Source organism: Grampus griseus (assembly GCF_964374135.1).
Source record: "Grampus griseus genome assembly, chromosome: 11".
Classification (NCBI taxonomy): Eukaryota; Metazoa; Chordata; class Mammalia; order Artiodactyla; family Delphinidae; genus Grampus; species Grampus griseus.
The window spans coordinates 6,912,491-6,973,438 of record NC_139005.1 but is presented as its reverse complement, the minus strand read 5'-3'; the positions used below and the strand labels follow the sequence as shown (position 1 = coordinate 6,973,438).

General features: G+C 43.1%; 2 protein-coding genes and 1 pseudogene across 3 annotated transcripts; all 3 read left to right on the top strand.

The window, feature by feature from the left end:
• Positions 1-6,447: 6,447 nt before the first annotated feature.
• On the top strand, positions 6,448-10,296 carry DPPA3 (developmental pluripotency associated 3; the record flags this gene model as incomplete). Its single annotated transcript, XM_082666216.1, has 4 exons — positions 6,448-6,529; positions 8,605-8,840; positions 9,223-9,261; positions 10,159-10,296. The coding sequence occupies 4 exons, from the start codon at positions 6,448-6,450 to the stop codon at positions 10,294-10,296; spliced, it is 495 nt and encodes a 164-aa protein (XP_082522342.1).
• Positions 10,297-39,760: 29,464 nt separating this feature from the next.
• Positions 39,761-40,339, top strand: LOC309829376 (serine/arginine-rich splicing factor 10-like; annotated as a pseudogene). The gene has a single exon. The product of its transcript is annotated as a serine/arginine-rich splicing factor 10-like (transcript).
• Positions 40,340-46,553: 6,214 nt separating this feature from the next.
• On the top strand, positions 46,554-48,290 carry LOC309829543 (negative elongation factor C/D-like; the record flags this gene model as incomplete). Its single annotated transcript, XM_082665530.1, has 1 exon — positions 46,554-48,290. The coding sequence occupies one exon, from the start codon at positions 46,554-46,556 to the stop codon at positions 48,288-48,290; it is 1,737 nt and encodes a 578-aa protein (XP_082521656.1).
• Between the last annotated feature and the right edge of the window lie 12,658 nt (positions 48,291-60,948).

Here is a 60,948-nt window from a genome sequence, read left to right as displayed (position 1 = left end):
TATTGGACTAATAAAACATGATAATATATATATATATTTTAATCCTGTAAACCAAAAGTATAAATAAAACGTACGGGCTATTTGAACCCAGGTACATGTTTGAAGCATGGACGCTTTTGACAGGACCAAATGTCAAGGACCATTTGGCATGGACCACATGTCTCAATGGACGTTTTGCACAGGACCAAATATCTGCTAATCATATATATACATAAATGTTGAAATTAGGTTATTTTATGTCTTTCCAGTCTTTAGGGGTAGAAGATCAGAGGAAAAACAATGCATGGTCCCTGGATTTCCTTCCTAAAAATCAGACACCGAGGCAGAAAGTCATTTGAACAATTTGTACGGGGGCATATGGCACTGCTCTGATCTCTGGCCAGGTTTTCGGAGTCCTCATTGGTTAATAGCCCCAATTATTATGCAACGCAATACCTCCTAGCTCTATTTTCACTTCCCTTTTCCAAACGATCTTCTATTTCAAATTCCTAATATTTTATTTCAATTTATTGACAGTAGGTGAATTCCCTGGCAGTCCAGTCGTTAGGAGGCAGCATTTTCACTGCCGTGGGCCTGGGTTCAATCCCTGGTCAGGGAAATAGGGAAATAAGATCCCATAAGCCTCGTGGCGTGGCCAAAAACAAAACAAACAAAAACAAAACTCTGTGCAATTTATTGACACTAGAATTCTACAACAGTTGCATTCCATGAGACCTAGTGCTTCTTTCTGGGGCCAATAAATAAAATGGAATAAAAGCTAATTGAAATCAGAAAGGCATTCAAACTATATAGCTGGCTTATAAAATGGGGATAATGATGGAGGAAAGATAGAGAGCTGCAGGGAAAAAGACAACTGGCATCATGGAAACTGTGTTATGGAGGAGTTAAAAAACACTGGTGTTTAATCTACCCACCCTGTTCTCCTTCTGGTGGAGGGGATGGTTGGTGGGTACCAGCCCTGAGGCCCTCTGTCAGCATTTGCAAGAAGCATAAGAGGCTGGTGGAAGAAGACAAAGTAAATAAGAACTATTAGGGCTTCCCTGGTGGCGCAGTGGTTGAGAGTCCGCCTGCTGATGCAGGGGACACGGGTTCATGCCCCGGTCCGGGAAGATCCCACGTGCCGCAGAGCGGCTGGGTCCGTGAGCCATGGCCGCTGAGCCTGCGCATCCGCAACGGGAGAGGCCACAACAGTGAGAGGCCCGCGTACCACAAAAAAAAAAAAAAAGAACTATCAGGATGAACTGCATGGTCTAGAAGCCCCCGCCCGTCTCTCAAATCAGAAACCTTCTTTAATAAGTGAACAAAGGGCTGAACTGGAGGTCCTTCAGGGGCAGACAAAAGAAAGACCACAATCCTGTCTCTGGATTCCCTTTCTCCTAAGGAGAAGCCAAGGCAGGTCAGTGAAACAACAGGGACAAAGGCAAAGGCACTCCTTCGCTCTCTGGACTGAATTTCCAGAGCTGATGTGCAAAGTGGAAACTTAAGACAGTGCCCCACCAGCATTACCTACTGCACGTTCCGTGGAAACCTATAAAGAAAGAAAACATGTCCTCTGGAAATCTCATACTTAAGCAAACCTGGGAATGCCAACAGTATTTGCTACTCTCTTCTGATAGGCCTAATTGACTTCATGTTTCCAGATACCTCCATTCAAACTGCGAAGTTTGGGAAATTGATCACCCATACTTCTCTCTTCCCCTCTGAACCCCAGCTGGTTGTCATATTGTAAAGTCAATAAATGTTTCCCACTAAACTGTTAAAAAATTGATAACAGAGGCAGGATTCTATCCCTGGGAGTATTTTTTTCTTTTTCTTTAAAAAAAAATTTTTTTTCAAATATAGTTGAGGGACGTCCCTTGGTGACGCAGTGGTTGGGAGTCTGCCTGCCAGTGCGGGGGACACGGGTTCGAGCCCTGGTCCTAGGGGAAGCCACGTGCCGCGAAGCAACTAAGCCCGTACGCCACAACTACTGAGCCTGCCCTCTAGAGCCGGCGAACCACACAACTACTGAGGCCTGCGCGCCTAGAGGCCGTGCTCCACAACGAGGGAGGTCACCTCACTGGGAGGCCCTTGCACTGCAGTGAAGGGTGGCCCCCGCTCACTGCAACTAGAGAAAGCCTGCTCCCAGCAACGAAGACCCAAGGCAGCCAAAACTAACTAAATAAATAAATTTATTTTAAAAATATATAGTTGATTTACAACGTTGTGTTACTTTCAGGTGTACAGCAAAGTGATTCAGTTATAGGTATATTCTTTTTTTACATTCTCTTCCATTATAGGTTATTACAGATATTGAGTAGAGTTCCCTGTGCTATACAATAGGTCCTTGTTGCTTATCTACTTTATAGATAGTAGTGTGTATATTTTAATCCCAAACCCCTAATTTATACCCCCCTGGGAGTACTGATTCTTCATTGCATAATTTCAAGAAATAAATTGGATCCAGGGAAAGGTAGGCACCGGTGGGCGGTAGGGGCCAAGCAGAGGCAAAGCGAGGGGCAGTTCTGGGCCACAGTGTGTCGGGCTGCGGCCAATGGGGGCCCCATAGCGGCGCCGGTACCGGGGTGCCCACTGCAAGCCCGCACCCCGCCCTGGGCCTCAGCGGCTGGGATCCAGGGCGGATGCCTTGGAAAACTGGTGGAAACAGGCTTCCCTACACAAGGGGGGGTGGAGAGCGAGCGCAAAGAGAGCCCAGGGACAGGGTGGGCCTGAGGTTGGAGGGACGCAGGCCACAGGGGGCGGGGCGGCGTGGGGAACCCAACAGGGCCCGAGAGAGCGCAGTAATTCATCAACTGTGTGTCTGGGAGAGTTTTCCCAAACCGCAGCCCTGGACTCTCCCTTAACCAGGCCACACCTCTCTTTGGAATACATTTCACTACCCCACCCTATATTTTGGATTCACGATTTATTGTCTGCTCCCTGAGGGCAAAAAGTTTATTTTGCCTGGGCTCTCTGGCCCGCCTGAAACCAGCCGGGCACAGTTGCCTGGGAGGAAAAAAAAAAAATCATTCAACTGGAGAGAAAAGGTGGGCTCAACAGATAAGAGAGAAAGTGGAGCCGAGATTATCATCTGTATCCATCCTAGAGGCAGATTCGAATTTTAAAAGTATTCAATACTGTCTCGGGTCTGAAAGACTTTGCCCCTTCTCCAGCCTCTGGCAGATGAAGCCATTTCACTGTTTAACATTCCTAAAGGGTAAATTTGGTTATAAAGTCAATCTCACAGAGGTGAGTGAGACGTTAAGACACTTCTAAATTCAGTTGAAGTTTTTTGGGGGTTTTGTTTGTTTTCGTTTTGGCCACAGCTGAGTGGCATGTGGGACCTTACTTTCCTGGACCAGGGATGGAACCCACACCCCCTGCATTGGAAGCGAGGACTCTTAACCACTGGACCGCCAGGGAAGTCCCTCAGCTGAAGTTTTAAACTTGCATTTTGTTCCTTTCTCCCAACCTTGACATTTTTTGATGCAAAAAAGTTGATGCAAAACTGGTGCAGTCTCCCAGGCCATCCTAGGTGGATTCTGAATGCCCCTTCCCAGAAATGAATGAGTCTGGAGACTCCAGGATTCCGTGCTAGTAAAGGATAAACTGAGGCATGTTAAAATGTTTGAGTTTATCTGAGCAAAAATCGATCTGAATAGGGCTGCATCCAATCTAGCAGGTAGGAAGAAATTTCACGGAGCTGTTTGGTTACAGCCAAAACAGAATGGGAACAAGGAACTTATACTAGGCAAGAAAGTGGGCTGGTTAGTAGAAAGTTACAGGCCTTTAGGGGGTGGCAGATCACCTAACTAGTGCTGATAAGGCGACTCCTGATTGACTGGCTCAAGATTTTATTTCCAGGAGAGCCAAAATTAATAGTCGCAGTTTGGTGACGTGGGGATTAGCCCAACCAATTCCATTTTGGACCTGTTGTCTTGTTTTTAACACTCTAAATCTGTTACTTTGCATTCCTTTTGCCTTGTTTTTTGCTGTGCATTTTAAATTTACTTTAAAAACTGAGTGAGATGAGCTTTTAAATATGGTCTGTTGGCGTTTCCCGTTTCTGAAACTTTGGAATAGCTTACCTGGTCATGTTCTTGTAATCAAGTTAATTTCCCACAAGACAAAGGAATCTATGTGCGTGGCGATGTTTTTGACAAATTGAAAATGTTCTACACTTGCTCAATAATTTGGTTGAATACAGGATTCTAGGTTGGAAATCATTTTCCTTCAGAATTTGGAAGCTCCCTTGTCTTCCAGCATCCGGTATTGTTGAAGAATCTGAAGCCATCATATTTCCTGATCTTAGATTCTCATTATCTTATATTTTCTCTTCTATTTTATATCTGCTTCTGGTTTTGCCTTACCTACTAAGGGAATAGCTTTGATTTTATCTCCAGACCCTTCTTTTCTTGTTTCTGATCTCAAACTTCTGAATTCCAGGTAGTCTTGTTTTTTTGCTCTCTTGAGTTTTCCTTTTATTAAAAGAGCATCCTGTTTGTTTCAAAAAATATTATATCTTCCCAGAAAAAAAAAGGTATTATATGATTAGTTTATGTCTGGAGAAATCAGTGATAGTTTTCATTATGAGTTCTTTTATAGTCTTTTTTCTAATTGCTTCATTCCACTTGGCTTTTTATCTCATATATCATACTATAAAGATGTTAACTAAAATGGTGTTATAATTTTAAAACACGGATTGTGTTTTCTGAATGCTCAGCTTCCGTCAAGTTTAAGCAAAGAGAAGCTCCACCATCATCTACGTCCCATACCTCCCTTGAGCTCTGGTTCTCTCACCTTTTTTCTTTTTTCTAAACTTTTTATTTTATATTGGAGTATAGCCGATTAACAATGTTGTGATAGTTTCAGGTGCACAGCAAAGCGACCCAGCCATACATATACATGTATCCATTCTAACCCCAAACTCCTCTCCCATCCAGACTGCCACATAACATTGAGCAGAGTTCCCTGCGCTATACAGTAGATCCTTGTTGGTTATCCATTTTAAATATAGCAGTGTCTCACCTTTTTCTTAAACCTGGATTTCTTGAGCGAGAGTCTATGTGGGCCCTTTTCACAATCTCACCTCTTAATCTGATTTTTGCCCTCACTTCTCCAAGGGCTCTCTGAGACTGCTGTAGGAGAGGTCACCTGCCCCAAAGGGCATACAGCCGAGAGCAGAACCAAAGGAGTAGAACTTGCAGTCAGGAGTGCCAGAAAGAGTTGCTGCTACCGTTCTGAGCACAGGTGGAATCACTGGGGGGTGGCGACGACTTGTTAAGACAAGGACTGCTGGGCCCCAGTCTTTAATTCACTAGGTCTGGGTTGGAGTTCAACCATTTCTAATCATATCTAACAAGTTACCAGGTGCCGCTGATGCTGCCCGTCTTCAGGGCACACCTTTGACAACCCCTTAAATAAAGTGTTGTGACCTGACACGCATCTACAGCTACCCCTCATGCCCTACAAAAGTAGTTATTGATCCACACTTCAACTTTTGCTCTTTACGACAAACAAACAAGATTGCTTTTGGTATTTCTTCATAGTTTCCAGCTACGGGGGAGATGGGGAGGTTGCACATTGAATAGGAGACAGTAAAAAAGAAGAGTGGGGCTGCTGAGGACCTTCTCTCCCACCCTCAGCAGTTAATGTTAGGGCTCTTTGCCAGAATTCAATACAAGTTTATTTTGGGGGGTGGAGGAGGGGTGGGGGGGTAGCAATTTATAGATGTAGTTAATGTCAGTTGCTCACCAATCTTAAAGGCAATGAAATTGATAGTCTAGAAAACAAACTAAAATTAGATCCAAAATACACATTCATAAAATACCAAGTTTTAAACAGTTTATAACGGATCCTTTACTTCTCCTCTCCTTTGCCTTACTAGCATCCAAAGGTTTAAGATGAGTCAGGCAAAGAAAACTAAGGAAACCTGCCATTAACTTAATTGGGAGTTAATTTGCAGTTGGAGGGAAACTGCCCTCTCCTCCCTGTACTAGAACACTTAAAGCCCAGTTCACAAACCAGTAGCCATCTCCCGAAGTAGAGTTGGGGGGAAAAGAAGGATTTTTAAGGCAACCTCGGGAAGACACAACCACAGAGGCTCTTTATAAAATTTCCAGCCTACTTGACAGAGGGCATGATTATTTTAATACAGAGCAGATGAAGAATTATCCTATTAGTCCACTAATTGGACGACGCCCACCAACTTGCCTTATCCTTTTACTCATTAGTCATTTACATTAAAACAGGCTGGCTGATTGGCTTATCTGTAGTTTTTAAGAGGAAACACGACCTAGACTTTTACGTTGGATTCTTCTCTCACCACGGTGTTAGCTTGGATTTTTCTCCCTCTTTCTTAGCCCTATAGTTCTCCCAGGCTACTTTGTAGCAATTTGAGTCTAAGGCATCACCTTCCACTGGAACCCAAAGGTCTAGGAGAAGCTTCAAGCTGTGACAAGACTCCCAATGGATTCATCTGAGGTTAACCCAACCTGGACCCTGGAGTCTCCTCAAATGTCCATCGATGAAAATTCCCAAGCAATTCCAGGTAAGCCAGACTTACCTGGGGTTCAGAAAGGTAAGAGGCTGCCTTCCTTTCTGTTATACTGACTTCAGTCTTTTACAGAGAAATGCAGTTAAGTAAACCTCTTCAGAGCGAGGAGAGCCAGGGAGTGTAGGGCCCTCCTCTAAAGAGAGGAGAAAGAAAGAGAGAAAGAGAAAGAAAAAAGAAAGGCAGGAAAAGAGGAGAAAAGCGGGAGGGGTGTGGAGCTGCATTGTTTGCTTACTATGCTCAGGAGTCTGTCAACCTTTTAAGGACATTTTCTGGGGAAGAGCAATCAGTTCTAGACGGTGGCTCACAGCGTCTTGTGCGATCAGTATTTCCATCAGCAATAGATTCCAATCAGGAATTGTAAAGGGAAAAGAATACAGGCAACCTAAACTTCGATTTGACCTAAAGGTTTTCTTAATTTCACCAACATTTCTGGGCTTGGCTTTCCAGCTGAATTTACGCTTTGGGAATGTTAATAAAGAGGGAAATGGCTTTTCAGAGGAAATTGAAGGAAGAGGCGAGTTTGTAAAAGCCAGTGAGTGTGCTCTGTAATGTAAATAAGTAGTAGTAAGACTTACGATGGAGAGCTTAAGAAACCGTGCTCCAGGAATACTGCTAATTAGGTTCCCTGCCTTCCAGGGTTCTTCCCAAATCATCTCTCCTTGGAGCCGCACACACGATCCCAGGCGTGGCCTCCCAGGCTTGGCCTCCCATGAAATCTTATTACCCTAACCTCGGGCGGGGAATGGGTGGTGTAGGGTGGCCGCAGACGACCTGGAGCCAACCAACACCCTCTGGGCAGCTAGGAAGTTGGGTGGGTCCTCGCTGGCATTATATTCTGCCCTCTGCCTCCGAGATCTAAACTGCCTCCCCTGCATCTTGAGGATAAGAACCCTGGTCAAAGGGAAAAACATTAATGAAGAGTATATAATACCGCCAGTTTCTCCCATTCCTTGAATCTGCCTTAGTGGAATCTTTATTTCCATGTGCATAAGTCCCAAGAAGTTGAATGGATCCTGACTCAATATCTAATACTCTCACGTACAGGGAAATTAATGCTAACTGCCTTGTTGTATGAGATGTTTATGAAATTTACATGATTGTTCAGATGGGAAGAGGCAAGAGTGGGTGGGTGTTTTTGTTTTTGTTTTGTTGGCTGCTCTGTGCAGGGGAAGGATCTTAGTTCCCCGACAGGGATGGAACTAGTGTCCCCTGCACTGGGAGCGCAGCGCTTTCATCACTGAACCCCACCCCACCCCACCCTGGGGAAGCCCCAAGAGTGAATGATTTCTCAAAATACTGCGTTTGAGTGGAAAGATCTAGCAGCATGAAAAAGCTGGGTAGAACTGGTGAGGGTAACAGCCACTTTGACATACTAGCTAAGGATAGGGGATTTGGGGAGAGGCTGTTATATTTGGGGTTTCTTTGTCTATTTCATAGATGTAGTTCATTTTCCAGGAAAAAAAACAGGTTTGTTTGTAATTTATAAAGGTGAACTGCTGGAACTTGTTACACTGAAACACTTTGACTTGCATTAGTGCTTTATGTCGCTGCATTTATATTAAAAATCACACAAATGAACATGGAAAAACTGTCAATACCTGGTTTCTGTTCCACGTTTTTCCACTTGGAATCATACTTAAGTACCTTTTGACCCCATGGGAAAACATCTACCATTCAGAACTACCCATAACGGGAAGAAACCACTTTTTTTTTTTCCCTTTTGCCACACCCCAGGGCATGTGGGATTTTAGTTCCCTGACCAGGGCTCTAACTGCGCCCCCTGCATTGGAAGCCCGGAGTCTTAACCACTGGACCACCGGGGAAGTCCCATAAAGAAAACAACTTTTTATTGTGAGAAGTGTTTCCCATTACAGTGGATTTTTAGGCTGCTCTCAGGGCATGCGGCATGCTAGTTAATGCCCGAGGTATCTGGGATCTTCACCCTGAGGAAACTTCCAGTGTCCGTTGTTGAGCTGCTTAAGAGCAGACCTAGTTTGAGCAAGAGATAAGTGGCTTCTGGATATTGCACTTCGCACTAATGGATCTTAAACTTTCCTTTTTTCTTTCAGTTGCCTCTGAACCTATGTCTGAAGTGTTAATAAAGGACCTCAGTAGATTGACGCTCAACCCTAGCATCCAATTGCCATTCATTCTACCAGAATGTCTACCTCAACCAACTGGGCGGTTACTTGGTGAAAACATACCCTATAGGAGAGGGGTGAGGACCGTGTTAACCGATCGGAGAGAGAAGATGGAACGGCTGATTCAATCCATTAAAAAACGCTACGGCAAAGGAGTTCCTCGGGTGAGTTTCTGTGGTCTGGGTAGGCAGCACTGCCCCACTCTAGGGGTTGGGGGGCACTCACGTAAGTCAAGATGTAAATAGTGATGGGGTGGCAGGGAGGATTCCCCAGTGGTCCAGTGGTTAAGACTCCAAGCGCCCGCTTCCACTGCAGGGGGCAAGGGTTCGATCCCCGGTGGGGGACCGTGGGCCCTCCAAAAAATTAAATAATATAAATAGCAACGAGCAGCAGTGGTCACTCATCCACTGTACTCATGAGTGCGGGGTGTGAATAACACTTAGGGTTTTAAGACTCACCAACTCTTCTTATGTTAGATGGGTAGCATTAGTAATCCAAATTTTCCTTGATCGTTTGTAATATATGTATTTTTTTCTTCCCACGAAGTCTGACTCTGAAAGAGAACCATGGCAGAATGATGTTGAGGTAACTAGAAGTTCCCTTACTATACAAGTGGGTGGGTATGTGGTTTGGGGAGGGAGGAGGAAAGGCAAATTGGCTTGGACTTTCTCAATCCTCAGAAACTCTGGAGCAATCAGTTCATATTTGTGCTTTTTTAAAAAAATATATAAAGTCATATTTTCAAGCAGTTTTAGGTTTCCAGCAAAATTAAGCAGAAAGAACATATACTTCCTGAACCCACCCATTCATAGCCTACTCTGCTGTCAACATCTTCCAGTTACGTGGTGTTACAGTGATGAACCTACATTGACACATTATTATCACCTAAAGTCTGTAGTTTCCATGAAGGTTCACTCTTGATGTTGTGCTGGTACTTTTTCACCTGCTGTCACAAACATGATATTCAATACCATGTAGTAAGAGGGCAAACACCTGAGCACAGAGTGTCCAGCAGCTGGTTAAGTGTCTCACGTTTAAGGTATTCAGAGAACTGACACTAGGTATATATTGATATATATGCATGTATGTGTGTGTGTGTGTGTGTGTGTGTGTAATTTTCCTTTTAAATTGAAGTATAGTTGAGATATATATATATAGTATTATAAATTACAGGTGTATGACAGAGTGATTCCGTTTTTAAAGGTTATACTCCATTTATAGTTGTACAGGAATATATTATTGACTGACAGTCAGTAGCTGTTAGCATTACAAAATGGCCATCTGGTATTCTTTGGCAGCCATACATTTCGATCCATTTTTCCCAAAGTTTTTTGGTTTTGACCTTTTTTTTAGTGTTCCATATTCCAAAGTCTCTTCTAATAACCAACATTAGATTTGAGGGTTGTTAACGTCTCTTTGGTGTACAAGTACTTTTTTATTTTAAATTATTAACCAATTAATCCAATTCATTCTTTTTTCCAGACTCAATCAAGAGGGCAAAGATTTAGATGTAGCTGTCGTTTTTGCCGGTTTCATAGAGATCCTTCTGAGGATAATTATGAGAATTATTACAACAATAAGTATTACAGTAATTATGACACGGAGTCGAAGGAACCATAAACCTTATTCTTGTACTATTTTTTCGTCCTGGTAATTTTAGGATCATTATGAAGCTTGGGAAAGATTGTGTACCAATATTTTGATAACCTATAAGTTCTGTGTTGTCTTTTTTTCTTGCATCTCTTTTCTACCTTAATACAGTAACTTATAAGGAATCTATGTAGCTTGCATTTGAATGACTTGAATATATTTTAGTTCCACTTTGTGAAACAAATTAACTTGTGTGGAAGGAAAGTGAAGAATATAACATTGGGTGGCTTGGCCACAGCATTGTTAGAACAGCACGCTGAATTGCAATAAAAATGTTTGATGTGCTGTTTCAATTTTCAGTAGCAAAAAAATGTGTTTATAGAGGATCTTATTAAAATTTGAGACTTATTTGAGTACCTTTTAAAAAATTCTTATTTTAGACTTGTTTTTGCTGGCTATGTATTAAATGAGTAATACTTTTTCCCCATCACATTCCCAGGGTGTAAATATCTGGCATTCTAATATTTTGTGATATTGTCCTGTTGGGAAGGAAGTTTATACATTTGGGTAAGGTTAGAAAACAAGGGCACAGATATTTGCACATATTAACCTCCTGGAAGAAGTTATCAGTTGGTCTTGGTTGGAGGGAATTGAAAGAATGATAGTGGTATATAATACTAAGGGAAGATGCAGCCCCAATGGTGTTTTAGTTCAGTTATTTTCTTTCATAACCTAAGTGTACACAGACCTGGATTTATTTGTGGGATAAAAGAGATACATAAAACTCATCTTCTGCCCTCCAGCTATCTTTTGTTCACTTTAGAAGGATATTAAAGAATTGGGTACATGGGACTTCCCTGGCGGTCCAGCGGTTAGGACTCCTGCGCTTTCACTGCCCAGGGCCTGGGTTCGATCTCTGATTGGGAAACTAAGATCCCACAAGCTGCGTGGTGTGGCCAAAAAAAAGACAATCCAATTGCAAAGCAACTAGAGACCTGGTGGTATTCAGAATGATGTAGAAGCAGAAAAAGCCCAAAGCTGGAGGACTGTGCAAACAAATGGCAAAGAAGTTCAACGGTGATGTTAAAAAGGAATATTAAATATTAATATCCACCAAAGTAGGTCTTCAGAGGTTGTCCTACTTAGAACTACTCAAATCATCATGGTCTACAGCATGGGTGAATGTGGGTGGTCTTGAGGTTTTGTTAAACTTGCAAGATGTTCCTAGAGGCAAGGCCCTCTTGAGTACTGTATGCATTTGAAAATCATTGACTCGTGAAAAAACTTATTTGTTGCAATCGTGTTAGGTTTATACGCTTGTGAGATCTAATAATGCGAAAACATGGGTGAACAAAATACATTCTACTTTAGTGTCCTTTTAAAGTTTTCATACTTTAAATCCTATGCAATGTTCTAAGTTTGTTTTATATGTATTAACCCTAATCCTCAAACAAATGAGGCATGTTACTTTTAATACCTTCACTTTTTTTTTTAACTTTTTAAAAATTATTTTTTGGCTGTGTTGTGTCTTCATTGCTGCATGCGGGCCTTCTCTAGTTGTGAGCAGGGGCTACTCTTCATTGTGGTGCGTGGGCTTCTCGTTGCAATGGCTTCTTGTTGCGGAGCACGGGCTCTAGGCGAGAGGGCTCAGTAATTGTGGCGAGAGGACTCAGTAATTGTGGCGTGAGGGCTCAGTAGTTGTGGCTCACGGGCTCTAGAGCGCAGGCTCAGTAGTTGTGGTGCACGGGCTTAGTTGCTCTGCGGCATGTGGGATCTTCCTGGACCAGGGCTCGAACCCGTGTCCCCTGCATTGGCAGGGAGATTCTTAACCACTGCACCACCAGGGAAGCCCTGAAGGCCTCATTTTAACTTAGTCACCTCTTTAAAGGCCCTATTCCCAATACAGTTACATTGTGAGGTACTGGGGGTCAGGGCTTCAACAAATGAGTTTTGGGGGACACAAGTCCGCCCATAACAAGTACCTAACTCCTTCATAGAAATTAAGCGTTGGAGGCCTATGACCCTTCCATCTGTCTGCAGAAGGACCTCTCCAGGACAGTTCCTGGCACATGGAAATAAACTTCCATTTTATGAATGAAACAATGAATGAGTGTGTGAACTGATTCTGTCATCAGTGGAATAGGTGACAGCCTCCTGAGAACATTCTGCTGGCATCTCTTATGCAAGATTTACCCATAATGCAAAGAGCAAGTTAGCTCTCTCCATAATGGTGGCTGCCAATGCAAACTCATTTCTGTGGAGACTTCCATTCAGAAGTAGATCTTCATCACCTTGCAAATTGATTTGTGAGGAACATGACAAAAAGTACCGTTCCAGCCCCAGTTTCCTGGTGCAGGACGAAAACCTAGTGAAACACCCACATTACTGGGTTCACCTGAGTGCCAAAATCTGTGAGGGAGAAAAATGATGAGAGAGTTTTTCCGGTGTTTTGGGAAGGGTTAGAGGCTGTGAAGGGGTTAGGGTTGGACAGTGTAAAAGTCAAAGTCACATGGACCCAAATTATCCCGTCCCCACTTCACTGAATGCAGGGGGTGCTGGTTCGATCCCTGGTCAGGGACCTAATATCCCACATGCTGTGGCACAGCCAAAAAATTTAAAAACAAACAAAACCTGGGGATCTGCTGCTTACTCCCTGTTGTTTCGGGCAAGTAATTTAATCTCCCTGGTTCTCAGTTTTCCTATCTAAAAAAAAAAGAAAAAAAGGGACTTCCCTGGAGGTCCAGTGGTTAAGACTCTGTTTCCGATGCAAGGGGTGCTGGTCGGGGAACTAGATCCCGTGCAGTGCACCTAAAAAAACAAAAATGGGGATCAATTTCCCCATATAGTTTACAGTTATATGTAAGTCAAAGGTGGTAATGCATATGAAAATGATTTAAGGTTTTTAAGTAACCACATAAGTAATAGTTATAAGACCATCAGAATTTAGCATTTTTGTTTTATGAAAAATATTGTTTTATTGGTTGATTATGGTCTTAATTGATGTGATTCCTTGTTTTGTTTTGAGATATAAATGTGCTTAAAAGCACAGACTCTGGCATCAAAAAAAATTTTTTAAGCGCTGTGGGGTGTTTTTGGTTTAATAGCTGGTAACTGGAACATCCTGCAGGATCCAGGACCCAGGGTTCCTTAGTCTAATTCTATACTCACGTGGCACTTCCGCTGTATGGTGTCTGGTCAACCTATTGCCAATGTCTTTTCCCCTGTGGGTCTGACAGCCCCACATAATATACAGTATCTTTTTTTTTTTTGGCCGCACCATGTGGCATGTGGGATCTTAGTACCCCGACCAGGAAGTGAACCCGCGTCCCCTGCAGTGGCAGCAAGGAGTAACGTAACCACTGGACTGCCAGGGAAGTCCCAAGTCCAGAATATTTTACTCCTTCATGTTCCCTGGAGAAACGAAGTCTAACTCTCCCAGTACTCTATTTTTACACATTTAATACTATGATTAGAATGTGAACAGATAATCACCGAGGAGTAGATTTAGGAGAGATAAGGAAAAAAAGAAAGCATGTTTTTATTAGGAAAGGGTTGGAGAGACTCAGGGATATTGACACACTGTTAAGCTCATATACGCTCCAGAATTGCTTTCAGGTATTTGTCGTGAGTTTATGGTAGCAGAGAAATTAAAATCTCCTCGAGAGCAGAGGAATAGGAATTATCAGATATTTATATCCTGGTTTATTCACTGATTTGGGGAAAACAGACATAATTTCAGACTCCTTAAAGCAAGCAAACAAACAAAAATCCCAAGAGAATGGAATCCAGAATTCGAGCACTGGAAGTGGCTGGGCAAGAAGTGGACACTCCCTTCACAGTCACAGAGCGAAGATGAAGTGATTTGACTGCTTTCATTTTCAATCAATGGCCCATTTCCATAATATGGTTTTTGAGTACTGTAGCTGGGTTATCTGATAGGATGATCTGAAACTACCCTGTGATAGGTGACAATAAATATACCAGGACTCTGCCAGCCACTCTGTCACACTGATGCCAAATCAGGCCCAGCACCAAATTTAATCTTGGAGACAAGAGTTCTGGGGGAAGTAGAAAAAAATAGTTTTATTGCTTTGCCAGGCAAGGAGGGCCACAGCGGGCTGATGCCCTCAAAACTGAGTGTCCCAAGCAGGGGGAGCCTGTGAGGAGTCTTACAGTCCAGGGGCGGGGTGCTGACAAGGATCAGTGTGTGTGCAAGGCCTGCATTCTTTCAATCCAGAGATCATCTGGCATCAGGTGGTGATGGGCAAACTGTGACCTTCTCCCTGGAATGAAGAGTGTGCTTCATCAAGCAGTTAACATCTCCCGTTTGGTGGGAGTTTTAGTTCTGCAGAAGAGCTCAAAGATATTATTATGTATATCCCTTGAGGAGGAATCAGGACCCTGCCCCAAGGCTGCACCATTGTTCCTTGACTCTTCCTTCCTTGTCTCTGCATCCCCTCCTTTCCCTAATTAGCAACTGTTTGAACCTGCCCTTTGGAACGCAGGGAAGGTCATGGAGGCTGAATGAAGCCTATTGTTTACACACAAGAAGTGGGGGACACAGAATGGCTTTTGTGCCCAGGAGCCCCACAGGGTCCTGCTCAGTTTCAATATCAAGAGTTCTGGGGCTTCCCTGGTGGCGCAGTGGTTGAGAGTCCGCCTGCCGATACAGGGGACACGGGTTCGTGCCCCGGTCCGCGAAGATCCCACATGCCGCGGAGCGGCTGGGCCCGTGAGCCATGGCCGCTGAGCCTGCGCGTCCGGAGCCTGTGCTCCGCAGCGGGAGAGGCCACAACAGTGAGAGGCCCGCGTACCGCAAAAAAAAAAGAGTTCTGCATCTGGCTTCTGTAAATCCGGAACACTATCTGACACTTCGGGAAAATCTAGCTTTATCTTCCTGTTCAATGCGTTTGGAGAGACCTCCCTGGAGCCATAGCAGAGGTCTGATCCGACTTTGATTTGGGAGTTTCTCTGGGTTCCGATTTGAAAACATTCACAGCAAGATTTAGTAAAGCCTAATGCCCACCTTGAAAGCTCTACCCCAGCGCTCCTCAAATTTTAACCTGCACACAAATCACCTGGGGATATTGTTAAAATGTCGATTCCAATTCAATAGGTTTGACAGTGGGTCTGCTTCCACATGATGCTAAATGCTGCTGGTCAGTGGACCACATTTGGGCTGACCTAGAGAAAAAATGTTAGGGCTGGAAATAAGGGAATCCTGCTGAGTCACTGTTTTGACAATAATTCAAAAAAAAAAATCTGGAGGACTCATTAAAAGATTACCTCTGAGACCATTCTGCACTAGAGTGTAGGGTCTTCCAGTGGGAACACGCTGAGGGACAAAGGGAAAGAAACCGAGGTGAGAATGCGCCACCTGCTGGGGCGAAGACTCCATTACTCCTAGAACATCTCTGGGAAGAGCAATCTCTATCCCCTACGTTGGTGTTGAGGCAAATCCTCGGTCTGCTGAAACTTCCCTTATCATCAATAAAACTCTAGGATGGTGGAAATGTTCAAATTTCAAGGTATGCAAAATTCTAACTAGCCTCGAAGTCCTATTTAAATTTTTAGCCAACATTTTATTTCCTGTCCCAAACTGTCCTTAGCTGACTCGGGTGCCGAAGAATAGTGAAATGGCTTAAATCACCCAAGGAAAGACAGGAGGGAAGGATCTGGAAAACAGGATCCTGGTAAAGTGCTTTGAAAATGTCACTTCCTTCAGGAATGTAAAAGGTAAATGTAAATCAAATAATTATAGGTGGTATTACTATATCTAACTCCTGCCAAATTGCCTCTTTGGGTACTTGTGCTAACTTCTGATGCTCCGTTCCATTGTTCTCAATGTCTGCTACTGGGGATCCTATTGTCTCAAGAACTTTACCAAGTATTATGCTGTTAATATTGAACAATGGTATCTTTCAGTTTCAAAGCAAATTATGATATTGAAATTTTTTCCTGTTTTGAATTTCTTTTTTTTTTTTTTTGCGGTACGCGGACCTCTCACTGTTGTGGCCTCTCCCGTTGCGGAGCACAGGCTCCGGACGCACAGGCTCAGCGGCCATGGCTCACGAGCACAGCCACCCCGCGGCATGTGGGATCTTCCCGGACCAGGGTACGAACCCGTGTCCCCTGCATCGATAGGCGGACTCTCAACCACTGCGCCACCAGGGAAGCCCGGAATCGCAGAGTCTTAATTAACCACTGGACCACCAGGGAAGTCCCTCTATCAGTTTTAACTAAACAAGAGTAGTATAACTGAGCAGGACCCAATGGGGTCTTCCTGGGGACAGGTCTTCCCCCCATATCCTCTGCTTTAGCTCCTCTCTGAAGTACCTAGATAACAGTATTTGATGCACATTTTCTGAGTTGTTTTATAGATGTGAAAATCCCCCACCAAATGGAAGATGTTAACTACTGGATGATCTGAGCACATCCCCCCAGGGTTCCTGGAGCCTAAGGACTGATCGTGTGAACCCCTGTGACACCGCCCTGTTACCTCACCATCAGCCAATCAGAGAACTGCACATGAGCTCATCACATACCCTGCAACCCCCCTCCCTCACCTGGCTTTTTTTTTTTTTTTTTGGCCTCACCTCGAGGCTTGCAGGATCTTAGTTCCCTGACCAGAGATTGAACCCAGGCCCTCAGCAGTGAAAGTCCTAACCACTGGACCGCCAGGGCACTCCCTCACCTGGTTTTTAAAAATGCTTGCCGATTCATCTGTACCAATTTTCCTAGATTCCACATATATGCGTTAATATATGATATTTGTTTTTGCACCTATTTGCAATGCAGAAATAGAGACATGGATACACAGGACAAACGTATGGACACCAAGGGGGAAAAGCAGGGGCTTGGGGTGGGGTGGGATGAACTGGGAGATCGGGATTGACATATATACACTAATATATATAAAATAGATAACTAATAAGAACCTGCTGTATAGCACAGGGAACTCCACTTTGCTGTACAGTAGAGACTAACACAACATTGTAAAACAACTATATCCCAATAAAAAGAAAAAGAAAATGGTGGGAAAAAAAAACGCTTTGCCGAAACCCTTCAGAGAGCTTGGGGGGGTTTTAGAGTGTAAGCCACCTGTCTCCTTGCACGGCCCTGCAATAAACCTTTCTCTGCGTCAAACTCCAATGTTTTGGCTTGTTTGGTCTCACTGGGTGTTGGGCACACAAACTTGTGCTAACGGCGGAGGGGGGGATATACTTTGGATTCTAGCAGTCAGTCATTCGTCCAGGGTGCGAGGTTTGCTAGGCAGATGGAATGGGAAGAACGGAATGCAAAATCTTTTTAAGCACTGATGAAAAATACAAAGAAGGGGTGTCTCTGGACCTCTTTAGCATCAAAGGAAAATCTTGCCAAAATGCTAATACCCAATTTTCTGAATTTTCTCTGAAACACATTGGTTCAGGGAACTAATCTGCTCAATACCTATCTAGTAAGTGTGTCAGGTGAGTGAGCAGACATAGAGGTTTTTGAGTATGTTTTCCTTCCTTTGTCTTTCTTTTATTAGAGAAGACAGTGTAATATGGGAAGAGCCTAATAACATGCCCTCTGGTAATGCACATGCTCTTCCAGACCACTTTACATGCCTGATAGGAGTTATATAAACGGATAGGCTGATTGTTTAGGGAGAGTGAGTCATGCTTTATTCAGAAGGTTCTACTTAGGCAAGCTGACTTCAGCTCCCAATAAGGCGCCATGGAGAGCCTGTCTGTGGCTTGAAAGCCATAAAATTATAACCTCTAGGGAACACAGAGGTTTTTCTGCATATGAACGTTCTAAAAAAGACACAGCACTTTGCTACAATTAGACAAATCTAATGAAAGATTTTAAAGGTCTGCACGTTAGGGACCTCTGAAACATCCTGGTAAGCTTAAATTCTGGTAAAAGTTGTTTGGTTCCAATCCTCCCTGGCCCCCATCCCCACCCTCAAGCTGCCTCCTTCTCCCAGTAACATGCAGAAATACCAGGTGATGTATTTTCACAGGGTGGTGAAAAGTGCCTAGTGAGATCTTACGGCAAAACACAAACAAGCTTTGGGGCCAACTCAATATTACCGATGCTGTTAGCTTCTGTTTGAGGAAGTACTACAACATAATCCTCCCTGAGATCACTTTATAGAGAGATGACGCCATGAGCTCTTTGATGACAGTGAGCTATTTCCAATGGAAAAGGAAAACTTTGTAATAGCTTCGATCTCAGGTCTGAACGAGAAAAGGAGAAATTCTTTTAAAAACTTCATTCACTACAAAAAGCTCTTCATCTAGTTTCCTGAGAAAGTGTCCTGCTTTAGTAACGGAAAGGCACTGGGTTACCAGGCTGAGTGCAAACTATGTACAAAACCCTGAGTACAACTGCATAATCTTACTTGACTCTGGAACGCACCCTTTTCGGTTAGAGGTGGATGGTGCAGCTCTATGGGTCAGCAGTGGCCCCTAGACCAGCAGCATCGCTCAACTTGGGAACTTGTCAGATGTGCAGATTCTCCTACTAAATCAGAACTCTGGGGAGGGTGGTGGAGAGAGGGTGGGGTCCAGCAATCTGTATTTTAACAAGCCTTCCAGGTGACTCTGATGCCCCTGAAGTTTGGGAACTGCTGGTACAAAGCAGATGCTTTGGATACAACTGGCAGAGTCTCTGCAATTTCTCTAAAGTTCCCACAATGTCTCTAAAGGGCATGTGGTCACGCAAGCATCGTTTACATATATTGAGAGGAAATGGGGGTTTTTTCCCTTTTTTTAATACATTTATTTATTTGTTTGTTTGTTTATTTATGGCTGCGTTGGATCTTCGTTGCTACGCGTGGGCTTTCTGTAGTTGTTGCAAGCAGGGGCTACTCTTTGTTGCGGTGCATGGGCTTCTCATTGCGGTGGCTTCTCTTGTTGCACAGCACGGGCTCTAGGCACATGGGCTTCAGTAGTTGTGGCTTGCAGACTCTAGAGCGCAGGCTCAGTAGTTGTGGTGCATGGGCTTAGTTGCTCTATGGCATGTGGGATCTTCCCAGACCAGGGCTTGAACCCATGTCCCTTACATTGGCAGGTGGATTCTTACCCACTGTGCCACCAGGGAAGGCATTGTTTTCTTTTTTATAAGAAATTTTTTTTTGCTTGTTCCAGTCCAAGAATTTCACCTCTGGAGATGCAAGACAGATGCCCCCCAGGGGACATTTAGAGGGATGCCACTTAATCATGGCCTCAGTTCCCAAAACCAACAAAATAGATCCCTGGTCCTATTGCATTATTCCCAGAGGTCGTACCCAGGTGGCTCAGGCCTGCTTTGAACAGTCTTTTTTATTTTCTCCAAAGTAAATGCTTTGGGACATTCAGCTAAGAGTATGGAGGCAGGATGGAGAGGCAAGGGGTGGGACAGGTGGCCCCTCTGCCTCACTGCCCTACTCCCCACCCCGCCACTCCCAAGATCCAACTGCAGCAACTTTAATATATGCTGTTGGAGCCGGAATTACCTCGGCTGCAGTCACCAGACTTGCCCTCCAAAGGATTCTCGTTAAAGGATTTAACATGGGCTCATTTCAATTACAAGGTCTCTAAAAGAGTCCTGTATTGTTATTTTTTTCACTACCTCCCTTCTACGAGGAGTGGGTAATTTGCCCACTGGCTCCTTCCTTGGATGTGGCATCCATTTCTCAGTTCTCCTTTCTCCAAACAAACCCTGATTTCCTATCACCTATGGTCTTCAGCGTAGGAGAGAACATTTTAAAAGGCTGGAGGGAAACAAAACCTTCATGGTAACTCATTTCGTGTGGTTGGATATTTGTTTGTTTGCTTATTTATTTATTTATCTATTTTCTTCATTCTTTTTATATTTTTCAAACTTTCTACAAGGAAATAAAATACATTTACTTAAAAGGGAATTCAGGGCTTCCCTGGTGGCACAGTGGTTAAGAATCCGCCTGCCAATGCAGGGGACACAGGTTCGAGCCCTGGTCCGGGAAGATCCCACATGCCACAGAGCAACTAAGCCCATGCGCCACAACTACTGAGCCCGCATACCACAACTACTGAAGCCCACGTGCCTAGAGCCTGTGCTCCACAATAAGAGAGGCCACTGCAATGAAAAGCCCGTGAATCACAATGAAGAGTAGCCCCTGCTCGTGGCAACTAGAGAAAGCCAGCATGCAGCAATGAAGACCCAACGCAGCCAAAAATAAACAAATAAATTAGAGGGGGAAAAAAAAGAAACGGAGTAGAACAGTGCTGCCAGGGGCTGAGGGGGTGGGGAATATGAGGAGATGTTGGTCAAGGGTGCAAACTATAAGTTATGTTAAGTCCTGGGGATCTAATGTGCAGCATGGTGACTATAGGTAACAATACTCTATTGTATACCTAAAGGCTGCTACAAGGATAGAGCTTAATGTTCTCACCATAACAACAACAAGGGAATTCCTGGTGGTTCAGTGGCTAGGACTCTGCGGTCTCACTGCCAAGGGCCCAGGGAAACTAAGATCTCACAAGCCATGTGGCGAGGCCAAAAAGTTAAAAATAAATAAATAAGTTCTCTGAAAAAAAAAACAAAAAACCGGTAATTATGTGAGGTGAAAGATGTAACTAACCTTATTGTGGTAAACATTTTGCAATATGTACATGTATTGACTCATCACACTTCAAACTTACACAATGTTATACGTCAATTATACCTCAAAAAAAGCTGGGAAAAAAAGAATTGAAAGCCCATATAAAAATGAAAAAATTCCTAGGAAATCACAACATACCAATAGTGTCTGAAGCAAAATATCTGAAGAGTTATATATGTATATTTTCAGAACAATTTATTCCTTTATTCCTTTAATAACAAATTCATTCATTAATGCATTCATTCAATAAATTCAGTGAATATGAACCGAGGATCTATTATATGTCAGGCACTGTGCGTTGTAATGGGGACCCACAAATGAACAAAACACCATCACTGATTGCCATAGACTGAATGGGTTCTCCCCAAGTTCATAGGCTGAAATTTAATTCCCCATGTGATAGTATTTGGAGGTGGGGCCTTTGGGAGGTGATTAGGTCATGAGGATGGAGCCTCATCAATGAGATTAGTGCACTTATAAAAGAGACCCCAGCAAGCTCCCTTGCCCCTTCTGCTATGTGAGGATGCAGTGAGAGGATAGCTGTCTATGAACCAGGAAGCAGACTCTCATGAGACACTGAATCTGCTGGCATCTTGATCTTGAATTTCTCAGCCTCCATAGCTGCTGGTCTCAGAGAGTCTCCTGGGGGGGAGGGTGGTGGTGACTGACTTCGGCTCAACCTGGGGACATAGACACTGGTGGCAGACACACTTAGGAACAGTCAACCGTGCAAACACTGCTGCGGGCTGCTGCCATCCTGGCCCATTAGCCTACATATGGTATTTTTCTGTGTCTGGGGGGGGCGGGCACACCCCGCGGCATGCGGAATCTTAGTTCCCCGACCAGGGATGGAACCCGTGCCCCCTGCAGTGGAAGTGCAGATTCCTAACCACTGGACCACCAGGGAATTCCTACATATGTATTGCTAATTGACTCTAAGTAAAACCTTGTCATGAGGGAAAAAGAAAATAGGTTGGAGTACCATTGATATAACAGCAGCTGCAGACTCAAAGTATAAACAAACAAACACTGAGCCACAAATGCTACTCACTCAGTCCTCAATCCAGGAGGATTCTGATTAAACAGCAGCAGAAGGAGGCAGGTAGCTCTTAATCATCACTGACTTTACCCCGCCCCTCTGTCTAAAATGTGAAGGAAGAAGTGCTGTTCCTCTTCCTGGCAGCAGATGGAGCCATTGGGACATGTACAACTTGCTAGAGGTAAAACGCTAAATGCATCTCAGAGATTCTTCTATGATCGATTTAAAAGAGGAAGGCAAGGGGTCCTTCCTGATCGAAACTGGCAATCCTGACTCTAAGGCATCAAACCTGGTAGGAATTGTAAATCCTGGTATGTCCAGATCCCAGGCACACAAAAGCGTGGCTCAGTTGTGCGTACTGTGGAGAAGCAGGGATTTTATTTAGGTTTCAGGATTTGCACCCCAAGAGAACTTAAAAGTGAAGCCTTCTTCATGCCTGAGACATCTGTGACTAGAGATCATCTTTTACTCCTATCCAAGAGAAACACAAAGATGTTTACCAGGGAGCCTGTCCACAGGCAGGAAATGAGTCTAGTGAAAATATGATTTTTAGGACTTCCTGGTGGCGCAGTGGTTAAGAATCCGCCTGCCAATGCAGGTGACATGGGTTCGATCCCTGGTCCGGGAAGATCGCACATGCCACAGAGCAACTAAGCCCGTGTGCCACAACTACTGAGCCTGCGCTCTAGAGCCCGCGAGCCACAACTACTGAGGCCGCGTGCCACAACTACTGAAGCCTGCGTGCCTAGAGCCCGTGCTCTGCAACAAGAGAAGCCACTGCAACGAGAAGGCTGTGCACCTCAACAAAGAGTAGCCCCCGCTCGCCGCAACTAGAGAAAGCCCATACACAGAAGCGAAGACCCTATGCAGCCAAAAATAAATAAATATTTTTTTTTAAATATGATTTTTAATTAAGGAGAAATGTTTCCACCACTACTTCCACCAGTGCTGTAAACCATCCTTGGGATGAGGGCTAATTTGTGCAGAAGAGAATGAAAATATCTGCTTTAAGAGAAGGAAAATCATCCTCTGATCAAATACCTGTGTTTGAATTGGGTAAGAATGCAAGACATGGGTAACTAAAGGTGTCATTCAGGTTTCGTTTTATGTTGTTGTTTCCCTTTTTATGAACCATCTTGTCACTTCACTCATTATTAACAAAATATGTGATCTGATTATAGGAACACCCTTACCCAACACACACACACACACTACTGACAAAGCAAAGTACAAAGTGATGGCCATGGGGGGTAATCATGATTCTCTGGTACTAACTGTCTGGAAACAAAACATCCATAGCTTTATTTATTTATTTTTTTTAAGTATAAGAGTCATTTGATAATGAACACATTCTAGTGGAGTGGAGTCTAGAAAAGGTTTTAAAAAAAATTAATTGGCTTTTTCATATGTAACACTTTGTGCAGTAAATATTATGTTGCTTGTTACACAGAGGTAGAAATGAAGTCTTAGAAAAACTACAGGTTTGACTAAGTCACATGAGAGAATGCAGAAACCGAAACCAGATCTGACTGTGAAAAATTATGCTGTATAGACTCATTCTCTGGGCCATTCTCTGGGCCAACTCCTAAAGTACATGTTTGGAAGTCAGGAGATGGGGTGTGCAGGCAGGCACTCTCTTATCTAGCGTGGGGACCTGCTGACACCACCAGAGCTCTCATCTCATCCGTTCCTGCAATTAGGAGGCTCTGCCAACAATCCTCTTTCTCAGAAATTAAAAGCCTTTGTCCATTATTCAACCTCCACCAGCTGAGAAATACACTCACTTTTTCTACTCCTGGGACCAAACAGAGAAGCAATTTATGGTGCTAAAAACCTGGTTGATCTGGATGAAAGGGAGTAGAGGGGATGGTTGAGGGAATCAGAATTCCAGACAGAGATTCAGTTGTGGTGTGAACCAAGAAAGCAACATTTAATACCATTAGAGCAGTGGTTCTCAACTAGGGGCAATTTTCCCCCAGGGCATATTCAGCAATGTCTGGAGACATTTTTGGTAGTTATTGGGGGAGGGGTTGCTGCTACTGGTTATCTAGAGGGTAGAGGAAGGACACGGGCTAGCATGGGGCAAGTAAGACCAGGGCAAATGGAGGAAGAAATTTAACTTTCAAAGAAGATTTTTTTGGATAAATTTATTTATTTATTTAGGCTGCATTGGGTCTTTGTTGCTGCGTGCGGGCTTTCTCTAGTTGTGGCGAGTGGGGGCTATTCTTTGTTGTAGGTTGCAGAGCATGGGCTCCAGTAGTTGTGGCTCACGGGCTCTAGAGCACAGGCTCAGTAGTTGTGGCTCATGGGCTTCGTTGCTCTGCAGCATGTGGGGTCTTCCTGGACCAGGGCTCGAACCCCCGTCCCCTGCATTGGCAGGCGGATTCTCAACCACTGCGCCACCAGAGAAGTCCCAAGGAAGAACTTTAAAACCTCAGTATTCAAGATAAATGTTTTCAAACGTTATTTTTCTTCCACATTGATATAATCCACTAGCTTTATTCAGATTTCACCAGTGTTCCATGTATTCAACTTGCGTTTATGTCTTTGCATGTGTGTTTAGTTATATGCAATTTTTCCATGTGTGTAGATTCAGATTCAATCACAGTCAAGATTCAGAGTGATTCCATCACAAGCTTCCATTTTATTTTATTTTATTTTTTTTAAAATTTTATTTTATTTGGCTGCACGGATCTTAGTTGCCTGACCAGCCATCAAACCCATGCCCCCTGCATTGGGAGTGCGAAGTCTTAACCACTGGACCACCAGGGAAGTCCTTAATCTTTATTTTATATTGGAGTATAGTTGATTAACACAAGCATTATTATTATTATTATTTTATTTGGCTGCACCGGGTCTTAGTTGCAGCACACGAGCTTCTCTCTAGTTGTGGTGAGCAGACTCTAGAATGCACAGGCTTAGTTGCTCCGCAGCATGCGGGATCTTAGTTCCCTGACCAGGGCTCGAACCCGTGTCCACTGCATTGGATGGCAGATTCTTAACCACTGGACCACCAGGGAAGTCCCACCAGCATTATTTTTAAAAATCTAAATTAATGCAAAAAAATCTATGATGGACAAAATATCAAAATTTTAAATAAAGGCAGGATCAGTAAAAATGTTGAGCGTTGGGTTAAATGGAGAGCACGTGTTGAAGAGGGGTGGGAGGTGTTGTGATAGATCAGTTAGGAGGATTTTAGAGCATTCCTTGCAGGAAGTAATGGTAGACTGTACCAGGGGCAGGGTGGACATGGAGCAATGTGGACAAATTCAAGAGATGTTTACGAGGTTAAGTCCACATGACCTGGTGATAGACTGGAAATGGAAGATTGGGGAAAGTGAGGTTTCTAGGACAACTTCCAGGTTTCTGAATGCATGACCAGATGGCAGGGGTTGCCTTTTATAACAGAGAACACAAAAGTGGGTAAATGATATATACAGTGGACACTAGAGTGTACAGCGAGAAGAAGAAAAAGTTCAATGCTTTTATGTTGTTCTTTGGTTTTGGGATGCCATGCAGCTTGCGGGCTCTTAGTTCCCTGACCGGCGATTGAGCCCGGGCCCTGGCAGTGAAAGGTCCTAACCACTGGACCACCAGGGAATTCCCAAAAAAGTTCAATGTTTAATTTTTAAAATTCCGACCTTAAATATATTTCTGTAGGAGGATCAGAGGAGACAAAACTTTCTGAGCTACATTGCAGAGGATAAGGCTACAAAGGAGACAAACAAGAAATGTTGAGAGAAGTAGGAGGAAAACCAAGCTTCAAGGAAGCCAAGAGCAAAACTAAGGTCTCACATCAATAAAAATGTTTCCATATTTGTATGAACAGCCACGTTCAAATACAGTAATATTTTTCAGCTAGTAAATTTTTTCTTCACTTATGTGGTTGCCTTAAGTAAACCTGTATGCTGTGTTTCACAAAGAGCACCAAGACTTACAGATCTCTGCCACCCAAAACTATGCACATATAGTTTTTGTCTTAATGAAAATGAAATTTTTTAATAAAGCATCATTAGTCTAATATACATATGCCGGTGGATATAATTACAGCATCTATTATTTTATACCTTAGAGAGGATTAATTAATGATGTCTTTTGGTGTTCCTGGACCCGATTCCAATGTCGGGGTGGGCGGGATGCATTTCCTCACACCCACAACAAGCACGTCTCGGGACATCCACTGGGTGTCTGACAAGTCACCTCAGTGCTGACGCTATCCACCCCAATTCCACGGTTTAAGAGCTCAGTCCTACAAGATCGCTCCCATGCCCCCGACTCTCCAATTTCAGAAGCCAGTTGCTACCTGGGCTTCTGATGGACCTGCTGTAGATTGGAGGTTCCCACAACCCCCTCCTTCGGTTTGATTAATTTGCTAGAGCAGCTCACAGAGCTCAGAGAGACATTTTACTTACTAGATTGCTGCTTTATTACAAAGGATATACCTCAGGACCAACCAGATGGAAGAGAGGCACAGGGCAAGGTCTGTGGGAAGAGGCTCCAAGCTTCTGCACCCTCTTCATGTGGCGATGCTCCCTGTACTTCCACTTATTTACCAACCTGGAAGCTCTCAGAACCCCTTTCTTTGGGACTTTTGGCGGGGCTTCATAGCAGACATGATTAAATCCTTGGCCATTGGTGAGTAATTCATCCTCCAGCCCCTCTCCCCTCCCCAGAGTGTATGCATGTTGTGTGTGTGTGTGTGTGTGTGTGTGTAAATCGTAATACACACACACAGCCCATATCATAAATACAGGCTATTATTATAGGAGAATTTTTAGTAAATATTTTCCTCCTTTTAAGTGATGAGCAAGCACGAGGAATATGGTTTCCATAGGAAAGAAGTAATACAATTCATATAATATGGAAGAAATATATTTCGATGTTTTTTTTCTAATAAATTTATTTATTTTATTTTTGACTGTGTGGGGTCTTTGTTGCTGCAAGTGGGCTTTCTCTAGTTGTGGCGAGTGGTCTTCTCATTGTGCTGGCTTCTCTTGTTGTGGAGCACAGGCTCAGTAGTTGTGGTGCACGGGCTTAGTTGCTCCATGGCATGTGGGATCTTCCTGGACCAGGGCTCAAACCCCTTGTCCCCTGAATTGGCAGGCGGATTCTTAACCACTGAGCCACCAGGGAAGCCTATTTTGATGTTTTTGTTTTACATTTCTTTGTATGTCTCTAAAATGGGAAAAGAAGAAAGAAGGAACATATTTCCAGGATTTTTATAACTAGTTGACCCCAGAGAAGAACTCTGCAGAAAGAATGTTTTTCTTTACACTTTTCCAAGTATTTGAACCCAATATCTTCCTAATTGCTCCGCATGTTAGAGGGAGCAGATACTACTAATCTTGTTTGAACACATGGGGTTAACAAAGAAAAAGTAATTGACTTCTTTTGGACCAGTTTGACTAAGTGAAAGGGATAGACAATACGCTCAAAGAACCTTTTCTCTGATATCTATTTTATCGCTATTTTGACTATAAGACACCAATCTGTCCCTTCTTAATTTAGTATAAAAATGAGAGAAGGGCTTCCCTGGTGGCGCAGTGGTTGAGAGTCCGCCTGCCGATGCAGGGGACATGGGTTCGTGCCCCGGTCCGGGAAGATCCCACATGCCGCGGAGCAGCTGGGCCCGTGAGCCATGGCTTCGGAGCCTGTGCTCCGCAACGGGAGAGGCCACAACAGTGAGAGGCCCGCGTACTGAAAAAAAAAAAAAAAAAAATGAGAGAAGATTACACAAAAAAGTTCTGAGAATAGTGCCAGACCCATAATAAACAATAAATGTTAGCTAATACTATATAATTTAATCATATCTTATATGTTATTATCATTTAATGGACCACTAAGAAAATAAAGATGAAAATAAACTATGATGCTTAGACTGTAAGACATATCCATCCAATTTCTGAGTTACTAAAACGTGAAATATGGAACTATTTTTAATATTATTACTCACCAACTAAGTTACTTTGTTTAAAATATTGCTTTAAAGTTGTCTTATATTGGACTTCCCTGGCGGTCAAGTGGTTAAGACTCCACGCTGCCACTGCAGGGGTCACAGGTTCGATCCCTGGTCAGGGAACGAAGATCCCATTTGCCGCACGGTGCGGCCAAAAAAAAAAAAAAGTGGTCTTATTTTCCTCCTTTTTTTCCCTTGCCATATATTTCCTGTCTAAAGGAAACCCACCCAATGGCAGTTGGTTCCAAAATTGTCATAACCAAATTGAAATGTAATAAACAAATTAATCCACATGTCTCTTTTCCAGAATGGATCAATAAATAAAGGAGTAAAATGTGAAAACAGATGTTGCCAATATAAGATGAATAATCCTGAAAGCAATGAAGAGGGAAACACTAAAAACTATGACTGATGGAATTAGAGAAAGTAAACACATCTGTGTTAGTTCTCATTTTAGTACTTTGTTTTCCTGCTCATACACTTAGGATCATTATGGGATATGCCGAAAGGAATTTACTCTATCAGAATAAGTAGACTAGATACCAGTGCTTTTTCCTTTCCCGTAATGTGATTTTGGTCATGTCATTTGTCTTTTTCCCATTTGGCTCTCTAACTGCTCCCTAACTAGTTCTTTATCATTTTTAGCATCTATCATTATCATTTTTAGCATCTGGCCCTAAGGAGAAGCCCTGGGACTCGTGGAAAGCATGAGTATTTCAGAATTTTGAAATCAATGAGGAATGGAAGGCAAATTCAAAAAGAGAAGCAGAAGCTTCAGGCTAAGATGAAGATGAGTCGCTGTGTCAGGCCAATCATCTGCTGAGAACAACTAGGAAAGCTGGATAAAACATAAAACAACTATTTGAAAGCATCAGAGAGCTTTCATTGGAGCAAGGAATGTAAGGGACCGAGACCTCAGAGACAAGGGAAGTCTGAACATGGCATTTGCTGATTCTTAAACAATGCCTGAGAGTCTGGATATCTGCAAAGAAAGTGGCAACCAGGAGACTGATAAACTGAACAGAGTCTTCAGAAGTCTCACAGGGCAAGAGGGAAAAACTGGAGTTTAGGACCCAACAAACAGCACCCTAGGAATAAAAGAGAACTGAAAATAGACTCTTACTTCCTAAGGACTGACAGAAGCAAAAGTAAGTCTTTCTCTGGAAAAAGGTAAGACCGTCTAGCACCTCATTTCTGCAATTTTTAAAAAGAAACTTAATTTTTTAGAATGGTTTTAGATTTACAGAAAAATTGAGAAGGTAGCACAGAGGATCCCCTGTATATATTATACATGCAGTTTCCCTTGTTATTAAGATCATATATTAGTGTGGTGCATTTGCCACAATGAATGAACCAATAGGGATACATTTTTATTAACTAAGGCCAAATTGTATTCAAATTTCTTCAGTTTTGCCTAACGTTCTTTTTCTGTTCCAGGATTTAAGCAGGTTACATCTAGTCCCCTTAGACTTCTCCAGATGATGACAGTTGATCAGACTTTCCTTGTTTCTGATGACCTTGATGGAGAAACATTGGGCATGTATTCCATAGAATGTCCCTCTGTTGGAATTTGTTTGATGTTTTTCTCATGATAAACTGGGCTGTAGATTTTGGAAAGGAAAACCAGAGGTAACATGACATTTTCATCGCAACACATGAAGGGTACATATTACCCACTTGCTCATTGCTGTTAATGGTGACCTTGATCACCTGAGGAAGTGACGGTCAGGTTTCTCCACCATAAAGTTACTCTTTTCCTCATTTTTACTGCACCCTTGGAAGTAAGTCCCTATGCACAACCCACATTATTTTTTTTAAGATGTACAATTTTGGGGGGGCTTCCCTGGTGGCGCAGTGGTTGAGAATCTGCCTGCCAATGCAGGGGACACGGGTTCGAGCCCTGGTCTGGGAGGATCCCACATGCCATGGAGCAACTGGGCCCGTGAGCCACAACTACTGAGCCTGCACGTCTGGAGCCTGTGCTCCACAACAAGAGAGGCCGCGATAGTGAGAGGCCTGCGCACCGCGATGAAGAGTGGCCCCCGCTCGCCGCAACTAGAGAAAGCCCTCGCACAGAAACGAAGACCCAACACGGCCAAAAATAAATAAATAAATAAATAAAATTTTAAAAAAGATAAACAAATTTTTTTCTTTTTTTTGGCTGTGCCACGCACGGCATGTGGGATCTTAGTTCCCCGACCAGGGATCGAACCCATGCCCCCTGCAGTGGAAATGTGGAGTCCTAACCACTGGAGCGCCAGGGAAGGCCCTGATTTGGAGCTCTTGATGTTCCTTTGACAGATTTCTGTGGCCCTCCCACCCCTCCCCAACCACCACCTGTTGCTCCTGGGCAGAGACTATAAAAACCTGCATATGAATAAAGAGAAAAAGACACATACAGGTAATATCAATGAATCATTCCATGAACAAAACAGTTATTACTTCTGCCAGTGTACTGACTAGATTGCATTTACTCGGAGAATACACAGATTTTTCCCTTGTATAGGGCATTTCGAATTTTGATTCCCATCCTTAAAGAGACATGTCAAGAATGGAAGTAGTTGAACAGGATTATGATTTGAACTCCTCGGGGAAAGCTATTGATGCGCGGGGAAATAGACAACAACATGGGAGAGGCTTGAAACATGGTCCAGGAGTGTTATACTCAAATTATTAAGTATGTGTTTATTACCCAGAACCACTGTTTCTATGTGGGATAATAAGTATTCTGAGATATTTGTCCTCAACAATCTTTCATTATCATGCAAAAGCTTTTAGCATTATGTTGAGACTAGCTCTGTCTTGATAGATTATGAATATTTCCCAGAAGTGGAAAAGGGGAAAAGTGTGTATGGTTGAGCCTTGAAGATCATTAACTGAGAGGCAATAATATTTTACTCAGGAAAAGTATGAGAATTTTTGGATATGTTGGAAATACCCCTATTGATCTTCCTTGATGATGAATTTGATGATGAAGTAAATAACTACTAGGCCTGAGCTGAAAGCTTTGCTGGTGGTATTTAGGATTGACTAGTTACAGAGGAATAAACCCTTTCAGACACCTAACCTTGACACCTAACATAACCCCAACCCAATCCCATCAAAGCCAAATACCTGGGCAACTGTGGTTCACACAGCGAGTGTTAGTTACTCTTCAAACAAAACTATTTTGGAGGACAGCTATACCTATCAAAATGTAAAACATGCCTGTCATTTGAGGAAATTATGCTCCTTCCATAAAACTATCTTAAACATGTGCAAAAAGGACTCATTTCAAGTATTTTCGTTTCAGCGTACTTTGTAATAGGAGTATTATAAAGTGAATGTTTTAACAAGGTAAAGTATTTTTATATTGTGGAGTTACCTTCTGAACTTGTAGAAATGAGTTAGACTTTCCAGAACGAATTGGGCAGCGTACCCGTAACATTTGTATTTCTATTTTTTAAAAGTTATATATAAAAATGCTTTTAAGAAGTAAATCAAGCTGATTTACTTCTCTCTTTTTTATTTATTTATTTATTTATTTTTGGCTGTGCCATGTGGCATGTGAGATCTTGATTCCCCTGCATTGGGAGCACGAAGTCTTAACCACTGGACTTCCAGGGCAGTCCCTCACATCTATCTATTGAATGGAGAAGACTCTTACAACCTAACTTATCAGCACTTGTACTGTACTTGTACTCTGACTTTTCTCCTGTTACAACAGACAACCTCTCTGTACTCCTAATGCTAAATTCAGCATTTGTGCATTGGATCCCATCGCCTCCTGCGTAGTCAAGTACGTTGCTCTAACAATCCTCCCCTATCTTCTTCTTTATCAGTTTTTTCCTCTCTGTGGATTATAATCTATGAACATCAATTTTGTTCTCATTTCTTCCATTCTAAATAGGCCTCCTCTTAAAACTCTTTCACCATCAGCTACTGCCCTGTGTCCTTGCTCCTCTTCACAGTAAATTCCTCAAAGACTTCAGTAGTCCTTGCCGCTATCACAGTCCAACATGAGCACCCTTGGAGAGGTGGCTTTCCACATGACCAAGACCTAGGCTTCTTCTAGCATGTGTGCTGCTATTTTCTAGGTTGTAAGAGTCTTCTCCATTCAATGGATTGATGCAGAAAGAGAGAAAGGATCATGCATGGGAAGGTTTTTAGAGCCCAAAATGGAAGTGGTGTCCATCACTTCCGTTCACATTTCATTGGCCAGAATCAATCACATGATCATCTTTAACTTCAGGGAAGGCTGGAAATGTACTGCAGCGATGTACCCCCAAAGAAGAAAACACAGATATTGGTGAAATTAGCAACAGGTGTCTTATCCCCATTATCCAGGCTGCTTTAAAAAGGGCAAGACCCTTGTGTTAGCAACAATTTTCCATACCTTTGCACAACCTCTAATCCTCTAATCCCTCAACATTCTCTCTCTCCTTTAGGGCCATCTTGCTGCATTCCCTTCCTTAACCATGGCCTATAATTACAACCACTCTTGCAGATAGTTTAGCATCCTGGCCTTCCTCTTTCAGTCATTTCTACTACATAAAAATCCATCCCTGGGACTTCTCTGGTTAAGACTGGTTAAGACTCCATGTTTCCAATGCAGGGGGCCTGGGTTTGATCCCTGGTCAGGGAACTAGATCCCACATTTGGCCACAACTAGGACCTGGCACAGCCAAATAAATAAATAAATATTTTAAAAAATCCATCCCTCCAGATCAGTCTGTAATCCCACCAACCCAGGGGTCAACCTTAACCATATTTATTGCGGGATGACTAGAAATTCCACTTGTCCTGATATGAAGCTATATAACACAGGCATTCATGATTTTATACTGTTGTCAATAAGGTTATATTATTACCAAGCTTATTTAACTTCCAGTTTATAGAAAACATAGGGAATATAAGAATAAGCTATATGATATCAGGAGGAAATGACCAGAAAAAATCCAAACTATGAGACATTAAAGAGTATCCAGTCTCTTCAGCATGCAAACACACTGTCCTAGATGACAAGAGACTTGAAGGATGTTACAGACAAATGTAATGCCTGGTTTTAGATGGGATACTAGATTGGATGGTGGAGCTGCTGGACCAGGGATTCTGAACATGATCAAGCTCCAAGAAATGGATGGAGATAACAACCTTCGTCAAGATTGAGGAGAAGTGGTCTGATTTCCATTGTTTCCTGACTCACTGAAACCAAATATTTCAGATGAGATAGAAGCAGTAACTAGAATGATTATTGAAAAACCACTGGACTCCTGCAGCTCCCATGAAGCACTTCATTTCTTGGTCAACTGAAACAGACATGGGCAGAATTGTCAACTACTAACCATTAAAAACGACCCTAGGAGATAGGTAGGTACTCATTTCCCTCTGCCAACCCCCTAGCCACCATCTACCCCAAGGTCTTTTTTTTTTCTTCCTCATCTGGTCATTTGTATCCCTGAATATTTCTTCCTTATTGTTGTTGTATACTTAGGTGTTATGACTGCATATAGCAGTTAGTGTGGTTTGGTTTTTCAGCTTCTCATTCTTGAAATGAAGTCTCATTGGCCCTCCTCTGGGCCAATCTTAAGAAATATGTCTTGAAAGTCAGGACAGATCTTTTTTGTTTTTTTAATATTATTTATTAATTTTGCTGCACTGGTTCTTAGTTGTGGCACGCGGGATCTTCATTGCCACGTGCAGGATCTTTAGTTGTGGCACGCAGGATCTAGTTCCCTGACCAGGAATCGAACGCAGGCCCCCTGCATTGGGAGCATGAAGTCTTAACCACTGGACCACCAGGGAAGTCCCGGAAGTCAGGACAGACCTTGTCTAGCCAATGCTGATACCATGTAAGATACCAGCAAGTGTCTCTATCTTTTCCTGGGGTCAACATGACTTCAATCTTCTTTCTCTAGAGAGATTGCACCAATAGTCAGTCAGTGACACAGGAAAAGAAGGTCTGTCTAGTCCAGTGGTTCTTAAATTTGGCTACACATTGGTGTCATCAGAAGGAGCTTTAAAAAACACAGACCCCTGGGATCTACACACCCCCCCAAATTCTGATTTAATTGGTCTCTGGACATCAGGATTCCTTAAAGTTACTCAAGTGATTCTGGTGTTGAGAACCACTGATCTAGTCTAGTGCTTTTCAAACTTTTATGAATCACCCAGGGATCTTGTTAAAATGCAGACGCTGATTCACTAGGCATGGGGTGGGACCCAATTTTGAGATTGTCTCATATGAACACAATTACATCAAGAATTTCAATTCTCTCATTTTCTAGAGCAACTGGGGAAAAAATTAACAGCGTAAGGAATTTTAATGCCTACTATCAGATATCCCCAGAGGGCTCAAGAATTCTGTGTTAATAGCTTGTTTGTATGCTGACGGGAAAGATCAAGTTCTGAGGGAAATAGTGATGATGCAACCCAGGGCAATGAGAATTCCCAGAGTTATGACCTTGAGCAGTTAGGGAAGATGAGATTAAGTGCAAAACAGGAGGTTCTGGCCTTCCAAAGGAGTGTGGACATGTCATGCAAGGACCGTTTTATGATGCAGAACTGTACCGGCTTTTTAAAAATGTTTTATCAATAGATCAATCTATCAATTGGTCGGATAAATAGGTATATCAGAGAGTTTTTTTAACAGTTGGACTGGAGAAAGAAAATTTTTGATTCTCCAACTGAGAAATGAGCAAATGGTGGTTCTGCATTTTGTACTGAATGCTGAGATTCATAGATAATTGCTTGAGAAAAAAGATGATCCTGCACCTCTGTGTACAGAACTCTCCTTGACGCCGTTGGTGCCTCTCTGCTACAACAAGAACCCAGGCAGGGGGCTGCTTAGAACTGATCAATAGCCACAGATCTATTTGCTTCTCAGATACACTCATTATTTCTGTTAATGGTATTTCTGGGAAGATAGCTCCAAAGCTTTGTATCTTAAATTTAATTCATGTCAGTTAATAAAAACAGGACCTTGGGCTTCCCTGGTGGCACAGTGGTTGAGAGTCCGCCTGCTGATGCAGGGGACACGGGTTCGTGCCCCGGTCCGGGAAGATCCCACGTGCTGCGGAGCGGCTGGGCCCGTGAGCCATGGCCGCTGAGCCTGCGCATCCGGAGCCTGTGCTCCGCAATGGGAGAGGCCACAACAGTGAGAGGCCCACATACCGCAAAAAAAAAAAAAAAAAAAAAATGGTACCCGTTTCCAGAAAAAAAATCCTGCCTATGAATTTTAAAAGTATTTAGAAAATTCTCACCCATTCTAAAGGTTAACTGTGATTCCTATGCTTCTTGTTTTCTGGAGAAACTTCACCAGTCTTGCAAGTATCTCTCTTTTCTCACTACAGTGTAAGCTCTACCAGTTCTGGTCCCTGTCTTCCTTGTTCACTAATGTATCCCAAAGACCTAGAAGATTGCCAAGCACATAATGGGCCTTTAGCAAGGACTTGATGAATGAATTAATCAATAATGACTTCTAATGCAGTCCTGTCCTCTTGCCAGATTTAGGAATTTGCAATAGTGACAGTATCGACCAATAGGTTTTCCCTGGAAGTTTCCTTCATTTTTTAGTGTCAATATCATGTACATAAAAGCTCTCTTTTTCCTTTTACTTCTCTTTTTGATCCCTGGCTCCCCAAGGCTGAAATGAGCTTGGACTACTCCCCTCTCTCTTATGAGCAATTATACTGCATCGAAAAACGCAAAGCTTCCAAGCTTTGCTTCCAAGCAAAGTCCTGCACGTGTGTTGCTCACAGGCCCGATGGTCCTTCCACACACGTGTTCATTTCCCTGCCTGTTTCCTGTGTCCGTCTCCTATCCTGTCATTTCTTTTTCTTTTTTAAAATTAAATTAAATTAAATTTATAATTTAATTTTCCACTCTTTTTTAGATTCTTTTTCCATACAGGTCATTACAGAGTATTGAGTAGAGTTCCCTGTGCTGTACAGTAGGTCCTTATTAGTTATCTATTTTATATATAGTAGTGTGTATATGTCAATCCCAATCTCCCAATTTATCCCTCCCCACTATCCTGCGGTTTCTTAGGAGAGTGACCCCTACCTGTCAGAGAGACATCCCCAACCTGTTCCCAAAGGTACTCTGAGCAGAAAATCTTCCCCCAAACTATCAGAAAGGTACCTTGAATTGTTGGAATCTGTCCAGTAAATTCGCAGCTGAAGGAAATGTCTCCGAGTTGAAGCCAAAGAACTGAGTTAGACTAAGAAGTTTTTTTTTTTTTTTTTTGTGGTAAGCGGGCCTCTCACTGCTGTGGCCTCTCCCGTTGCAGAGCACAGGCTCCGGACGCGCAGGCTCAGCGGCCATGGCTCACGGGCCTAGCCGCTCCGCGGCATGTGGGATCCTCCCGGACCGGGGCACGAACCCGTGTCCCCTGCATCGGCAGGCGGACTCTCAACCACTGCGCCACCAGGGAAGCCCGATTTTTTTTTTAATTTCAATAAAAATGCTTATTAGAACAACGTAGAACAGACATAATTACAAAATATACGATAGTATTTTAAATTGAAAAAGCATTAATGACTGCAATGGATTGAAAAATATCAAATATATAAAATTCTTTTTTTCTTTTTGGTTGAAATGGTAAGTTTACTGTATATTTTACCACAAATTTTTTAAAAAGTTTTTAAAATAAGGCATTTGTTGAGTGTAAGGCCATCTCTAATTATCTTACAAAGGACCTGGTATAGATTTGTTTCAAATACATAAAATTCTTGAGTTCATAATGATAATACTAATAACAAAGCCCATTGATTGTTACTAGGGCACCAATATACTTTTAGTGATTTGGATTAAATGAGGCAGACTTTCTACCACTTGCCACTGTGATACTCCTACTATGTGTTAGGGTCAGGCTAGGTCCAGGGGGTTCACAGTGAATAAACTATATCCATCTTCTTAAGTTAGCTCAGCTTGGCAGCCTGCATAATATCTAGCTTGGGGGACCGAGATTCCTTGAAATCTACACTTTTTGGCTGGTGACTTCACCTCTTTTAGCTCTTCATCTAGGATTGCTAGACAGTTACCTCTTCTAATCTAACTAAAGCCAGTGAAGTTTGTAATTCACTGGACGTGTGAAATGCCTCGTCACCTTTGAACATCCCACTGTAGATCCAATTTTAGGAATTCCTCAAGCCACTAATCACTGGCAGAGATGAAGGACTTCCATGGTAATTTGGTAACTTCCATGGTCAGTTAGCAGTGGGGCTGTCCATGGTGGCACAACTGATGCCCCTCACCCTTTAGCCTGTCCTTGTAACTCCTAGGAAGTGACATAAAGAAAGAAAGAGAAGAACAAGTTTTGAAGATGTGTGAAAAGTTCTTGAGATGATTCATGAGGGCATTATGCTAAGTGAACTAAAAGTCAGACAGAGAAAGACAAACACTGTATGATGTCACTTATATGTGGAATCTAAAAAATACAACAAACTAGTGAATACAACAAAAAAGAAACAGACTTACAGATATAGAGGACAAACTAGTGGTCACCAGTGGGGGGATGGGGGAGGGGCAATATAGGGTTGGGGGAATGAGAGGTACAAATACTGGGTGTCAGATAGGCTCAAGGATGTATTGTACAACACGGGGAATATAGCAGATACTTTGTCATAACTATAAATGGAAAGTAACCTTTCAAAACTGTGTAAATGTTTTTAATTTTTTAAAAAAATAAAGGGGGGTTTGATAGGTCTAACCCCCCGACACACACAGTTCAGGTATTACTATACAATTTATACATAAGAAGACAAACAGATGGCATAAACTTATCCAAGTTCACAAAAGCAAGTCAATAATATTTGAATCCATGGCCTTACCTCTTGACTGGGTTCCGGGCCATTATATAAATGGTAGAGTTTTAAATGGTTAGAGGGTTGTTTGAAAGGACTAATAAAAATTAAGTAAGATTCTTCCTCTGAAGAACAAGTGAACAAAAAACCTAATCAAAAAATGGTCAGAAGATTTAAATAGACATTTCTCCAAAGAAGACATACAGATGGCCAAAATGCACATGAAAAGATGATCAACATGGCTAATTATTAGAGAAACGCAAATCAAAACTACAATGCAGTATCACCTCACACCAGTCAGAATGGCCATCATCAAAAAGTCTACAGGGACTTCCCTGGTGGCACAGTGGTTAAGACTGCACTCCCACTGAAGGGACCCAGGTTCTATCGTCTCTGGCCTGGGAACTAGATCCCACATACATGTCACAACTAAGAGTTCACATGCCACAACTAAGGAGCCCGCCTGCTGCAACTAAGACCCTGTGCAACCAAATAAATAAATTAATTTTTTAAAAAAGTCTACAAACAATAAATGCTGGAGAGGGCATGACGAAAAAGGAACCCTCCTACACTGTTGGTGGAAATGTAAATTGGTACAGCCACTATGGAAAACAGTATGGAGGTTCCTCAGAAAACTAAAAATAGGGCTACCATATGATCCTACAATCCACTCCTGGGCATATATCCAAAGAAAACCATAATTCGAAAAGAGACATGCACCCCAATGTTCATTGCAGCAGCATTTACAATAGCTAAGACATGGCAGCAACCTAAGTGTCCATATGTCCATTGACAGAGGAATGGATAAAGAAGATGTGATGTATACACACACACACACACACACACAAATACACACACACAATGGAATATTACTCAGCCATAATAAAGAATGAAAAATGCCATTTGCAGCAACATGGATGTACCTAGAGATTATCATACTGAGTGAAGTAAGCCAAACAGAGAAAGAGAAATATCATATGATAGTACTTATATTTGAAATCTAAAAAAAATGATACAAAGGAAATTATTTACAAAACAAATAGAGTCAGACGTAGAAAACAAACATATGGTTACCGAAGGGAAATGGAAGGGAGGGATAAATTGGGAGTATGAGATTAACAGATGAACACTACAACAAGGTCCTACTGTATAGCAGAGGGAACTATATTCAATATCTTGTAATAATGCATAATGGAAAAGAATGTGTATATATATTGTGAATCACTTCACTGTTCACCTGAAACAAACATTCTAACCCTCCCCGCCACCCCAGCCTCTGATTAAATTGCTCTAAGATGTAGCCCAGGTGCCCACAGGCGATTCTAATGTGCATCAATGGTTGAGAACCACTGGTGTAAGGATGCTCTGCTGCTGTAGATGTGGGTGTCTGGGGGTGGGGAGGATATGAGGGAGTGTCTGCTGCTCACGCTACCTAGGGAGTCATTAGATCCTTTGCACAATGCACACTAGATAATCTGTACAGTAGCTGCATGTCCAATCAATACACTCTCATAATCATCTGAGATAGAGATCAAATCATAAAGAGTATTTTCATACCACATTACAAAATCGATTTATATCCTTTGTTTGCTGGGAAATTTTCTACTTAGCTGAGGAAAAATCTAACCCTTAATATTACCCTCATTTCTTCCTTTAAAATTCTCCCAGAATTGGGTAACTGGGTATGCTAGATGCACTATATGCATAGCCTATTTTTTCCTATTTATTTGTATTACACCAGTGGTCCTGTACATTACAAGCAAAACAATAAAAATTAAAAGAATCACTTCCAGGGCTTCCCTGGTGGCGCAGTGGTTGACAGTCTGCCTGCCGATGCAGAGTACACGGGTTCGTGCCCCGGTCCGGGAAGATCCCACATGCCGCGGAGCGGCTGGGCCCGTGAGCCATGGCCGCTGAGCCTGCGCGTCGGGAGCCTGTGCTCCGCAACGGGAGAGGCCACAACTGTGAGGGGCCCGCGTACCGCAAAAAAAAAAAAAAAAAAATCACTTCCAGCAGAGACTTCTGGCTGTGTGTGTCTGAGGATCTGCTGCCGCCGGAGCTGCAGCCAGTTTGCCCGGGGGATAGTGTCCCTGCTGAGACTCATGCTGCAGTCGTGTCCCGGTACCTGGGCCCCTCTCCCTCTCCCTCTCCCCCGCAACAAGTCTCTCTTTGTAAGGAACATGGCCGATGATACCAGGTCTGAAGATTTACAACATGAATTCGGTCATTATGGTCCTGTAGTGGCTGTGTACGTTCCACTTGATTTCTACACTCACCCCCAAGAGGATTTGCATGTGTTCAATTTGAGGATGTTCATGATGCCGAAGATGCTTTACATAATTTGGACAGAAAATGGATTTGTGGACACCAAACTGAAATACAGTTTGCACAGGGGGATGGGAAGACTCCAAATCGGATGAAAGCCCGGGAAGGGAGGAAATGTGCATGGTTCATCGCTCTATGATAATTATGACAGATACAGACGTTCTAGAAGCCAAAGTTAGAAAAGAAGGCGGTCAAGAAGTCAGTCCTTTGATTACAACCACAGAAGATCTTATAGTCCTAGAAATGGACCGACTGGAAGACCACGGTGTAGCAGAATCCACTCCAACAATGATAGGCCAAACTGCAGCAGGAGTATCCAGTACAGTACTGCCTACTATGCTTCAAGAAAGATCTGAGAAGGCAGAGACAGAGACCAAAAAAGAGCAGTTCAGGCGACCAAAGGGTGGGTGGAAAGTGTTCAGTATGAATACTGTGCGAATATTTGGACTCCGGTCTGGAAAGATAGAAGAATGTTATCGAAACTACATGGAATCATTGAAAGCAAGCATTTTAGGACAAATAAAAGGTAATTTGGGGTGGTGGTGGTGGGATGAATTGGGAGATTGGGATTGACATATATACACTAATATGTATAAAAGAGATAACAAATAAGAATCTGCTGTATAAAACAATAAATAAATAAAATTCAAATTTTAAAAAAAGGTAATTCAACTTTGTACTTGTGGAAACTAATCCTAAATCTGATTCGGTTTATATTGATTCATGGGTAGCAGGTCCATGTTAAATTATTGGAAACTAGGACGTCTGGGACTTCCCTGGTGGTCTAGTGGTTAAGACTCCGTGTTCCCAATGCAAGGGGCACGGGTTGAATCCCATGTCGGGGAACTAAGATCCTGTGTGCTGCGTAGCACAGACAAAGGAAAAAAAAAAGTCCCTGAGTCATCACTCTCATTTATTGATTCACTCAGCAATACTCCCATTAATTCAGTATTCTTTTTTTTTTTAAAAAAAAGTATTTCGGGACTTCCTTGGTGGCGCCGTGGTTAAGAATCCCCCTGTCAGTGCAGGGGACATGGGTTCGAGCCCTGGTCCGGGAGGATCCCACATGACGCAGAGCAACTAAGCCCATGGGCCACAACTACTGAGCCTGCGCTCTAGAGCCCACAAGCCACAACTACTGAGCCCACGTGCCACTACTGAAGCCCGCACGCCTAGAGCCTGTGCTCCGCAACAAGAGAAGCCACCGCAGTGAGAAACCCATGAACCGCAACGAAGAGTAGCCCCTGCTCGCCACAACTAGAGAGAGCCCGTGCACAGCAATGAAGACCCAATGCAGCCAAAAATAAATAAAGTATTTAATTTTGCATCAGATATAAAAGATACTCTGGGTACTATAATTAGATTATTTTGAGGCAGACAGAGAGCTGTTATCCCAACTGATTTAGTATGTTCTGTAATGAAGAAAATGTTCACCAAATTATACTTTTTAGTGTTTTTTATGTACATTTTATAGGGGACATGTTCTGTGTATAGTGAATAAATAAATTTTATAGTATCACACACACACAAAAAGAATCACTTCCATATCTATCTGCCAGAAAAAAACCCTATTTTAATATTTTGGTATATAATCTAGGCTTCCCAACACAGTTTGCTGATTACCTAAGTGGTAAATAAATATTTATGGGATTAATATATTTTTTAATCAAATTGCATCATAATGCAAATAATTTTTTTGTATATGTACATCTCATTATTAAAGATTTTGTTTCTTTGCACCTTAATTAAATTGAACATTTTTCATGTGCCAGTTGGAAACGTGTTCTTTCTGTGCTTTTTTTTGTTTATACACTTTGCCCACTTTATCACTGGGGCTCATTTTTGTGGCCCATTGACATCCAAGATTTGAACGACAGTTACCTTAGTTCTAGTCGCCATCATCTCTGTAACCTCCCCACCAGCAAATTACTGGTCTTTCCATCTCCTTCACCCAATCTGTCTCTACCCTAGAGGTCTCCCCATCACTTCAAGCCCTTTTAGTACAAAATCCATAGCCTGAATTGGAACGTCTTCAGGCTGGTCTCCAGTTTAGAAGAACTCTCGTCAATTCTCAAATTTCAATTTTACCTAATCAGGGCTTCCCTGGTGGCGCAGTGGTTGAGAGTCCGCCTGCTGATTCAGGGGACACGGGTTCGTGCCCCGGTCCGGGAAGATCCCACATGCCGCGGAGCGCCTGGGCCCGTGAGCCATGGCCGCTGAGCCTGCGCGTCCGGAGCCTGTGCTCCGCAACGGGAGAGGCCACAGCAGTGAGAGGCCCGCGTACCGCAAAAAAAAAAAAAAAATTTACCTAATCAAAACCCAGAATAAACCCCCCAGGAGGTTCCATTAACTCTCATACTCTAATCCCAAATCCCTAACTGTCTTCTCTAACACTGACTGCAGCCTCATTTTTGGTCACTGCCTTGTCGATAAATGTACTGGAAAAGAAACCAGAAGAAGGTAAGAGAACAAGTCTTACTTTTATCTGGAGAAATAACTTTCTAGGCAGAGCAAACAGCAAGTGCAAAGGGCTCAGTGGGGACCATGCTTGGCTTGTTAACTGAAAAGCAAGGCAACCAGAAGGGACGGAACAAAATGAGTGAAGGCAAGTGTTAATAGGAGTCAGAAACGTAGCAAGGGATCAAGCCGGATTTTTTTGACAGGTTGAGTTTGGACCAAGAGTAAAGAAGCAGAGTCACGATGCTGAGGTTCTTGACTCAATCAACTGGACTAATGGAATTGGCTTTACTTGAATGGTGAGGACTGAAAGTGGGGCAGGGGTCAGTGCAGGGCATCATGGTTGAGGTTGGGAGTTTTAAGTTTGACTTATGACCTATGAGACGTCCAAGTAGGGATACTGAATTGGGAGTTTGGATATATATAAACCTGGAGATTAAAATCCAGACCTAATCACTGTGTGGGTGGTAGCAAAATCCTTGTGATTAGATTTCCGTGCTTGGACAGTATATATAGGAGCTCAGAGCTCTCGGGCTTTAGCTTTGAGAGACATAGTAGGTCTAAAGTCAGGGAGAGGTAGAGAGAAGAAGGAAGAAGCAAAGAAAACTCCCAAGGAGCAGCCATTGACATAGAAGGAATCTCGGGAAAGGACTGGGTCCCGGGAGCCACGAGAAGAAAGCCTTTAAAGTGGAGAGATCTCCGGATACTTCAAGTAAGAGAGGGTTGGGAAATGATCACTAGAGCTTTGTAATGTTAGGATCATTAACTGGTGACTTTGACAAGAGGGGTGTCCATGGGATGTAAAAGCCTGACTGGAGTAAGTTCAAGAGACAATGAGTGAAATAAATCACCAACATGCAAACAGCAAAGAGAGAGAATGCTTTAAAAGGGTTTTCCTGTAAAAGAAAACAAAAATGGGGTGATAGCAATAGAGCCTTGTGGGATTCAAGGGACTTTTTTCTTTCCTAAGCTGGTAATAATTACAGTAATGTTTATATTGTGGATGGAAATGACGGGGGGGGGAAGGATGTAACTAATGATTTGAACCTCACACATTTGAAGTTGCAAATTTTAAAATAGAATTAGTAACCTTGAATTTAAATGTTTTTAATTAGTTAATTTATTTATTTTTGGTTGCGTTGGGTCTTCATTGCTGCCCGCGGGCTTTCTCTAGCTGTGGTGAGCGGGAGCTACTCTTCGTTGCAGTGCATGGGCTTCTCATTGCAGTGGCTTCTCTTGTTGTGGAGCACGGGCTCTAGGCGAGCAAGCTTCAGTAGTTGTGGCACGTGGGGTCTGGTAGTTGTGGCGCATGGGCTTAGTTGCTCCGCGGCATGTGGGATCTTCCTGGACCAGGGCCCAAACCCGTGTCCCCTGCATTGGCAGGTAGATTCTTAACCACTGCACCACCAGGGAAGTCCCTTAAGGTATTTTTTGATGTAATTAAAATCCGTATCAATTGACTTGAAGTAATAAGATTATCCTAGATAATCCAATAAGCCTGATCTAATTAACTAAGGCTTTAAGAGTAGAGTTGAGGCTTCTCTGAAGAGAACAAATTCTGTCTGTGGAGAGCAGCTTCATCGGTGCCAAAGAGTGCCAGCCTGCCTTTTCTGACGGCTGCCCCAAGAACTTCAGACTTGCCTAGACAGTTCCCACAATCCTGTAAGCCAATTCCTTGCTGTAAATCTCTAATACACATCTCCTACTGGCTCAGTTTCTCTAGTTGATCCCTGATTGATAACACAGGGTAATTAATACTGATCTCTTAGAGTGAGCTGGAAATGTTCCTTTCTCTTCTGTATTTGGGAAGGGTTTAATTATTATTTTCATGTCAGTAGAATTTCCCCGCGAAGTCCTCTGCTTATCTGAACACTTATCAGATACGCTGTTCAATCTAAGAAATTTATTCTGCTGTAAGTGTTCATTTGATTTATCTCAAATATATCTGGGATGTCATTTCACATCAGTATTTATTGACCTACTTCCTAGTGTTTTCATTGCTGCCTTGTATTCCATGGCATAATACATGAGGCTTTTTAGCTTAGCAGAGCTGAGTGTAGATCCTAACGACAAATCTTCCCAGCAGTGTGAGCGTGGGCTGCTCTTTTTCTTGTTTTTCAGGGACTGGGATAGACTGGATAAACCCAGGACTGAGGAGCTTGGGTTCTCTCTGTGCCCCTCCTGTTCTCCAAGGGCCACATCCCCTTGTAAGTTCTCAAGCCTTCTGTGTTTCCTTGGTTTTCTTCACTCTGTCTCATGTTATGTAAACCTTGACCTTTGGAATTTTGTTGAGGAAAAGCAAATGAAACAAACAAAACACAAATGCCCGGGACTGGAGTTGCCTGACCCTATTGCAGTCAGTTACCACAGGCATCCTCAGTGAACAGTAAATTTTCTCCGCTCATACTTACGGATTTCAGTGATAACAGAGTAGGTTCAGCTGCAGCAGAACTGAACAGCTGAACAGGAAGAGAGGCTTTATTATACAGAGAATATGTAATCTTCTGAGTCACAAATGGGGAATGAGCGTGTGTGTGTTATTTATTTTTTTCTGTCTGCCAGCGCTTGGTAGGTGAAGTTAAGCAGGCTGTGTAGACTGTAGCTGATTCGAGAAACCAGATTCCATCTAAAGGGGGCAAGTCCTCCTCAGGTCCAGACAATGGCTGTCCACCTGGGGATTTAGGATCACTCATAACAGATTTTATTTTTCACGTCAAAATTTGAATTTTAACATTGAGCCTCTTGATTTTTTTTTTTTTTTTGCGGTACGCGGGCCTCACACTGTTGTGGCCTCTCCCGTTGCGGAGCACAGGCTCCGGACGCGCAGGCTCAGTAGTTGTGGCTCACAGGCCCAGCCGCTCCGCGGCATGTGGGATCTTCACAGACCGAGGCACGAACCCGTGTCCCCTGCATCGGCAGGCGGACTCTCAACCACTGCGCCACCAGGGAAGCCCAAGCCTCTTGATTTTTAAATGTTGGCTGTAATTCAAGGTTTTGCTTGAAAAAGAACATTTTACAATATAAACAAACTATCTGTTTGCTGCCTTCTGCCCACAATGGCCAATTTTCAGCCTCTCACTTAGTGATCTCATTAATTTCCTGGCTTCAGTGGTCTTCAAAGGGCAGTAGATTCATCCCGTCCAGAGTAGACTTGGGATCTTCTCCACTAAATCACTGTCTGCAGGGGACACTGCTCTGTCTCCCTGGATGGAGCCAGAAACCTGGTGGTCAGTGGCCTCACCCCCTCCCTCCCCACCAGCCCCCAACCTTCAATGGACCCTCAGTATCTCTCAGTGATGCTCACTCCTCCACCTACAGCCCACATCCACTATCAGCCTAATACCTGTCTTCCTACTGCCCCCTTGTCCCCAGTGGCTCCCTTCTCAGCCATTCTCCCTCGGCAGCCACAATCTCTTTCAAAGAAAATCATTTTATGTTAATTCTCTGCTTAAACTATTAGAAAATCTCACCTTTGTTCTTAGCTCAAAAACCAAAACCTTTCACTGTACCTAGAGACAATTGCTTGGCCCATGTATAAGTGTTGAGATTATAGTTAAATGAATAAATATGTAGCAGGAAAAAAATTAATAAAATCAAGAAAGAGAAAATTCTAACTTGAATGGAAGATTCAATGAATGAAGAGGCGTAGCAATAGCATATAAAAATACAAGGCATTTGATCTTAGTCACTAATTTGGAGTCAAAATTTGTTTCAGAATTATTGCTTTTGATCTCTTGAGTGCCAAAGGTTAAAGGGACATGTGATTAGATTTTGACAGAATATATTAGTTGTCTGGAGAAAGTATAGTTTTTCTTAATTTTTAAAAAGAGTAATAATTTTATCTGAGTATACATGCAGCATGTGATCATTATAGAGAAGCATCTCAATTGGCCAATGAAATCACCTCTGGGACATAGGACTCAAATTACAACAAAAGTAGACAGTAGAACTGTCCTCCTATTAATCTATGCAGGAAAATGCATATTCCTATCAAGAAAGATCAGTTTTAAGTACTAAAGCTTTGAAAAGAAGGGGGAACAGATCATAATCCTGTTTCTCTTCCTAAACAGGCAGCCAGGGTAGAGGACGGCGAGGGCCCTGACGGGCGTCAGCATGGACCTGGACCAGGTCGACTTCGGGAGCGCGGCAGAGTTGGGCGGCCAGCAGGAGGGGGGCGATGCACAGGGAGAAGAGGATGCCCAGGTCCAGCAAAAATGCCTGCAGAAATTTTCTACCAGGGATTATATCATGGAACCCTCCATCTTTAACACTCTGATGAGGTATTTTCAGGCAGGAGGGTCTCCGGAGGAGGTGATCCGGCTCTTATCAGACAACTACACAGCTGTGGCCCAGACAGTCAACTTGCTGGCCCAGTGGCTCATTCAGACAGGGGTTGAACCAGTGCAGGTTCAGCAAACCGTGGAAAACCACTTGAAGACTTTATTGATGAAACAGTTCGACCCCCGCAAAGCAGATTCTATCTTTACTGAAGAAGGAGAGACCCCCGTTTGGCTTGAACAAATGATTGCACATTCCACGTGGAGAGATCTTGTTTACCAACTGACTGAAGCGCACCCAGATTGTTTGATGCTGAACTTCACGGTCAAGCTGATTTCCGATGCAGGATACCACGGGGAGATCACCGGCGTGGCGGCAGCCTGCCAGCAGTTGGAAGTGTTTTCTAGAGTTCTCTGTACCTCTCTGGCTACACTTTTGGATGGAGGAGAAGATAACCTTGCAGAAAATCTCCCTCAGTTTGCTAAGATGGTGTGCCACGGGGAGCACACGTACGTGGTGGCCCAGGTCCTGATGTCCGTGCTGGCCCAGGAAGGGCAGGGGGGCTGGGCCGTGCGCAGGATTGCACAGGAGGTGCAGCGCTTCGCCCAGGAGAGAGGCCGCGATGCCAGTCGGATCTCTCTCGCACTGGGCACAGCTGCCTCCTACCCCCGGCTGTGTCAGGCCCTTGGGGCGATGTTGTCCAAGGGGGCCCTGAATCCGGCCGACATCACTGTCCTTTTCAACCTGTTTACCAGTGTGGACCCGCCTCCAGTTGAACTCATCCGGGTGCCGGCCTTCCTGGACCTCTTCATGGACTCGCTCTTTAAACCAGGGGTCAGGATCAACCCGGACCACAAGCACAAGTACATCCATATCTTGGCATATGCAGTGAGCGTGGTGGAGACCTGGAAGAAGGACAGGCGTGTGAGCGTCAATCAAGGCGAGCTGAAGTCAACGGCCAAAGCTGTCGAAACTGTTCACAGTTTGTGTTGCGCTGAGAACAAAGGGGCTTCTGAACTCGTGGCCGAGCTAAGCACCCTCTATAAGTGTATCAGGTTTCCAGTGGCGGCCATGGGTGTGCTCAAGTGGGTGCATTGGAGCGTATCAGAGCCGAAGTACTTCCAGCTGCAGACCCACTGCACCCCCGTGCACCTGGCGCTGCTGGACCAGATCAGCACCTGCCACCAGCTCCTGCACCCCCAGGTCCTGCAGCTGCTGGTGAAGCTCTTGGAGACGCAGCATTCCCAGCTGGACGCGATGGAGCAGCTCAAGCTGAAGAAGACTCTCCTGGACAGGCTGGTGCACCTGCTGAGCCAAGGCCACGTACTCCCTGTGGTCACTTACATCCGCAGGTGTCTGGAGAAGGGGGACACCGACATTTCCCTCATTCGCTACTTTGTGACCGAGGTGCTGGATGTGATCGCACCTCCCTACACCTCTGACTTTATGCAGCTTTTCCTCCCCATCCTGGAAAACAACAGCATCGCTGGCACCATTAAAACGGAAGGTGAACGGTACCCTGTGACGGAGTTTATAGCTCACTGCCGGTCTCACTTCATGCTGGTGGACTGATACAGAGCATCCTCCAGAGCTGGAGCAGAACATTCCAGGAGACCCACTGCGGAAAAACCCTTTCCAGAAGCCATCGATGAAGAGGCCCAGTCAGCATCCTGGCAATGGGCTCTGGAGGGAGGAGGTGGAGAACTTTTGTAAAAAGGAAAATGTTAGCAATGCAAGTGGAGAACTACAATTAGGAACAGTCCCCTTTCCTTGTAAATCCAGGGCTACCCCTAAAATCCTGTTTTCGGTATTCATTTCCCCCAATATTGGAACTAGGTTCCCATTATCCTTCGTGACGTAGCCAACGGGCAGCCCCAGGGTGGTGGAAATTCAGAAAATGGGGCACTTAGATGAACTATTTTCAAAGTTGACTTAAGTTTTCTCACAAGACCTGAACAGTCAGTTCGTATTGCTGTGAATGCTTTCATTCTCCAAGAACAGATAAAAGCCTTTCTGTGGGTGAAACATGTAGATCCCAGTGTTATGTTGTTCTCGTAAATTAGACACTCGTCCTCAAAATAAAAAAATAAATAACTAAAAGTTTTCAAGGCATATGAAATAGCTGCTGTCACCCCAGAGTCAAGAGGCAGGATTAAGCGTAAGTCCGTCACCAGCGTGAGGGATTTTCCTACGTGCGTAACTGAGCACACGCCACTGAACCCACACAGGCAAGTCTAAGTGTGAGACAGGCCGGGACCTGGGACCCTTTGCTGCAGGGCTCGCACCTGGACACACCTCTCCTCCAGCAACAAAATACAAAGAAACTATAAGGGGCTAAAAATCACTGCATGCGTGTATCGTTGGGGCAAATTATGGACAACAAGATACAAAAAGACCGAAACCCCAACTGCCACTTCTGAAGAGCTGGGAGCAAAAACAGGGTGTCCGGAGCAAAAGCGGGGTACTGCGCATGCCCCCTGCACTCACCACCACCAAAGGGGTGGGCATACCCCTAAAGCAGCCCTCTGGCCTGACCCCTGGACACACCTCTACCTTCGCCCCATAGAAGGAACCATCTCGCCCCCTTGGGGAGCAAGCCAGTGAGCGGGGGAAACTTGTTCTCACTCCCTCCTGCTGCAGCAGAGGCCCCCATAAAGCCTTGCCTGAATTTCTTGTTCAGGCTTATTATCAATTTCTATTGATTAAGGAAACCAAGAACCCCAGTCGGTAACAAGGGCAGGTGAACAAAGTCTTTCAAGGAAATATTTACTGTCTCTATTGTGAATTATCAGGAGACAATTACTCTATTTGATACTCGGAGAGATCTAGATGATGGGCAACAATGATACATTGAAATTAGAGTCATTGTAACCAATCCAGTGCTGGACAGTGGGCATCGAAATTTTAGTAATAAACATATTCTTGGTACTTTATATTATTTATTTATTTATTTTGCTGTAAGCATGTTACTTGGTAACATTTTTATTATAAATAATACTTATTATACTTGGAACTTCAATAACTTTAATGTCCTTTTTTTCCAATCAGAGACTTCCTAGAAAATAGAAAATTCAGTCATTTATTTATAAGAGCTTTTGAATGTGTTTCTATAACAATAAACTATATTTTCAGGACTTTTCTTAGGTAAAACTGTCTGGTGCTGAGAAGTTTATCTCTGAAATTCAAGCAGAGCATCTGGGAGAGAAGACCTAGAGAAACACAACCATGGACCTATGTCAACAAGGGCTGGAAGCTGGTGACAACGTCACAAAGTCAGAAAGTTGGAGTCAGGGTGAATTAAGTAGAAATCGAATAATAAGCAAATTCATTGCCTCTTATCTTAGACACTATTCTTACACCTATAACCAAATCACAGAAACTCATTACTAATTCACTCTTAATTTTTAGGCCACACAGGCACATCTAGTTCACCGAGTAACTGGATTCCCCTGAACTACAATGCAAATCAATCTTCGGAGGATGGCATCAAAGACCTGAGCTTGGAAGAAATCATGAATTCAATACTACAAATTTTAGCCCAAGATACACAATATATGGACCATCTGCTACATCTTCAGGGCACAAAGAGACATGAAAAAGGCTTCCTAAACAACTCAGATGCTTCTCAGTCTGCAGGTATTCCATGGAATTATTAATATGATACTTTTCACTAATGTATTTAAACATGCACTGCTATTGCATGAGGGTCAAAGAACATGGAAATATACAGCATAAAATGCAAAAGTCACACTCCCCCTTCATCAGACATTTTATTTCATTCCCCTTTTGTAACCACAGTCACACTGTATGAGTGTCATTCAAACTCTCCTTCCATACCTGCACAATCATTTAAGTACATAATTTTTACATACACAAGATTATAATTTTGAAAACTTGAAATCTGTATAGAATTCTTAAAGTAGGTATAAAATACTTAGGCAATCTTCCAGTGATGAACAATAGGTTAAAAAAAGTAACATTAACTGTAATGTTACAATAAACATACCTTTCCATACAACTTTAACATCGGTGTGATTTTCACAATTCATATGCATGAACCATCTTATACCTATCGTTTTTTTTTGCGGTACGTGGGCCTCTCATTGCTGTGGCCTCTCCCGTTGCGGAGCACAGGCTCCGGACACGCAGGCTCAGCGGCCATGGCTCACGGGCCCAGCCGCTCCGCGGCATATGGGATCTTCCCAGACCGGGGCATGAACCCGCGTCCCCTGCATCGGCAGGCAGACTCTCAACCACTGCGCCACCAGGGAAGCCCATACCTATAGTTTTTGAACTTTCTGAAATGTGCTGACCTTCACCCACTATGGCTAAGATCAGACCTTGTTATCTGGTGTATTTCACACCAGAAATCTCAAACTCCAAATCCCTTTCCTTAACTTTTTTCTCTTCATTCAGCAGTTTCATACTGTCCTTCCACAGCTTCAATGCACCTTATAGAGAACTTGTGATTTGATGCCTCAACTTTTTTCTATCTAGCAGCATCCTGCCGGCCACATTCAGCTCCTTAATGCCTGGATCATGTGGTTAATAACCTGAATTACCATCTTACCACAGTTGTCTTGCCCTTTTGCCTTCCACACACCTGACAAAGTCTCAGTCTTTCAGGAGTCTCAAAATGCCCCTGTCACAAGGCAGTTGAATGTCTGTTGGTAAAAATCAGCTTAAAAAATCACAGACAGGGCTTCCCTGGTGGCGCAGTGGTTGAGAGTCCGTCTGCCGATGGAGGGGACACGGGTTCGTGCCCGGGTCCAGGAAGATCCCACATGCCGCGGAGCGGCTGGGCCCGTGAGCCATGGCCGCTGAGCCTGTGCGTCCGGAGCCTGTGTCCCACAACGGGAGAGTTCCACAGCAGTGAGAGGCCCGCGTACAGCAAAAAAAAAAAAAAAAAAAAAGTCACAGACAGTGCGCCACAACTACTGAAGCCCACGCCCTAGACCTGTGCTCCACAGCAAGAGAAGCCACCGCAATGAGAAGCCCATGCACCGCAACAAAGAGTAGCCCCCGCTCGCCACAACTAGAGAAAACCTGCGCACAGGAATGAAAACCCAAGGCAGCCATACATTAATTAAATTTTAAATTTTTTTTAAAAATCACAGACAATACAGAGAAAATCGGGCTTTCTGGTTGTCTGTATTGATGCCTCAGGAATGGGAGAGGGTCAAATGAGGTCAGAGTTTCTATTGTACGTATAAATTGGTTATTTAGAAGAGTACTTTTGCAGTTTATATGAAAGGCTCGATCAAGGTTATGAATACATTATTCTTCCATCCCTTGGTTTTTATCCCATCTTACATCCTTTTATCAACTTATGCCTTCAATTCAGGCTTCACCAAGGCATTTCTACTCATTCTTTCCTCTCAGTCTACCAACATATTCAAGTCTCTCTGGTCCTAAGAACAAAAACTCCTTGTCTTGCCTTGCCTGCTACCCTAACTCCTTGTATTCTCATATGACCTTCTTTTCCTTTTCACCTTTTTGTTCTTTAAATATATAAGTAAGACACTCCTTGTGGGGGGAAAAGCACGAAGGTAGAGAAAACTCACCTGTGTGCGTGTCATCCAGCTATAATCCCATTAAAGTTTGGTTGCATTTCCTTCTAGGCTACTTTTGGTGAATATTTCAAACAACTTACATACATAGTCTACGTATAATTTGTTTCTTTTCTTTCAAATAAACTACAAATGTGGGACATTTTCAAATCATATAGTGCTTAAGACATTTTTATGGCTGCATAATGTATCACCTATAAATGCATATTTTTAACCTTTGTTTAAATCTCTCGATGGGAATTACTGAGTTCAAGAATAAATTGTTTAAAATTATTTTTCATGTAGCATTATAGAAAGGGTTTAAAAATTTGTCCTCTAACTAGTAATAGATGAAATCAGTCTTTTGTTTACTCTGTTATAATTTTAATAATCATTGACAATAACAGCCAAACTTCTTAAAAGATCTTCCACCAAATGTTTCCAACAATTAGGTGACAGGTACTTGTCTGGTTGCATCAAAATCACCTGAGAGGGGCCTCGTTCCTTCCAAGATGGCCCACACTCTGTCTATGGAGTGTGTATCTCCCTGAATAAACCTTCTTTCACTCTACTATGTCTTGCTCTTGAATTCTTGCCTGCACGAAGCCAAGAACCCACACTTGGCGGCCATCCCAGGGACGCAGACATGACTTGGGAGGTGACCATCCTCTCGCACCCCACTGTCTTTCCTGCAACATCTTTTCTGGCACCCAATGCGGGGCCTCCAAGGCCATAATCTCGATCCGCCTATTGGGCTATGGCTCCCCTCTGAAGGGCGGCTGGGCCTTATCCTGAGCCACGTAGATTCGAGTAGCCCGTTAAGTGGCAGCTGACGTCGCCTGCAGGATCTGCCAGAGACCGGTTCTCTGGCCGTGAAGAAGCGCACTGAGGCCAAGGCATTTCCCCCTCAGTCTTTCTCATTCTCCTATTGCTCTCTCTGGACTTGAAAAGATCCACGCAGACGACTACCAAACATCCAAATTAAGACTGCGCGGCAAGTAATTGACAACTTGGTTGGGTCTAAAAGAACTCCTGCCAGGGGGCTTATCTGGTGGCGCAGTGGTTGAGAATCTGCCTGCCAATGCAGGGGACACGGGTTCGAGCCCTGGTCTGGGAGGATCCCACATGCCGCGGAGCGCCTGGGCCCGTGAGCCATGGCCGCTGAGCCTGCGCGTCTGGAGCCTGTGCTCTGCAACAGGAGAGGCCGCGATAGTGAGAGGCCCGCGGACCGCGATGAAGAGTGGCTCCCGCTTGCCGCAACTAGAGAAAGCCCTCGCAGAGAAACGAAGACCCCACACAGCCAAAAATAAAAAAATAAAATAAATTTAAAAAAAAATCACCTGAGAGGGAATTCCCTGGTGGTCCAGTGGTTAGGATTCTGCGTTTTCACTGCTGAGGGCCCAGGGACTAAGATCCCTGCAAGCCGTGGGCGTGGCCCCCCAAAAATCACCCCAACTGAGCATGACGTGCAACAAGGTTGGGGAGCACCAGGTGACATTTACAATCCCTCATTTCTCTTATCCCATTTACTCCAATCCACTGAAGACCGATGTTGACTGCACTTCTGTTCTGAAATTGCAGTGGCACAGACACTCATTGACTTTCACGTTGTCAAATCCAATGGACTCCTCCGTCCTTAACTTTGCAGCTCACTACCTCTAGTATTCCCAGTCCAACAATTCTTCAATCCTCCTCTCACCTTCCATTCCCCATGACACAAGTTTATATTCCATGCTCTCCTAACAGGACAATCATTTCCTTCCTTAGAGCTCCTTTTCATACTCACCTTGCAAAGTCACCACTCTCTAGATCCTCCATTCATTTCATATTGCACCTGAGCAGCTGAAAAGCACAGCCACACTGGTTGGTCTCGTTTCAAATTTATGATCATAATGCTCAAGTGAACTCTCACTACTACACTACAAACCTACTATATTTCCCCAATCCATTCATTGTTCCATTCTCCTAGACACTGTCACCCCTTTTTTCTATCCTCCAACCACCAGCATCTCTTCCCTTTCTTCGCTAGTGGCTAACGACCCTTTTAAAATCCTTTATAGAATAGAAGCAAAGAGAGGAAAAGCTCATTCTCCCAGCACCAATTATACCAAGCTACCCGCGTGTGCACCTGAATATCCTGCCTGCGTAAAGCAACCCCCCTCCCTTCCAGCTGCTGCACATTTCTTGGCTTCACAGACCTCACATGACTTGATTTCTCAGCGTCATTGGAAAAACTGATCATTGCTTCTTTCTTGACATAGTTTTTTCACTTACTTCTAGGGACCACTCTCTCCTAATTTGTTTCTTACTTCATTGCCCACACCTTGGACCTCCTTAATCCTTCTCCTTCTTTCTCCAAGTCTATGGCTGGCACAACTCAGGCTCCTCCCTGGCTCTCTCTCTCTCTTTTTTTTTTTTTGGCCGTGTGGCATGGCATGCAAGATCTTAGTTCCCCGACCTGTGCCTCCTGCAGTGGAAGCGTGGTCTTTTTTTGTTTGTTTTCGTTTTCTATTTGCAGTACCAGGGCTCTCACTGTTGTGGCCTCTCCCGTTGCGGAGCACAGGCTCCGGGCGCGCAGGCTCAGTAGCCATGGCTCACGCGTCCAGCCACTCCGCGGCATGTGGGATCTTCCCGGACCGGGGCACGAACCCATGCCCCCTGCATCAGCAGGCGGACTCTCAACCACTGCGCCACCAGGGAAGCCCAAGGAAGTGTGGAGTCTTAACCACTGGACCGCCAGGGAAGTCCCTGGCTCTCTTCTTACCATGCACTCACACCTATGATTTTGGCTCTAAATACTACACATGAAAAGGAGGGAATAAAACTATCCTTATTTTCAGATGATTGTTTACTGGAAGACCAAAAGAATCACTAGAAAAACTACTACAAAATATTTTTAAATTCAGTAAGTATAATAAAAAAAATTCAGTAAGTAAAAAGGATAAAATTATTATTCAATTTATTATTCCCTATATACAAAAAACTAGTTTGGTAAAACATTAAAAGCGTTCACTTTTAGACCAAGAATAATTCATAGCTCCCCATTATTCCCACTTCTAGTTAACACTGTACTGGAGATCTTAGCAAGTACAATAATATAAGAAAAATAAATACAAGGTATAAGAATTCAGAAAGGAAGAAATATTGTTCTTATTAAGTTATGAGCACTTCTTATTTAAGGATCTTCAACCTCTGTCATACATGTTGCAAATCCTTTTTCCAGTCTATTATTTATCTTCTGACCTTTGCCATACAAAAATTCTGAATTCTTCTGTAGTCAAATCTTTCAATCTTTTCCATTATGAATTCTGAGTTTCTGTTTTGAAGGAAAAAGTTACTTCTACCTGTTTCAAATGTGTTTTTTTTAAATACTTTTATTGTTCTATAGATTGTATGTTGAATATAAACCCATCCAGAATTTAGTGTCTCACTGAGATTTTTTTTTTCAGATGATTTTCCAAGTATGTTAGTATCATTTTTGGAAATAAATCATTTTTCCACTTTGGATTGTCTAGTAGGAAGTAGATAAATCAAAATTAAAACACATTAATAGGAACTTCCCTGGAAGTCCAGCAGTCAAGACTCCACGCTTCCACTGCAGGGGGCACAGGTTCAATCCCTGGTTCGGGAACTAAGATCCCACCTCCTGCTTGGTACGGCCAAGATAAAAAAAGTAAACAAATATATTACAAAAATAAGACCTTGGCATTTACGGTGTGCATTCTATTTTTCCCTACGGTTTTTTAAAATTGAGGTATAAGTAACATACAACATTATATTAGTTTCAAGTGTACAACACAATGATTCAATATTTCTATATATTGCAAAATAATCACCATAATAAGTCTAGTTAACGTCCGTCACCATACATTTCCCTGATGATTAGTGATGTTGAGCATCTTTTCATGTACATGTTGATCATTTGTTCTTCTTTGGAAAAAATTTCTATTCAGAACCTCTGCCATTTTTAAATTAGATTGTTTGGTTTTTTTGCTATTGAGATGTATGAGTTCTTTATATTTTTTTGGATAATAACCCCTTATCAGTTACATGATTTGCAAATATTTTCTCCTGTTTAGTAGGTTGCCTTTTCACCTTGTTGATGATTTTCTTTGCTGTGCTGAATGAAGCTTTTTAGTTTGATATAGTTCCATTTGTTTACTTTTGTTTTTGTTGCCTTTGCCTTTTGGTGTCAAATCCAAAAAGTCATCTCCATGACTGATGTCAAGGAGATTACTGCCCATGTTTTCTTCTAGGAGTTTTATTGTTTCAGATCTTAAGAGTCAAGTCCTTAATCCATTTTGGGTTGATTTTTGTGTATAGTATAAGATGGTGGTCCAGTTTCATTCTTCTGCATGTAGCTATCCAGTTTTCCTAACACCATTTATTGAAGAGACTGTCCCTTCCCCATTGTATATTCTTGACTCCTTTGTCAAAAATTAATTGGCATAAATTAATTAATATATGCATGGGTATATTTCTGAGCTCTCTACTCAGTTCCACTAATCCGTTTTTATGCCAATACCATACTGATTTGATTACTTCTACAATTTGACCTTCACTTCTACTTAATGGTTTTCTGCATTGTTATATTTTTCTATATAATATGCACCTTGCAGATACCTCAAATCCCATGTAAAAGAAAAATGGTTGATAAATCTCTCTCCCTGAATATACATATTTCATTATTAGTCTACTTCCTACAACATAAGATTTAATCTTTTTTTCTGATGTAACCTGCAGCCTGAAAAGGGTGTAAATTTGCCTATTTAGGGCGCTGAGGACATTGGAGAAACAAATGGAGACTTCGGGCATGAGATGTGGGAGATATTTCAAAAGATAAAATTTGAGTCCCAAAAGTAAAAAGGAAGTTGTAAGGTAGGTGAAAAGATCTGGAAAAAAATGTTAGTGTGGTGAGTGAGATGGGCTAGGGACAGATCTCGAAGGTTCTTTTATGGCCTGTTAAAGGGTTTAAATTTAATCTGTAAGTAATGGGTGGCAGACATTAAAAAGTTTAAGTAGGAGAGTGATAGGCTTAGATAGACATTTTAGATCTATTACTCTAATATCCATATAGAGGATGAATTTGAGATAAAAGTGGAAGACAGAGATAAACTAGAAGGCTCTTAAGGAGTCCAGTAACAATATGATTAGGGCCCCCCTAAAAAAACAGAAGTCAGTAGCAGGAGGATGATAATAATAATAATGAGTAGTGAAGGATAGAAGAATATGCCACTCCAAAATAAGGCTTGGGGAGTTTAGGACATGTCACCCCAAAATATGCTGCTTTGCCATATTGGTTTTAAGCTGAAGCCACTTAAAAAGCAACAAATGCAGGCAGAGACTTTCTCTGAACTTCCCTTTTCTCCCTAAAGACAGATCCTCCAAAAGGAACCCAATAATCATAAATCCCCTCGCCAGGAATTTCAACAACAAGGGAAGTTTTTTTTTTTTTTTTTGTGCAGCGAGGCATGCAGGATCCCTGACCAGGGATGGAACCCGAACCCCCTGCAGTGGAAGTGCGGAGTCTCAACCACTGGACTGCCAGGGAAGTCCCAAGATGGACCCATCACAGGAGAGAGACTAGAAGTTGACACCACACCCTGACAAACTTTGTCACAAACTGTCATAGCTCCCATCTGTTCTTCTAAGGGCCGTTCATCTTTCCTAAAAACCTCTTCCCATAAGAAGTCTACATTCCCCTTCTCCTTCACCTATATTTTTTAAATTAATTTATTTGTCTGCACCGGGTCTTGGTTGCGGCACTCCGGATACTCATTGCCTTGTGCTGATCTTCACTGCTGTGTGCAGGAAGATCAGCCTATTGGAAGATCAGAATACAGCCTATTGCAGTACACACACACACACACACACACACACACACACACACCGTTCAGTAATTCAATGCAAATCCCATATCAGTATACACATACACATGCACTCACCTAGGTGTGACTCAATTCTCAGCCTATAGCAGCACACACACACACCTTACTGTGACTCATGCAGACTCTACAGCACCAAATACACAAACGCTAACACAGGGCTGGGATTCAATGCACAGTCCATACCGGCACATGTACACACACCGCACCACACTGTGACTCAATGCTCAGATTATACCAGCACACACACATGGCTCACTGTGTCCTAGTGCACAGCATAAAACATCACACACACACACACACCACACACTGTGACTCAATGCACAGCCTGTACCTGCACATTCACACACACACACCTCACTGTGACAAAAAGTGCAGCCTATACCAGCACACACACACACCTCAATGTGACACAATGGTCAGCCTATACCAGAACACGCAGACACACACACACATCACTGTGACTCAATGCACAGACTATACCTGCGTGCACACAAACACACAGCACTGTGACTCAATGTACAATGTATACCAAAACACACAAGCATACACACACACCTCAGTGTGACTCAATGCACAGCCTATACCAGCACACACACATACACACCTGCACAGATACAGGGTTCACTGTGACTCAATGCACAGCCTATAGAAGAACACACACACATACCAACATGCACACACACATGGCTGACTGTGACTCAATCAATCGCCTATACCAGCACACACAAACATGACTCACTGTGACTCAATGCAGTCGTTAGCACAACAAACACAGACACACACACCCCATTGAATCAATGAAAGCCCACCAACACACACACTCTCATACACACACACACATGGCTCACTGTGACTCAATGTACAGTCTTTATCACCACACACACACACATACACCTCAGTTACACAATGCAAAGACCATACGAGTGCACACACACACAAAACACACATAACTGATTAAATGCTCCACACACACAGAGGCATGCTCACTGTGATTCAAGGCACAGTCTATATGATCACATTAACACACAAACAACTCATTTTGACTCAATACGCAGTCTACAGCAGGACACACACAAACATAACTCACTGTGACTCAATCCACAGCCTATATCAGCAATCAGACACTCACAAGGCTCACTGCGACTCAATGAAGTCTGTAGCACCACACACACACACACACAAACACACACATGCACCTCAGTGATGCAATTCAAAGCGCATACGAGCACTCACAGACACACACCTAACTGTGATTCAGTGCTCAACCTCTACCAGCACACAGACACACACACAGACACACACACACACACATGCACGGCTCATTCTGACATAATGTACAGTTCTTACCAGCACAAACACATGCAACACATCTCATTGTAACTCAATGCTCAGACTGTACTTGCACACACACAAGGCTCCCTGTGAGTCAATGCACAGCCTATACCAGCAGAGACACACACACTGCTCTCTATGACACAGTGCACATCCTGTACCATCACACACACACAGCTTATTGTGATGCAATACAGACTCTACACAACCAAATACACACACACGTGCACAGCTCACTGTGATTCCATGCAGACTCCATACCCATGCACAAAAACACACAGCACACAACTCAGTGTGATTCAATGCTCACTTTATACCAAAACACACATAGACACACACACGGTTCTCTGTGACTCAGTGCACAGTCCATACCAGCACTGCACACATACTCACAGCTCACCTTGAATCAATCAGTTCGCTGCGGCATGCGAACTCTTAGTTGCGGCATGTGGGATCTAGTTCCTTGACCAGGGGTCAAACCTGGGCCCCCTGCATTGGGAGCTCGGAGTCTTAACCACTGGGCCACCAGGAAAGTCCCTCCATTACCTATTAAAATGGTGTTTAATCCTGGATTTTAAAGCCACCTCTTTAAGTTCCTCACTTTTCCTAGGTATCTCCCCAGGTATCCATGGGGTATACATGTTCATAAATTTGTTTGCTTTTCTCTTGTTAATCTGTCTTTTATTACAAGAGTCTCAGCTAAGAAATCAGAAAGGTAGAGGGAACATCATTTCCCCTTTTCCACAATAGTAAATAACAGCTAACATTTATTGAGTGCTTCCTCTATAAATGATACAGATACAGAAACTGAGGCCCTACATCAACTAGAAGGATTTGAACAGTCCTCTAGTCAGAAACCTCCGATTGAACTCAAAATGTGGGTAAAAAAGTAACCTGAAAAAAAAAAAATAACCTGAGATGCTTGTTATATGTACAAAATTCTAGTCACCACCTCCTCTTTTTCCAAAATTCTAACTTACAGAGTTTGGAATTGGGTTATGGCATCTCAAATCGAATATTTAAAACAGCTTTATTGAGATATAATCCATGGACTTATAATTTACCAATTTAAAGTGTACAATTCAATGATGTGGAATATATTACATCATTACTTTTTTTGGAATTTACATTTTTTACAGGCATCCTAGTTAATTCTATGTAAGTGTCCAAAGTGCAATATTTTGAGAAAAATTATCTTAACCACTATGCTCAGTGCCTCTTAAAAAAAAGTACATGTGGGGAATTCCCTGGTAGTCCAGTGGTTAGGACCCTGTGCTCCACTGCAGAGGGCATGGGTTTGATCCCTGGTCAGGAAACTAAGATACCACATGCCACGAGGTTCAGCCAAAAAAAAAAAAAAAAAAAGTTCATGTGAACAAGCCCAGCACAGTACCTACACAGTAAAATGTAGACACTCAATACACATCGAATATGAATGTGCAGGCCTCAAACAACCATAAA